Here is a 61484-nt window from a genome sequence, read left to right as displayed (position 1 = left end):
ACATTTTGAATGTGTTTAGCACAATTAGGTTACCAACACACATTCTGACTGTTCAAAGTTGTAGTTTTACCTCTTCCTTTCTATCTAAATATATTAAGTTATTGGTATTCAGAACTTAGAACTACCATCTACCAGTGGGCTCACTGAATAGGATAACCAAACCTAGACACACATGCTCAGAAAATTTGCACACAATGGGGGGGGGGGGGGGCGGACTTGATTGAGATTGGCATAGTGAAGGAAAAATTGAATAAAGTACCTACCTGTTGAGATGTGAGATGCACAAACAAAAATCGCAGAACCAAAGAAAGTCACATAAAAATTTTACAAAAATATTTATTAAATATACCAGAAAAATATAAAAAACATGCAAGACAATGGAGGACAACAGAGGAGGATCCACCTAGATGTACATGTATCAGTTTGTGCATTGGTATTGGTTTTTTGGAACCATAAAGAAAATTATTTTTCTTATATTTTGGGTAAAAGTTTTTTGGTTTTTGAGATGTGAGATGCGCCTGAATTATTTAAATGCTCTAACCTGTTAGCCCAGGAGCTGAGCAGCCACCATAGACTATACAGTGGAGACCCGGTGGCAATGCCCGCAATTAGTGCCCTCTCTGATTGTGGGTATTATCTCCCTGGCATTTTGGTCAAAGTGTATCACCAGCATCGGGGTCGACAACATTGGCAACTGGGAGTTTATTGAAGTTCCAATGTTTGTCTGGCATATACTTCTATTACAGGCAGCTTTAGGGTCCATTCACACAGAGGAAAATGGCGCTTTATTTGGCGCTGAATTTTCAGCGCTGAAAAAAAAGCCTCTCATTGACTTCAATGGGTGCTGCTAGCTTTTTTTTTGCCTCCCACAAAAAACTGCATAAAAAGCGGACAAACCAATTGACATTTCCCAATTCTCCACCTTCAACTCCCTCCTCCGTCCTCCTGCCCCCCCCTCCGACGTCACTTATCTCAGCTGACGACTTCCCCTCTTACTTTAAAACTAAAATTGACAGCATCAGAGACAGCCTCACCCTACTCCCCCGACAACCCCTCTCCCCAACTACTCGCTGCTCCCCATCCCTGACCTGTTTCTCCTCCATCACTGATGAAAAACTCTCCTTCCTAATCTCCAAATCCCACCTCACCTTCTGTGCGCTTGACCCAATCCAGTCACATCTCATCCCCAAGCTCACTGAAGTCATTACTCCGGCCCTAACCCATCTCTTCAACCTATCCCTAGCCAATGGATCCTTCCCCTCCGCCTTCAAACACGCCACTGTCACTCCTATACTTAAGAAACCGTCCCTCGACTCGTCCTCTCCAGCCAACTATCATTCCATCTCACTGCTCCCGTACGCCTCAAAACTACTTGAGCAACACGTCCACTCTGAACTCTCCTCCTATCTCTCGCCCAACCTGCTCTTTGACAGACTACGGTCAGGCTTCAGACCCCGTCACTCCATTGAAACTGCCCTAACAAAAGTCAGTAATGACCTGCTAACCGCCAAAGCCAAGCACCATTACTCTGTCCTCCTCCTCCTTGACCTCTCCTCTGCCTTTGACACAGTTGACCACTCCCTCCTGTTAGAAATTCTCTCATCCCTTGGTATCTCAGACCTGGCCCATTCCTGGATCTCCTCATACCTCTCTGACCGCACATTCAGCGTCTCCTACTCGCACACCACCTCCTCACCGCGCCCACTCTCTGTAGATGTCCCCAAGGCTCCGTCCTAGGACCCCTCCTGTTCTCCATCTACACCCTTGGCCTGGGCCAACTCATAGAATCTCATGGTTTCCAGTACCACTGTTATGCTGACGACACCCAAATCTACATCTCTGGACCAGACATTACCTCCCTGCTGGCCAGAGTTCCAGATTGTTTAGCGACCATAGCCTCCTTCCTCTCCTCCCGTTTTCTCAAACTCAACATGGAGAAAACAGAGTTCATCATTTTCACCACATCCCATATGGCCCCTCCTCCCGACCCATCCATCAAAGTTAACGGAACCCCACTTACCCCTCTCCCACAGGCTCGATGCCTTGGCGTAACCCCGGACTCTGACCTATCCTTCAAGTCACATATTCAAACCCTCAACACCTCCTGTCGCCTCCAGCTCAAGAACATCCACCGAATCCACTCCTTCCTCACCCCTGAAACCACCAAGATGCTTGTCCAGGTCCTCATAATCTCCCGCTTAGATTACTGCAACACCCTTCTCCATGGACTCCCAGCTAACACCCTCACCCCCCTCCAGTCCACCCTAAACTGTGCTGCTCGCTTAATCCACCTCACCCCCCGATCCTCATCGGCTGCTCCCCTCTGGCAGTCTCTCCACTGGCTACCCATAGCCCAGCGAATTGAGTTCAAGCTATTAACGTTAACATACAAAGCCATCCACAACCTGTCCCCTCCATATATCTCTGACCTAATCTCCCGCTACCTGCCCACACGTAACCTCAGATCCTCCAATGACCTCCTACTCCGCTCTCCTCTCATCCACTCCTCACACAACCGTCTCCAAGATTTCTCCTGTGCATCCCCCATACTCTGGAACTCCTTACCACAAAACATAAGACTGACTCCAATCACAGGCTTCAAGAAGGCCCTGAAGACTCACCTATTCAGGAAGGCCTACAACCTCCAATAACACTATCACCGCACTGCCATCTGTACAGTCTCCCCCTCTCCTTCTGTCTCTACCCCCTTCCCCCATAGATTGTAAGCCCTCGCGGGCAGGGCCCTCTACCCCACCGTGCCAGTCGGTCACTGTTAGTTTTATATCTACCTGTATATTTTGTGTATTGTATGTAACCCCCAAATGTAAAGCACCATGGAATTAATGGTGCTATATAAATAAATAATAATAATAATAAATAATAATAATAAATAGTAATTTAAAAAACTGGGGGGGGTATTTTTAAAAACGACTAACAGCACCTGAATAGTCTTTTTAAAGGCTATTCAGGCATATCTTTATATCAAAATACTAAAATGTAATGATAGAGCCCCTTTAACTACTCAGATGCTGTGGTCAAATGCAACCACGGCATGTGAATGGCTACTTTCACTTTCCCTATCATGTTTGATAACTTATTTGCAAATAAATTCACCTTTAGGCTAAGACCCCACGTGGCGTCCTGTAGCAAAAAAGCATTGTGGGAAAAATCACTGTAAAATGCATGTGCTTTTCCGCCACAGACAAACTGTGGTGTTCATGCCACGTGGGGCCCCTAGCCTCAAAAAGATTTTTCATCAAGAAGTATCATCGGGTCTGTCCAAAAGCACCGCACTAAATGTCTCACTACCTATACCTTTATTCAGTAGTCTCTGATTCACCTTTCCCTTCACATAGTCCACAAAAGCAATAAAGCACCTGGGTGTGCAGCTCCATAATAACTTGTCGGACCCATACTTGCTGAATCTCCTCCCAATTTTACACACTCTCCAGACTGAGCTTACTTGTTGGGATGCCAAGGTCTTTTCCTGGCTAGGTCGAATTAATCTGCTGAAAATCACTGTACTACCCAACCTCCACTACCTCTTTCAAACTGTTCCTGTGATGTTATGTAAACATTTCTTTACTATGGTTCAGAAAGCCTTTACCAGGTTTATCCGGGTGTTGAAGCCCGCCGGAATAGTGAACAGAACCCTTGTTAGGCCTAAGAAGGGGGATTGGCAGACTCAGACTGCTGTAGCTACTTCCTGGCCACAGTCACGGCTCGCATTCTTCAGTGGCACCACTTTGTGCATTTTAAGCTCTGGGTTGCCCTAGAGGAGTCTCTGCGCCCTGTCCCTCTCACTGCTCTTCCATGGTGTCATAAGCATTTATGGTCAGACAGTAAGACTCGTGCTCCCTTATGTCACAAGTCAAATCCTTGGTTCTTGCCGGGTCTATGGTGCTGTGTAGAGACTTTTCTGTAATGATGGCCTTATGACTCCAATCTTGGGCAACCCGGACTTCTCTGCGGCACTTTACTTCTCTTTTCTCTTTGATTCTGTGGGCCAACCCACCCTTCAATGCCATCGATTCATGTCAGTCTCCTTGCTCCTCACCCGCTCTGAGTTGCTCGCTATGGCCCCAAACCCTGATTTAACTGCTTCAGACTGGCAGTATATCCAGCTCTCCCATTTCTACTCCACTCTAAAGACGTGCCATGACCTTAATAGGGCATTATTGCCTTTTGAAGGTTTATGTCTCTCATCTAATGCGCCAACTCATACTGTCTCTCTTATCTATGGTATGCTCATGAAGGATTCCACCAACAGTCTACCCACATTCATAGGCAGTTGGGAAGGGAAATTGGGGGTCTCTTTCCCACAAGGAGCATGATCCTTGGCCTGCTCCAGGCGTGTCACAAATTCTCTATCTTGCAAAACGCAGGAGACAGACTATAAGATTATCTCTAAGTGGTACAGAGTCCCCTCTGTCCTTCATGAGATTTACCCCTCCACTTCGGACTGATGCTGGAGATGTGACAATTGACCAGGGCATGATGGCGCATGTCTGGTGGGGATGTACACTACTACGTCCCTTTTGGTCAGGTGTCCGTCATATTATTCAGACCATCACTGGCATTGCTTTGGAGGATAACCCTGCTCCTATCTATCTTCCAGCTTCAGGAGGTTCTAAGCATACGTAGCATAGAAAATCGGAAACATGACGGTAGAGCCCATCAGCAAACATGGCTCATGTGGAACCTTTACTATTACTCAACTGAATTCCGGTTTGCCTCTATATCACTTCTATATCCTCTTGATTTCGCCTTTCTCTCCCCCCCTCCTTTTGTTGCCTCTTCTTCTTCCCTTCCACCATGACATTAGGAATGTTTATCGTCATTTTTGTTCCTGAATTAAGTACTTGTCTCTGCTGTGACCGAGCCATTGTTTCCCTCCTTTCCCAAGGTTCCCCCTGCTCCCTACCTGACATTTCTTATTCTACCTACCCTGACCTTCCCTTTGCCATGTACCCCTTTATTGTTGAAGTCTTGTTTAACCTTTGTGTTATCATGATAATTCAATACAATTCTTAATGTTAAAAAAAAAAAAAAAAAAATGAAGTATCATCAATGGATTTTCCCACAAGGGAGGAGCAGGAAGTGGTTAATGGTCTTCAAGGTCATCTAGATATAAAGGTGTGTTTCCCAAAAGGTTGTCAGAAATAAATAGCAAATATGTGGTGCATGTATGTGTGGCTAGCCCTCTAAACAAATGATCTGCACGGATCCCAAGTGTGAGACCCCCACTTATTGAGGACGTATGTTGAGACTAGGTCGTAAATAAGAAAAAAACTTGGACAACCCCTATTCACCATAAAACAACATTATTATTCAGTTAGATATATGACTCTTTTTCTGAATTAAACTGTTTGTCAGCAACATTTCTCTGCCTTATTACATTTAACAATACTTTGATTTACTCAACAGTAAAGTCACACTTGAGAGCTTTGTCCTAATAGAGCTCAGCTAAAGAAGCAGCCAAGCAACAAGCACTGAGGAAAAGAAATTAGGAAAGGAAAGCGGAGGAAAGTAAGCGGACCTAGAAGCATTGGCTTACATGTCATATTTTAGAAGAGAACAAGACAATCACTGTAATACAGAACAGTATACTACCGGCCTTATAGAAGCAGCAGCAGTAGCATTACATGCTCTAATTTTGTCCATGATCTACAAATCCCCCCAAAATATTTACAAGTGGGCAGTGGACAGCGTTCTTTCCCTTTTTTGTCTTCCCCTCCCATTTAACTTCCATTTCATAATATGGTTCAGATTAATATCATCCAGACAGGTGTATAGCTTTAAATACAGATGTGGCTACACTTAACATGACTTTTATCACATTAAAGGGGTTATCCAGATTCCAAAAATGTCTTCAAATAAATTCACAGCAGTGCTAAATACTCACTGTTCCCTTTGCACCCTTTACTTGGCTTTATCTTACTTGAGACTTCTTGTATTACTGTTAATTGCATGTAGTGAATCTGTGAACAAACTACATTTCCCATGATTCTTCTCTTTACTCTCTCTAACAGGGGGACGGGGGAACAGACTTGCAAACAAAACATCATAGTAGCATGAGACCTTAGATATTGGAGTGATTTATTACTTGTGAGTTCATTGGAGGAGAGAGTTGAGTAGGGAGGGATAAACAGAGAGTGAGAACAGGGAGAGGAATTATGGGAAATGTAGTTTGTTCACAGATTCACTGCATGTAAATAACAGTGATACAAGGAGTCTCAAGAAAAATAAAGCCAAGCAAAGGCTGCAGAAGGGAACCGTGAGTATTTAGCACTGTTGTGGACGTATTTGCAGATAATCTTTGGAAGATGGATAACCCCTTTAAGTAAACAGTTGCTACTTACATTAACCTTATTCATGGATTTTAATGTTTTTTGTTGCTAGTTTAGACATTGCAGCAAGTTATCAGATTCAAGTTGAAGATGGCTATATTTCTATAGCCACATTGAATGCCATATTAACGGGTGTCAAATATATAGATGTCCCCCTTCTGCTTACCATATAGTATATACTCAATGAAGTATGTTACCATTTCATGTTACCATTTTGGATGGCACAAAGGAGTCTGTATTTGAAATTCCATATTTGTATGCACCTAAGGTGAATCCATACTCTTTGCAGCCAATGTTATGTATAGGTTTGTTTTTCTTTGTCAAACTGTTTGTGAGAAATGTGGAACAGCACCCTAATAAAATGTACATCTAATGGCATCTAGCCCAATATACAATACACCTAATGGAAAGCAAAGAAGTCAGTATTCCATCCAATATAGAATTTTAACTTGCTACATATATCGCAATGTGAGGTTTTGGCTAATAACATTTGACAGGCTGAAAATATTAAATGCCAGTATCTTACTTCGTTCTCTGTAATTGTCATCAAAGTTACCAAAATACAAAGCATTATGGTAAAAACTGCAGAATTCTGTAGTTGTTAGGAAATGTATCCATAGCAATCAGGCTGACAGATATGACTGATCAAGCTCAAAGCTTGTCTGGCGCTGTGCCGACAGCAGAAAGGAAGAACAGAAGGTTGGCAGTGTTATATCTATGCCTGTGTCAGGCTGTGGCATTGGCTGCTACAATACTTCTTTGCTTGTATTAGTAAGTGTTATGGGCAAAATCCTAAATTGCACAAAGCATGCTTTTATTCACATTCACACTCATCACTTCTACCCTGAATAAATATACTTGAGTGCTTTGAATCATCTATATCCGCTGTATTACTTCTCTTAGTGGCTTGCATAAACTAATACATGTAGTCTAAAATTGCACAAGATTTATCACATTGGCTGATGGTGGATAATAAATCTTATAGACAGTCTAGTCTATCTTTGAAACACTTTTGTAGGTGGCTTAGGGCTCATTGACACACACACACAGCCATTTGTTCTGGCCACTGTATTAATGGGTACATATCCCTATAGACTTTAATGGATCTATTCACAGAACAGCCTGTGTGAACGATCCGAGAAGAAATAGAACATAGTATTTCTCGGACCATTTCACAGATCCCTCAATACCCTAGTTGTCTATGAGGGATCCATACAAACGGATTACCCACAGGTATACACAGTGGCGTAACTAGGAATGGCGAACTTTTGACATGGCCCCCCACCCCCCCGACCGACGCCGAAGACCTCGACCGACCCCCTCCTACGCATTCCTGCATGTTCTATTATGCCCCATAGTGGCCTCTTCACACAGTATTATCCCCCATAGTGGCCCCTGCACACTGTATTATACCCTATAGTGGCCCCATACAGACAGTATTATCCCCAATAGTGGCCCCTGCACACAGTATTATCCCCAATAGTGGCCCCTGCACGCACTATTATCCCCAATAGTGGACCCTGCACACAGTATTATCCCCCATAGTGGCCCCTGCACACAGTGTTATGCCCCATAGTGGCCCCTGCACACAGTATTATCCCCCATAGTGGCCCCTGCACACAGTGTTATGCCCCATAGTGGCCCCTGCACACAGTATTATGCCCCATAGTGGCTCCTGCACACAGTATTATGCCCCATAGTGGCCCCTGCACACAGTATTATCCCCCATAGTTGCCCCTGCACACACTATTATGTCCCACTGTGGACACTCATAAACAATTATTATACTCTGGGGTCTTTTCAGACCCCAGAGTATAATAATCGGAGACCCGGGGGGAATAAAAACATAAAAAACTACTGTTTCTTACCTGTCCCCCGGCTCCTACATGGTCTTCTCCGCTGCTGTCCTTCTTCAATTTCATCGGACGTCACATGACCTGGGACGCAGGCCGGGTTCATGTGACGTCAGACAACTAGGAAGGAGGCCTGGCAGGATTGTGGAGAGGTAAGTAACAGTGTTTTTTATGTTTCTTACCTCTCCCGGTCCACCAATCATTATACTTGGGGGTCCGAAAAGACCCCCGAGTATAATGATAGCAGCGGTAGTGGCTGTCACCGGGCCCCTAATGTCCCGGGCCCTGTGGCAGCTGCCTCTGCTGCTATGGCGGTAGTTACGCCACTGGTTATACAGTTAGGCATTAAAAAGATATTTTTTACACTACAGTCATGTGAGTATAGCCTAACTTTGAGGTAGAATTTTTTGACACAATGTTGGCACATTTTTGTCACATCTTAGTACATTTAGTTTCAGTTCTTTTTATTAAACAATTTTACAGTATTAGGGGGCATTCTCATGGAGTAACGCAGCACTGATTCTGGCGTAAAAATAATAACGCATAAGAATGGGAGGCTTTTTAACCCATTGATTTCAATGTGTTACACGCATTAAAAGGAACCCATTGAACTCAATGAGATTCTGCTTTGCAGCGCTGATTCTTACACGAGTCATCGTGCCAGAATCAGCGCCGCGTTACTTCGTGTGAATGCCCCATTACCTAGTATGCAGTACAACACACAAAAGAAATAGATCACAAAACGGCACACAAGGAGCTTAACATACAATTGTGTATTCATATAGTTTTACCAAATATCAGCATTATGATTTTCTTCATTTACATAGGAAGTTGTATGAACTGCATAAAATCACCTGTTTAATAATTCTCTTGCAATCCTACGATAAACATACCTGGACACAATGAAAATACACCAAGAATGAAGAACAGTGCACTTATGAGCAAAGCTGGTCAAGAGAGTACAGTAATTTGTAGCATACAAAGTATCAGACAAAGAAAGTTTGTACGTTTTATAATATCCAAGATATAACTGTTTGAAGTGACCCTCCTCCATATATAGCATCACATGTAGGTCGCTGAGAGACATAAATTATAGCCAAATCTATACAAAAAGGTAGAGTACAAAACCCAGAACCAATAAGAAGGAAAGGAAAATGGTTTAATTTGGTTGCCCGGCATAAATTTAAAATCAGTCCCTAATCTAAACCCCTTACCCCGCTTAACTTCTAATTGAATTCATTAAAAAAAAATAAAATTATATTTACCTATATACCTCGGGCAGTCACGTGACCTCCACAGGCACATTTTCTGATGATCTGGTGATGTGCCATTTCCGGAAACTAAGCATTACCAATACACCCCTCCCTTCCCCCCGTCCATCTCATACTTACCAATCTTCATTCTTTTGTTACAAAGTGTCACTTCCTCTGTTTCTGCCAGTGCCTGCATAATAGAGCTTTATTGTACAGTCGTCAGCAGAAATGAAGAGCGCATACTACGCATGCGCAAAAGTCCAAAGAAGAAGATGGTGCTGCGACCTAAGAAAATTATTTCTAGAACACAGAAGACAGGCAAATATGATTTTGGAGGGGAGGAAGGATTGGGGCTGAGTTAGGTAGGTAGGTAGTGTCAGGGTCTGAGGTTGCTAGGTGGGGTGGCATAGACACACAAGTACAACTTTTTAGTCCAAAACAAGTAATCTGAGTGTAATGGTGGAGGAGGATGAGGAAAAAGCACAAGTATTAAATGTCTTCTTCTCTACAGTGTTTACACAAGAAAATCCATTGGCCAACAACATGATTAGGGGTAATGTTAACTCTCAATTAAATGTCACCTGCTTAACCCAGGAAGAAGTGCAACGCCGCCTGCAAAACACTAAAATAGAGAAATCGCCTGGTCCAGATGGAATACACCCCCGAGCTCTGAGGGAATTAAGCATGGTGATAGATAGACCCTTGTATCTAATATTTAAGGATTCAGTAATGACTGGCTCTGTTCCACAGGATTGGCGAATAGCAAATGTGGTGCCAATTTTCAAAAAGGGGTGTAAAAGTGAACCTGGAAACTATAGGCCAGTAAGTTTAACTTCTGTGGTGGGAAAGATATTTGAGGGCTTTCTAAGAGATGCTATCCTGGAGTATCTCAATGTAAATAATCTTATAACACCAAATCAGCATGGGTTTATGAGGAATCGGTCCTGTCAGACTAATCTGATCAGCTTCTATGAGGAGGTCAGTTCAAGACTGGACATGGGTAATGCAGTAGACGTGGTGTATCTGGACATGGGTAATGCAGTAGACGTGGTGTATCTGGACATGGGTAATGCAGTAGACGTGGTGTATCTGGACATGGGTAATGCAGTAGACGTGGTGTATCTGGACATGGGTAATGCAGTAGACGTGGTGTATCTGGACATGGGTAATGCAGTAGACGTGGTGTATCTGGACTTTTCAAAGGCTTTTGATACTGTTCCACATAAAAGGTTGGTATGCAAAATGAGATTGTTGGGACTGGGGGAAAACATAAGCATTTGGGTTAGCAACTGGCTCACTGATAGGAAACAGAGGGTACTTGTTAATGGTAAATATTCAGACTGGGTCACAGTCACCAGTGGGGGCCACAGGGGTCAGTATTAGGTCCTCTCTTGTTTAATATCTTTATTAATGACCTGGTAGAGGGTTTACAAAGCAGGGTGTCCATATTTGCAGATGATACTAAACTTTGTAAGGTAATCAATAATGAGGAGGATAGTAGAATATTACAGGGAATCTAAGGAAACTAGAAGCATTGGCGGAGACTTGGCAAATGAAGTTTAATGTTGACAAATGTAAAGTAATGCACTTTGGGCGACGTAATAAAATGTATGACTATGTACTAAATCAGGGGTCCTCAAACTTTTCAAACACGGGGCCAGTTCACGGTCCCTCAAAACACTGGAGGGCCGAAATATTTCGCCTCAGTCGGCAAAAAGGCTACGTTCAGCCCTGCTCCTCAGTATGCCCCCACCCCACAGTATTATATACTCCTCAGTAACCCCCCGCACACTGTATTATATGCTCATCGGTATCCCCCCACCCCACTGTATTATATACTCCTCAGTACCCCACCCCACTATATTATATGCTCATCAGTACCCTCCCCCCACTGTATTATATGCTTATCAGTACCCCCCACTATATTATATGCTCATCAGTACCCCCCCTGTATTATATGCTCATCAGTACCCTCCCCATACTCCTCAGTACCCCCACTCTATTATATGCTCATCAGTACCCTCCCCCCACTGTATTATATACTCCTCAGTACCCTCCCCCCACTGTATTATATGCTTATCAGTACCCTCCCCCCACTGTATTATATGCTCATCAGTACCCTCCCCCCACTGTATTATATGCTCATCAGTACCCTCCCCCCACTGTATTATATACTCCTCAGTACCCTCCCCCCACTGTATTATATGCTCTACAGTACCCTCCCCCCACTGTATTATATGCTCATCAGTACCCCCCCACTGTATTATATGCTCATCAGTACCCCCCTACTATATTATATGCTCATCAGTACCCCCCCTGTATTATATGCTCATCAGTACCCTCCCCATACTCCTCAGTACCCCCACTCTATTAAATGCTCATCAGTACCCTCCCCCCACTGTATTATATACTCCTCAGTACTCTCTCCCCACTGTATTATATGCTCATCAGTACCCTCCCCCCTGTATTATATACTCCTCAGTACCCCCACTCTATTATATGCTCATCAGTACCCTCCCCCCACTGTATTATATACTCCTCAGTACCCTCTCCCCACTGTATTATATGCTCATCAGTACCCTCCCCCCCTGTATTATATGCTCATCAGTACCCTCCCCCCACTGTATTATATGCTCATCAGTACCCCCCCTGTTTTATATGCTCATCAGTACCCCCCCCTGTTTTATATGCTCATCAGTACCCCCCCCCCTGTATTATATGCTCATCAGTACCCTCCCCATACTCCTCAGTACCCCCACTCTATTATATGCTCATCAGTACCCTCCCCCCACTGTATTATATACTCCTCAGTACCCTCCCCCCACTGTATTATATGCTCATCAGTACCCTCCCCCCACTGTATTATATGCTCATCAGTACTCTCCCCCCACTGTATTATATGCTGCTCATCAGTACCCTCCCCCCACTGTATTATATGCTCATCAGCATATAATACAGTGGGGGGAGGGTACTGATGAGCATATAATACAGTGGGGGGAGGGTACTGATGAGCATATAATACAGTGGGGGGAGGGTACTGATGAGCATATAATATAGTGGGGGTACTAATGAGCATATAATACAGTGGGGGGAGTACCCTCCTCCCTCATCAGTACCCTCCCCCCCGTGTATTATATGCTGATCAGTACAATCACACCCACACTGTCATACTTACCCATGAAGAGCCGCCGCGGTGTGTCCTCCTCCTTCAGCCTGCAGGAGCGATGACGTCATCGCGCCTGCGTCGGGGGCAGAGGTCACTCTCTGTAGTCAGTGTAGGCTGCGTTCGGGCGGCCCCTGACAGCTTTCAGTTGTATGTGCAAATGCACATACAACTGAAAGCGGCGATCCGCTCACTAACGGGGAATCGGATTCCCCGTTAGTGAGCGATCCAGGCGACAACGCGGGCCACATGCGGCGGGCCGGATAAATGTCCTCGGCGGGCCGCATGTGGCCCGCGGGCCATAGTTTGAGGACCGCTGTACTAAATAGTAAATTACTGGGTAAGACTGTCAATGAAAAAGACTTAGGGATTTTGGTGGACAGCAAGCTTATATATAAAAATAAAATTATGGGATGCATCAAAAGAAGTCTAGATTCTCATGACAAGGACATAGTTATGTCTCTACAAATCACTGGTACGGCCACACTTAGAATATTGTGCGTAATATACAAGAAAGACATAAGTGAACTTGAAAAAGTGCAAAGACGGGCAACCAAAATGATTAGGGGAATGGGTGGACTGGAGTACAACGATAGATTAACAAACTTGGGGTTATTCAGCTTAGAGAAAAGACGTCTACGGGGAGATCTAATAACAATGTACAAATACATGAAGGGACAATACAAAGAACTTTCTAAGGATCTTTTTACTCCTAGTCCAGTGACAGTGACAAGAGGACATCCTCTACGTCTGGAGGAGAGAAGGTTTCACCAGAAACATAGAAGGGGATTCTTCACAGTAAGAACAACGAGGCTCTGGAACTCTCTTCCCCAGGAAGTGGTGATGGCGGATTCACTGAACAAGTTCAAAGAGGGCCTGGATGCCTTTCTTGAAGAGAAAAATATATAACGGGTTATGGTCTACAGATTTTAAGGACACGTTGATCCAGGGTTTTATACTGACTGCCAGATTTGGAGTCGGGAAGGAATTTTTTCCCCTGAAATAGGGCAGTTGGCACGAGCCTCATGTGTTTTTTTGCCTTCCCCTGGATCAACACTGTAGGGATTGTAGGGTTATAGGTTGGACTTGATGGACTAATGTCTTTATCCAACCTCATCTACTATGTAACTATGTAACTATGTAAGTAGAGTTTTATTTTGACTCCACAAGAAACAGTGAAGCAAAGTCCAGAGGGGAAAAAAAACCCAATACAAAATAAATACCTGCCCGGCTAGGCTCTGACTAAACACATACATAGGTTACCTCACCTATAATAGTAGTTTCAAACTGAATACATTGAATGGTGCCAGCCACAGCTCCCCCAGTGTGACCTTCCAGCTGGTCCTACAGCCCAGCTCTGTCCAAAGTCTTACTGCGGTAGCTGATCTTTTAAACCTCCCTGATGAGGGCAATCCACAACTGCTGACCCGCTGCAGAAACATCCACAATGTGTGGACTGGAGAGGGTCTAGAATGACAGGTCCCACTGCCAAACCTACCCGTCATTACCAAAAAATCCAGCCCAGTACTGAGCACTTAACAAACTGCTCAGCAGACATAAGCTGTCTGCTGAGAACACGTCATACTTGGACTTTCTCTCATCTTGCCCACCTAAGTAGTCTGGGCGCGATGTACACCCCCTCCATTACTTTGCCAGCCATCAGCTTACAGTAGATAGATAAGGCTAGTAGTCCACGGGATAATCAGGGCAACAGGGAAGGGGTGTGAGAGGGGATCATGGGAGTTGTAGGCTGGAGAAGCATGTAAACAAATGCAGATGATACCAGAAGCTCCCAGAGAAAGCCAGAGATCACTCAAAACACTACTAAGGGAATTTTGATGCAATTATTAACCCGTTAATAGCATTAAAATACCTTCTTTTTTAACCTTTAAGGTTTACCAGTATTGATGTGCATTAATCAAAACTCTTATTGAATTCAACTAAAAGGCGATAAAATATGTCAACTCGGGGGATAAATAGTTAATCATTACCCACTAGAGATGGGCGATCTGCTTTGTCACAAGCCGGGTTTGATCCGAATATTCCTAATTGTTTTTTACGATGGTTTGTCTCAGACAAAATAAAATGACCACTGCCACAACTTGTGTGTTTTGTGCCCAGGAGCCTATGCGCTCTATCAATTATTGGATCATGGGTAGAACAGTGTGTAGCAAAAGATTTCTAATAAGTTGTTGCGGGTAGTCCTGTAGTTCTGCTGAGGTAACAGTCTCCGCTATGTAACCAGAATTTTTACATTTTTTCGCCTCAACCTATCTTCTAAGTCTTTAATTTTAATTTTCAAATGGTCTTCTTCTGATTCCAACTCATAGGAAATGTCTATAAGGTCATTGTCAGATTCAGCAAATTCACCCATTTTTCATTCCACGTAGTCTAGTCATCCACCTATTTAGTGTACTGGCTTATTAATAGGTTTCCATCAGCTTTTAACATCCATTTGAGAAGCTTTCATGGACGATTAAGTAAGTGTGTTATCAGAAGCAGGTAAACTATTATAGTGGTCCGCCATACACAAGTCCCCAAACAAGCAATCTCTCGCCTCTGCGGTTTGAGCAGAGGTCTTCCCTACTCTCAACTTCTGCTTAGCAGAGCTTTTAGTTGATGGTGAGGATGACATGCTCCAGGTCCAAGTTTGGTAATGGCGGGCGGAAGATGGTGATGATACTGGAGCTGCATGGTCTTTACGATTTGAGCAAGCCAAAGCATCCTCTGTCTGAGGCAAAGATGGAAGTGAGGGCATCGATGTTGAGTGCTGAGGAGCCGGAGAGTGCCTCACCTCTTCCCCAAGATCATCCTGGTCAGTGGCTGTATTCATATTTTTTGAGGCAGTGACTTGGCACTATCTTGAAAGTAATCCTCACCTTCTGCACACTGGTCATAGCCAGGGTTGTTGAGGGTCTGGTCCAAGTAGAAATGAATGTGCAGTGATTAGTCACTATATAGATGTAGCACTCATATGTTCATTTAGGTCAGCAGACAAACCAGGCCCCCTGTTGGTACATTTAAGCCACAACCCTTGTCCTGATAAGCCATGACCATATGTCTAGCAAGTCACAAAACTTTTAGCTCAAGCTAGATGTACCATAGCTGCTGTCCATGTTCAATGACGTCGGACGTCACATGACCCGGGGCGCAGGCCGGGTTCATGTGACGTCAGAGACGTCAGGAAGAGGGCCTGGCAGGATCGTGGAGAGGTACACTGTTTTTTATGCTTCTTACTTCTCCTGGTCCGCCGATCATTATACTCGGGGTCCGAAAAGACTGTCACTGGCCCCTAATGTCCCGGGCCCTGTGGCAGCTGCCTCCGCTTCTATGGCGGTAGTTATGCCACTGAGCTACGCCACATTTGTCAGTTTCTAGTTCTAGCTACAATAAATCTGGGCCATTGTGTTTGGTTTCTAGATCAGCTCTGTTTCTCTAGCCTGGGCTTACAAACTGTATTGATGGTATGCCTAGAGTTTTCCATTGCCTGTGCTACCTGGATGCACTTAGGGATTACATCCTCCCTGGGGAAATCAAAATCTCATTTATTCCAGGATCACTATTGTGTTGTGCAGCATGGCTTTGTGTGCTTATATATTATTTGATTTGTTTTATTGCTTTTTCACCAGTCTTTAATCATTCCCTACATAGTAATTAGATTCTGTAATATTCTTAGGTTATCTTTATTACTCATCATACCTATGTTTGATTATGAGATTACATGGCTGATAACTGTTTGTTTCTCCTACTTTTTCACTGGGGTGTCTTTCCTTTTATTGTTTAAATTTTCTAGTATGGATTTGGTCTTAATATTGATCTCTTTATCATTATGTTGTTTGTCTTTTTCGCCGTGCCCTTACACAATGTATTCAAAAACACATTTGAGTGTATGTGACCTTTTAGAAAACGAATGCATTTTTTGAGAACATGAGGTGCTTTTACATACATTTGTCAAATGTGTTTTTGATTTATTTATTTTTTTACACACCTGAAAAACTTGTTGCATAAGGGCACTCTAAGGCCTCATGTACACAATGTTGAAAAAAAACAGAAGAGATGGCCGATTTTTAACCACTTCTGGACTGCCCATAGACTATATACGTCCGAATAGTGGTTGCCTAGTTCTGACAGGACGTACCGGTACGTCCTGTCAGAACACAGTAGCTGCACGGAGATCGTGCTGCTACTGAAGCTGGGAGCCAGCTGTAACTTCAGCCGCAGCTCCCAGAGAGATGGCAGGGAAGATTTATTACCTCCCCTGCCTTCTCGATAGCTGTGTATACAGCGCTCAATGAGCACTGTATACACAGCTATGGACGCTGCCATGATTCAGCTGCCCTCTGACCCGGCGGTCACGTGATCCGCCGGGAGCAGCGTCTTAAAAGAGCTGCTGGGTCCTACAGGACCCAGATCGCTCAGTAAGCTGTATATACAGTGTACAGTGACAGGACGTACGGGTACGTCCTGTCAGAACACAGTAGCTGCACGGAGATCGTGCTGCTACTGAAGCTGGGAGCCAGCTGTAACTTCAGCCGCAGCTCTCAGAGAGATGGCAGGGAAGATTTATTACCTCCCCTGCCTTCTCGATAGCTGTGTATACAGCGCTCAATGAGCACTGTATACACAGCTATGGACGCTGCCATGATTCAGCTGCCCTCTGACCCGGCGGTCACGTGATCCGCTGGGAGCAGCGTCTTAAAAGAGCTGCTGGGTCCTACAGGACCCAGATCACTCAGTAAGCTGTATATACAGTGTGCAGGAGGCTGGATTCCTCCTGCAACTGAGGCTAAATGTACCAGCCCCAGTTATAGGAGAAATCAGCCTCTAGTACAAAAAAAAAAGTGATCAGATGTCCCCAAAGGTCTATTATCACCTTATTAGGGCACAATCTGAAAAAAAAAAAAGTAAAAAAAAAAAAAGTAAATAAAATAATAATAATAATAATAATAATAAAATAATATGCTAATAAAACGCCGTTATTAAAGGTTATAGCCCCACCCCCGACGACACCATACAAAATAAAAATTACCGTAACGGAGAGGAAAAACTATATTATAAAGTTTTTCAGTGACACTTTGTGTTATTAAATAGAAATAAATAAATAAATTGAAAACCAGACACAATTTCCCTCCTATTTTGTTTATATTTTCCCAGATATAAAAATTAAAACACATTTGAAAATAAAAACAACATAAAAATAAAGCCTTATGTGTCCCCGAAAAAATACGCAAAAATTAGTTGACTGAGACATACGAGAAAAATGTTACAGCCCTCAAAACCGCACATACAAAATAAACCTAAAATTAGAGATGAGCGAGTACTGTTCGGATCAGCCGATCCGAACAGCACGCACCATAGAAATGAATGGAAGCACCTGGTACTTCCGCTTTGACGGCAGCCGGCCGCTTAACCCCCCACGTGCCGGCTACGTCCATTCATTTCTATGCGAGCGTGCTGTTCGGATCGGCTGATCCAAACAGTACTCGCTCATCTCTACCTAAAATGTGTCTGGTCCTGGACCACAAATTGGTCCACTACTAAAGTGGTTAATGTCTGCTTTCCATCCATGTGTGACATATTTTCACCAATTTTCCTGTTTGGTTTTAATGTCCAATTGTCAACCATGTTACAACTGTCCGTTAAAAACAGATGAATTTTATCAGTTATGGATTTTTTGGCACAACCCATTGAAAAAACCCTGATGAAGATGATTTGACCTTCTGCCAGCTTTTAGCCATTTTCTGCTCTGTGTTGTTAGGGTGCATGTTTGGCCCCCTTCTAACTCTTTGTACCCCTTTAGCTCCTTGGATCTCCCACAATGAGATTGCGGGGTCCAAAGAGTTACCATGGCAGCCAGGCGGCCAATCAATGGCATCCACGCTGCTTTGCCTTATTGCACGTAGGGAGTATTTAGCAATGATTGTGTTATTCAGGCAACTGTTTGTCAGCAACATTTCTCTGCCTTATTACATTTAACAATACTTTGATTTACTCAACATTAAAGTCACACTTGAGAGCTTTGCCCTAATAGTGCTCAGCTAAGGAAGCAGCCAAGCAACAAGCACTGAGGAAAAGAAATTAGGAAAGCGGAGGAACTTAAGCATTGGCTTACATGAAATATTGTAGTACATTGCACTGGGGATCAAGAAATGTAAAATAAAAAAATAAAAAATTTAGAATTAAAAATACATAAGGTAAACAAAAATACTAGGTATCCCTGTGTGTGCATTAGCCCATACTATGGCTCACGCCGTAAAAAAATATATGCCGCTATGTGCAAATTAACCTCAGCACCCACAAAAACTACAATAACAAGCGAGCAAAAAGTTGTACATGTCAAAAATTTGTACCAATAAACAATGTACCTTGTAAATCACATCGTCACCTTGTGGTGATTTACAAATACTGTTCCATTTTCACAATCTTGCTAACTTACCCTCATAGAGAAAATGTATATTACCTTTTATTTTCTCCCACTATGTCAACTTTAAATACATTGTATTACTATGCATGATAAGCTTGGTATTAATTATGTTTGACTATACAGATTTTTTTGTAAATTTTCTTTCTTTACCAGATTTCTGGAAAAAAACCCTCCTTTGCTTCCTTGCATTTTCAGCTTCTCCTGGGGACATCTACCGTTTTAGTGATAGCGTGGTCAACCTGCCAGCTCATCTGGACTTCAGTCAAGGAGACAGTGATACCTGCACCCATACAAGAAGCCTCTGAAAGGTTTCAGGATGTTGCACAGTTTCTTGCAGAGTACGGGATACAAAGCACATCCATGTTAAGAGCAGGGGCCTATCTACCAGGGTAGCAGCCCCTTTTACTACAGCACCAGGTGCTGCCTGAAGATGGATGCGGAGTGGAGAGGAGCTGCCTCCTCCACAGTCCATCTTTTAACAGTAGAGAAGCTAGCAATTGCCGGCTTCACTACTGTACCAAAGCAGGGGTTGCCTGCTGTCCGGGCCCCTGCCCTCCAGCACTTGCATGATGATAGCGGGCAGGAGAAACTTCTATCTCCTGCCTGCTTTCCCCAAGACAATATCTTGTGTCAGCATCTATCCTGGTAGGTTACAGGGGTGCAGGCTGTGAACAAGAGAGGTACATCGGTGTGCAGGCTGTGTGTGAGAAAGTCTGCACCCCCATTCTCCCCTTTCTCACACACAGCCTGCATACCCATGTACCCCTTTTGCTCACAATCTGCACTCCCCATTCCCCCCTATGTGAGCAAGAGGAGGTAATGGGTGGTGTAGGCTTTGTGTGAGCAAGAGGGATACATGGATGTGCAGGCTGTGTGTGAGCAGAAGGGGGAATGGGTGTAAAGAAGGGAGAGTGGATGGTGCAGGTTGTGGGTTAGCAAGAGTGTGGTGAAATGGGGGGTTCCCTGCTCCACATCACCCTCTTGCTCACACAGAGCCTGCACTCCCACCCCCCCTTGCTCGCACAAATTCTACACCTTCATTCCCCCCTTTCTCCCATACAGCTTGCACCCCCATTCTCCCCTCTTGCTCATACACACCCTGCACCCCACGTCACCCTCTTTTTCACATACAGCCTGCACACCCACGTACCCCTCTTTGGGGGAAGGGCCCCATGTCAAAAGTTCGCCACGGGGCCCGCCATGCCTAGTTACGCCATTGGTTAAGAGGCTATTAAACTCTGGCTCTAATTTCTATCATTACAAACATCATATTCTTGTTAGTGCTGTTGGCCTTGGCTGTCAGCAATTACCACCATGGGATTGTGATTATTGAAGCCCGTGGGAGTACTATAGATGTTGGCATCTTCTGGGCTTCCAAATTCAGTGACTGTCTTCTTACTAGTTGTTTCTAGGGATATTGTCACTCCTTAGGGAGAGACCACCATATAGGTGTGTGGAGACTTTTAAGCCTTTAGCACTCCACTTTGCAAGGAACTATGGGAAGAATATGCAAATCCGCCTTCCATGATGTAATTAGGAAGACAGTTGCTGCCTCATTGTTGCAAACCAATGGCGGATTTGCATATTCTTCCCATAGTTCCTTGCAAAGTGGAGTGCTAAAGGCTTAAAAGTCTCCACACACCTATATGGTGGTCTCTCCCTAAGGAGTGACAATATCCCCCGAACCCTGTCTAAGCCTCTCACCTTTACCAGGTTATAGTCCTCTCTACATCGGGCTGATGAGATCCAACCAGATCGAAACAGCTGTCCTCGATTGAGAGACTATACCTGGTATTAATCCCAGCGTCATTGCTAAACAAAGGCCTCTTGGAAGGTCGGGCATGAGGCTAAAGGGAGCAGCCATTATTGGGTTATTTCACTGGAATCCTGTCTTAAGACAGGCTTGCACATTCCAGTGAGTGCCCTCTATTGGTTTGCAACAATGAGGCAGCAACTGTCTTCCTAATTACATCATGGAAGGCGGATTTGCATATTCTTCCCATAGTTGTTTTTATTTACAGTTCACCCCCTGCCTGGCTTTTCTGGACCACCTGTCCCTTTTGTCATTGTGACAGATGAGGGTTTTAGACTCTCCAGACATGTAATGAGCCCTATCCCCATATAGGAATTTCACACCTAGAAGAGCATATTCATCCTTTCTGCCAAATGGACTGTTTTTCAGTCATCCATCCAGATGGATCCTGATGATGTGGGTTTGGTCATCAAAGCCTGCAATTCTCTTCCACAACTTCCCATGGATCAATAATGCCAAGCTAGATGCCTAAGTATAGTTTCCCACGTTCAACTATGCCTTTGGAGATTACTCTTGAAGGTGACTCAGGACTTGTTTGCTGATTATTTTTTGACCTTGGAAGGTTCTGTATTGTGGCAAGAGGTTAGCACTGCAGCCTCACAGCACTGGAGTCCTAGGTTCAAATCCTGTCAAGGACAACATCTGCAAGGCGTTTGCATGTTCTCCCCGTGTTTGCGTGGGTTTTCTCCGGGTACTCCGGTTTCCTCCCATACACCAAAGACATACTGATAGGGAATGTAGATTATGAGCCCTATATGGGACAGTGACTGTCAATGTCTGTAAAGCGCTGCGGAATATGATGGTGCTATATAAGTAAGCATACTAAATAAATCTTTCTATTGCCCAGATTATTATTTTTTTACCTCTGCACAATGCATTTTTTGTCATAGTTTTTTTTTGTTTAGTGTAGGGACTCAATACAATTAGGACCCTTGACGTGGGTTCCGAGCTTCTGTAAGTTGAATTAAATATATATTGTGGGGAATCGCTCAGGTAGATGCTTGGTAGCAGTGCAGGAAACAGCGACACACTTGCAGTGCATTAACTGCCTTTGCAAAGGCACAAATAAACAAAACAAAAGCCTTCTCAGCTGAGAACTAACTAAACATAAGAAAACTTTTCCTTGACTGTACATGAGACTGGCTACCAGACTCCTGCCTTGGCAACAACAATGGGTGGAACAGTAACTGAATGGTAGGTTTGGTCTGGACAAGTCAGCTCTATCAGTGTGGTGCCACACTCATAGTCTTCACACACTGACTAATATCAGGCCTTAATTACCCAGCTGACCTCCCTGGTGTGGGTCTTTACCAAACACCATTTAGTTGCCTGGTTGGAACATACCTGTCTTCCCAGACCACACCCTTCACAATATCTAATATATATTTTTTTTCAATAAAGAATATATGTCTCTGTGTCTTCTTTTATTATATACTAGCTTCTGCCCGTGACTTCGTCTGCGGGTTGTTGTTGGCGATGAGCCGCTAATAATTAGCCAAATGTGGTTGGCGGTGATCCGCCTGCGTCCGTGTGTTGGCTCTGCTAAATCTGTGCATATGCGCAGCAGCCCCAGCTGTATGCACATCCGTATGGAGAGCAGAGCAAGCTGTGGTACCACGCTGCCTCAGCTTGGCTACATCGGGCAATTTGGATCACAGGGGTTGTCTTATCTGAGTGTCCTAGCAGCATCTGTGTTAGACACGGTTGAACGGCTGCTCGTGAAATTTGACACAGTTCGCCCTCTCCCCCCAGCACGGTCCAAAGACCACATGCTCCCGTGTTACGCACACAAACTGCTAGCGCGCTGCCTCAGCTCTGCTACATCTACTAATTTTGAATGCAGGGCTTGTGTTGTGTGAGAGTGTCTGAGCAGTTTCTGTGTTAGACACGGCTGAACGGATGTTGCTGAAATGTACAACAGTTCTCCCCCCTCCCCCATCAGAAGCAACAGACAACAGATTCCCCGTCATACTCACTGAAACTCTACAGCCGATATGCTCCTCTTGTGCAGACACAGCTTGTATGTTCTGTAGCCTCCTGATCTTCTATGAGACTCCATTTTCTTCAGCTTTCACACTGTCTGGCTCCCTCCTGTTTAACTCCGCCCCCCAAATTTGCATGTAGCTCTGCCCACCACATAGCGTGATCCAATGGGACGGTTGAAGTGTCTATGATGACGTCATCAAAGGTCCTCAAACGTAGTGTGTGTGTAAATTCGTGCTTAATGGTCATGTAGTGACATCATTTACCGTGATAAAAAGGAGCCTATATTTTATTCGGGGTTCCTATCTATGTCTGTGCCAAATTTCAGCTAAATCCGTTCAGCCGTTTTTGCGTGATTGAGAAACAAACATACAAACTTATTAGTAGAATAGGATTTTTCACATATACAAAGAGTATTTAAAGCCCGCAAATGAATTTGCAGATTCTTTTAATACATTTTTGTTTGTTGTGATCACTAAAATTATTTATGTAATCATACTAATGATATATGCACAGGATAGGACATCAATATCAGATGTGTGGCCATTTGTCAAGCAAACCATGCATATATCCCCTGATGCAGCTGCTTCTGATGCTGTTAAATGTTTGATGGAAAAAGAAGCAGCAATAGAAGGTGCCAGCTTGGCTATGGTGGTCTATAAGGTCAAGGTATAGGTCTTGCAGGTCCATATGAATGTCCATGAAAATGTGCAGGAGTCCCTGAACATTTTTGCTGAGATGGCCGGTTATGACTGTACTGGAGTTGAGGTGGATCCATTCCGCCATAGTGGGCATGTGGTGCAGGTGGGTCGTTGTATAATGTGTCTCATCCTGATGTTGATGCGAAATGTTGAGACACCTCACTATAGTGGGTGGAATGTTAAGTGAAACAAAGGACTTCAGTACATTGATGACCACCATCTTAGAGTGAGACCTCTTCAGGGAAATGGCGCAAAAGATGGGCCAAGTTCTGCAAAAATGCCACTTTTGGTCTTTCTGGATCAGTCTTTTCTAAATATTGTATCACCCTCTGTCCTCCTCCTGGTGGGGTCTTCTACCTGAGTAGAAGCTGGTTTAATCTCAGGAGCTGAATGTCTAGATTTTGACTACATGACTACCCTGATCATCCCCTTTTAACAATATAGACATATCCATAGGGGTTTCTGAAATGTCAATCTGTCAGTTAGATTTGGTACCCCCCTCGACTGCCTCTTCCTCCACCTGTTCTAGTAGATTGTCTGGAAAACTAACAGATAAAATATCTATATATATGAAAAATTAATGAATAATATACTACTTAATAAAGGACATGCCATAGCCTGTATTTAAAGGGGTCTGCAATCTTAACAAGTGATTCTATATCGAAAAGATCATTTCCAGTTCAGTAGGAATCCAACTGCTCCAAACCCAATTGATCACGAGAATCAGTAATTTTCTTCACCCTTCAAAATGAATCAGTGTTTGTGTGCCACTCCTACATTTATTACATAGATATTGAGATATCAGAAGTACAGTGGCAGCACAGTAGCTCAGTGGATAGCACTGCAGTGCTGGAGTCCTGGGTTTGAATCCTGTCTAAGACAACATCTGTAAGGAATTTGTATCTTCTCTCTGTGTTTGCATGGGTTTACTCTGGTTTCCTCCCAAACTCCAAAGACATGCTGATAGGGAATGTACTGTAGATTGCGAGCTCTACAGTGTTGGCCAAAAGTATTGGCACCCCTGCAATTCTGTCAGATAATACTCATTTTCTTCCAGAAAATGATTGCAATCACAAATTCTTCGGTATTATTATCTTCATTTAATTTGTCTTCAATGGAAAACCACTAAAAGAGTTGTCAAAAAGACAAATTGGATATAATTCCACAGCAAACATAAAAAGGGGTGGACAAAAGTATTGGCACTGTTTGAAAAATCATGTGATGCTTCTCTAATTTGTGTAATTAACAGCACCTGTTACTTACCTGAGGCACCTAACAGGTGGTGGCAATAACTAAATCACACTTGCAGCCAGTTGAAATGGATTAAAGTTGACTCAACCTCTGTCCTGTGTCCTTGTGTGTACCACATTGAGCATGGAGAAAAGAAAAAAGACCAAAGAACTGTCTGAGGACTTGAGAAGCAAAATTGTGAGGAAACATGAGCCTCAAGTCCATCTCCAAAGACCTGAATGTTCCTGTGTCTACCGTGCGCAGTGTCATCAAGAAGTTTAAAGCTCATGGCACTGTGGCTAACCTCCCTAGATGTGGAAGGAAAAGAAAAATTGACGAGAGATTTCAATGCAAGATTGTGCGGATGGTGGATAAAGAACCTCGACTAACATCCAAACAAGTTCAAGTTGCCCTGCAGTCTGAGGGTACAACAGTGTCACCCCGTACTATCCGTAGGCGTCTGAATGAAAAAGGGACTGTATGGTAGGATACCCAGGAAGACCCCACTTCTTACCCAGAGACATAAAAAAGCCAGGCTGGAGTTTGCCAAAACTAACCTGAGAATGCCAAAAATGTTTTGGAAGAATGTTCTCTGGTCAGATGAGACAAAAGTAGAGCTTTTTGGGAAAAGGCATCAACATAGGGTTTACAGGGGGAAAAAAAGGCCTTCAAAGAAAAGAACACGGTTCCTACAGTCAAACATGGCGGAGGTTCCCTGATGTTTTGGGGTTGCTTTGTTGCCTCGGGCACTGGACTGCTTGACCGTGTGCATGGCATTATGAAGTCTGAAGACGACCAACAAATTTTGCAGCATAATGTAGGGCCCAGTGTGAGAAAGCTGGGTCTCCCTCAGAGGTCATGGGTCTTCCAGCAACCCAAAACACACTTCAAAAAGCACTAGAAAATGGTTTGAGAACTCATTGATGGTTACCGGAAGCGGTTGTTCGCAGTTATTTTGTCTAAAGGTTGTTCTACCAAGTATTAGGCTGAGGGGGCCAATACTTTTGTCCGGCCCACTTTTGGAGTTTTGTGTAAAATGATCAATTCTCTTTTGTGGTTTTCCATTGAAGACAAATTAAACGAAAATAATAATACCAAAGAATTTGTGATTGCAATCATTTTCTATAAGAAAATGACTATTATCTGACGGAATTGAAGGGGTGCCAATACTTTTGGCCAACACTGTATATAGGATAGTGACTGACAATGTCTGTAAAGTGCTGCGTAAGCATAATAAATAAATAATAAATACAGTGCTCAGCTATTTCCAGCACTAACACTGGCCCAACCACTGCTTCATCCACAATGGAAAAAAAAAATCCCCTATTTAACTGATCTGTAGGGTTCTGAGCATTCTAGCTATGTCCTAAACACTGTTCAGAATCTCTGCTTAATTTCTCTAGGTAGACGTGGTGTTGTGGGTTGTTGACCTACTAGTTCATCAGCAAAAGAAATAACAGATCTCATAATATACCAAAAAAATAGGGAACCCCAAATCAATAATACTCAAAACCAATCAATCTTTATTAAATCAATCCATAACATATGAAGTTGCAAGATAGAATGAAAATTAATTAAAAACACAAAAGACAGTGTAGCACGAATGGGTAACCATTACCAACCATTAATAATGCATAATATAAATGCAATGCATAATTAATGAACTGATACCAAATATTACATAAATATATGAATTTTCAAAATAAATATAAACCAAAAAAATCAAATCTACAATTCCTGAATATATGAATAACCCCATAAATCCAAAATTTCATTCAAATCCAAGTAATAAATAAGCGATACAAATAAGAGTAAATATATGTGTCAATCAAAAAGTATATTCAACAAAATTCACTCTGCTAGGCATCGGGCCTAGGCAGAGCCGACTGCGCATGCCCGCGGTACAAGATAATGGCCGCTTACAGTGTAAGCGGCCATTTTCTTGTAGCGCGGACATGCGCAGTCGGCTCTGCCCAGGCCCGATGCCTAAGCAGAGTGAATGCAGAGCCGGAAAAGGACGCGGGGACGCTGTGCAGGGAGAAGACTTCTAAAGGTAAGAGAAGAACCAGCGTTGATTGGCAATGTATAGCATTCTGCCAATCAATGCTGGTTCTGCATCGAATCTTAACTTCGAACAGCTAGTAGTATTCGATCGAGTACGAGTATTTCGAATACCGTAGTATTTGATCGAATACCTACTCGAGCAAATACTACTCGCTCATCTCTAATGATGACCTTTTTAGTACAATATGACCAGAAGAATGATATCACAGGTTACATTCTGTACTGTAGGCAGTTACAGGAGGACTAGAAGAAGTATGCTGATATAGTTTGAGTATGGCAAACATGTCTTTGTTTAAGGTTGCTATAATAAAAAATTAAAACATATATGGGCATGGGACCTAAAAAAATGGAGACCGTGTCCTCTTAAAAACCAGTTAGCTACAGAAACTCATGGACCCCATGGACTATATAGCTGAGTTCACACTGGGATTTTTGGATCGGATTTTGACTGGGAGGCCGCCTCAGAATCTGGTCCAAAAAACAGCTAGCCACGACTGAATACTGATGCAGTGCACCGACATCCAGTTGAGGCATTCTGCTCCGGATTAGGCCCAAATGAATGGGCCTACTCGGGAGAGAGGTGTCGCACCGTGGACGCTGTGGCAGATTCCGTCACAGAATCCGTCTCAAGAAAGGGGTTGTAACATTGAATTCAATAGGAGGCGTTTTTTTTTATTTGGATTTTGAGGCGGATTCCACATCAAAATCCGGTCCAAAAATCCCCGTGTGAAACCAGCTTAATAAGGTCCACCAGGTTTCTGCCTGGTTTTCTCTGGTTTTATACACCTTGCAAGACTTTTCTCTCTGCTGTTTTAAAGCCGATTTTGTGGTGTATTATTGGTGTATTATTCATGTATCATGTAGCTTCCTATATGCGCAGTCATTAACTTGTAGATTACAATGTGCAAAGAATAGATGTGACTATGTTGCTCCCTGCCTTATAGTCTGAGGCCTCACGTTGCGGATAATATGCCTTTTTTGTAGTGGATTTTGCTGTGTTTGTTTGAGCCAAAGTCAGGAGTGACTTCAAAACGAATGGGAAATATAAAGTGAGCTATTCTATGTCTACCTTCTACTCAATCCACTCCTGATTTAGGGTCCATTCACACGGAGTAAACGCGCGTTCATTTTGGCAAAATACACGTGTAAAGAATACACGTGTATTATGGGGCCGTTCACATGGAGTAAATGCAAGCTGATTATGGCAAAATACGCGTGTAAAAAATACATGTGTAAAAATCAGACTCCCATTGACTTCAATGACAATTTTTACGTGTTTATTTTAACATAATCAGCTCGCATTTACTTCTTGTGAACGTCCCCTAAAAATAAGACTTCCATTGACATCAGTGTATTTTGACATGTATTTTGACGTGTTTTTTGACGTGTATTTTGAAATGTATTTTGACGTGGTTTTTGGTTTTTGAAGTCAATGGGAGACTTATTTTACATGTGTATTTTGCCAAAATGAGTGCTCGCTTACTCCGTATGAGTGGACCCTTAGGCTCAAAAAAGTGCATCAAAATCTGCAACAAAAAAGGCAGCTTTATTACAACATGGGGCCTTAGCCTAAATATGTAAACTGCAGGTGATAAAGAAGTGGAGTGGAAAAAAGAAGGTAGATAGGTGTGGAAAAGAGTAAAGATCTTTGTGTGACAGTCTGCCGCTGTATGGACACATCCTCCTTCTCTCTGTCATTAAGCTATAATTTCATTATAACATTAATTCAGATTAATAATACCAGGCTTTACATGAGCAGCTTTAGCATCAGCCCCCTCCTCCCAAGGGGGATATCTATAAGAGATTACACCACCCGCTCCTCTTATTTATCCCGATTAGCCATCAGTAAGAGACTTATCTCTTAACAGGATCTCTCTAATAGATTTATGACAAAGTTAATCAGTCATCCAGTCTCCCTTAACTAATAGTTTGTGACCATAATAACTAGATCAGCCTGTCATGCATGACACTATAACTCATACAGTATGCTCAGCACACTCATCATCGTTGCTAATGTGAACATGAAAGACATGTAAAGTAGATTTTTCTGTTATAAATCCGTAAAAACCTTCAGTATTTTCTACTTTAATAGGAGCTTCTACATTATAGCTCATTATATTGTTTAATATATAGGCAATTTTGATCTCCATGCCCAAACACTCATTTCTCCCCCTCATTATGTTATAGGGAGACAGTGATATATTGTAATGACAACCAGTAGCCTATTAAAGTTTCCCAGACTTGTCATTACGTAGCTTGCAGAAGTGGGGTTTGATATGACGGCCATAGCTATACTATTAGACTATCCAATGTTTAAAAAAAGCAAACAAACCCTAGAGGTAAAAAAATAAATGCTAAATTTTTTAACAAAATATTCACCAGTGATTTGCAACGTCTTAATGCCAATTTAATGGTAGTCTGCTATTTTTATCACACTGTGAAATAGTTCAACAGGTTTTTTTTTTTTTTTCCATTTCTACCCCTTTAAAAAAACTAAAAATTCCAGGAATTGTATAGAGTATTTAATGTGCGGCAGAAAAAAAATCCCTTGTACGGCTATGAAAATGGAAAAATATAAAAAATGTGGCTTATAGAAGGTGGAAGAGAAAAAACTAAAAATCAAAAATTTGCCAAGTGGGAAGGGTTTAGAGCACAATATCGAATAGCAGCAACTTCTCTCTGTATATGCTTCTATGACGATACTTTGCTATATAAATTGAGATTCTCTCAGAAAGAGCTTTTAACCCTATTGTATTATACAATTTTTTTTATTTTTTTTTTAGGGGGGGGGGGGGGGGTCTATGACCATCTGCAATATAAATGTATAGAATCTCCCATAAAAAAGTGGGAAAAAAGAGAAGCTTTAATTTTTTTTAAAAAAAAAAGTTGTAAATCACTCCTTTCCCTAGAATACATACAAAAGTAGAAAATGACTGTGAAACACATACACATTAGGTATCCCTGTGTCTGAAAGTGCCCGGTCTACTGAATATAGGGGATCTGCAGAGCTCCTGTTCCATCGGGAAGGGGTTAATAGGAGCACTGCATATACCCTATATTCAGCCAGGATGAATTCCAAGTGGGGGAAGAAAAAACAGTCCTCAAGCTCAGGGAAGGGGCAGACAGACAACCAAAACACCCCCTCCCCTTCCCCAGCACCAGCAACTACTGCACCCAAAAACTCCGACCATTTTAATTTTTGAAATTTTCCAGTAGCTGCTGCATTTCCCCCCCAGGCTTATACTCGAGTCAATAAGTTTTCCCAGTTTTTTTGTGGTAAAATTATGGGGGTCGGCTTATACTCGAGTATATACGGTACATATATAAGAATGTTTTCTTCATTATCTATATCTGTTTCACTAACCACACCTTATACCAACCTCTTCTGTTAATAAATTGGATCTTATTTGTGTTAATCCAATAAGTTGCTGCCTTCATTACTGGTCGTATTCTGTCGTCTTTAGCCCTGTTGATTTCTTCCATGCCCCTGTACTCACATAATCTCTTATTTTTTATATATTTTTAAGGTTTTCTCTATATTTTTACTGATAATTGTATTTATATTTTACTTTTTCTATATTTTACTCTATGGCTCTACACTTTCCACATGTATCTCTTTTCTCCCCTGGGCAAATCTCTCAGATTTGCTCCACACTCCAAGCTGTTGGAGAAATGGATCACCTTGCTCTCTTTCTATGGTCTCTTCCACCACATTTATCAAATTTATATTCCATAAAGGAGACGATAAACTTTACTGCTCCAGCCGTAGATGAACGGACCACAATGAAATCAGCAAAGAGCGAAGAGCTAAACAGGACAACACATGGCTTAAAGGTATGTTAATAAAATCAATTGAGCAAAAATGTATCATTGCTTTTTACATTATGACTATATTGTACTGTGCTATACTGGACTGTAAAACCACTGACTCCTTCCTGCTGAAAATATGAGTGAGGGAAATGGTTCCCGCTACCTAACTTTTACTTTTTTGGGACTTTATTAGGAAAACACCCGGAAACTGCTGAGAGAATGTTATCTTCGAAATCCTTATCCTAGCCCGGCACAAAAGAGGCATCTTTCCTACATGACTGGATTACATCCGACACAAGTTACCAACTGGTATAAGAACAGAAGACAGAGAGATAGGGCAGTTAGCTCAAGGACTAAGTAAGTATAGTTATTAATATTAATCATTATGAATTGTTCTACACTTTATTAAATTCTGCCTCCTTTTGTTAGAAAAATGGGCCTGGAATCACGGGGCCTAGCACTCAGCACACAGACCAAAATACAGTCTTCTAAATAAGCCCTTAAGCTGAGGCACACGGGGTTTTTTGATCAGGATTTTGAGGCGGAATCCACCTTTAAATCCTGATTAAAAAAAAAACGGCTCCCATTGATTTCAATTGAAGTCAGTCATTTCTTTTATCCACGAGCCATTTGTTCCAGCTCCTGGAAAAAAAAAAGCGACATGCTCATTCTTCAGGTGGATACCGTGACCTGAAGACATTCCCTCCTGACTAGGCCCATTCATTTGGGCCTAATCCGGATCGGATACCCGTTTTTTGGTCCAGAATCTGAGGCGGCCTCCGCGTCAAACTCTGGACCCAAAAACCCCGTCTGTACTCAGCCTTCGCCTGGGACTATGATATTATTTGCTGAGGCCTTATATATAGTAGCTGTGCTTATTTGAATGAGACTGAAGTGGACTCAATATCACAGTCTTGAGAAGCCCCTTTAAACTGTAATTATAAAGGAAATGGTCTGAAAAAATGTATACGTGTGCAAGCCACAGCCCAAAAAACATAAGCTGATAAGACACCAAGCTCCACTTTGACATCAGCTAAAGAGTTCCCATAAAAATAATTTCTATATTGGCGTTTATGAATATTATTATTAACTATTATGTTGTATGGGTAGTTGCTGGACAAACGTCTCATAGCAAAGCCATCAGAGAAAACCCCCAGGACGGCTGATGGGACTTTCTGACTCATTGCAGACACTTTCTAGCTCTTTTATAACTTCTGGCTTCTTGCAGTTGGTTGCTGGTTATAGCATATGTTATATGTTATATTAATATGCACTTCAATCTCTTGCTCCAGTCCAGTAGAGTTCCTAGTGACGTTTACTCCAGTGGTTTGTTTACTTCAGATTCTAGTTTCTTTGTTTCCGGTCTCTCTGTAGGAATCTGTTCTTTGTGTTGTTAAGTGGTATTAAGGTCGGCTTAGTTTGGTTTTCTTGCCTTTGGGTTCTAGTGTTCCCCAGTCTGCATTAGCGTCAGTATTACAGATTAGGATTTCCGTTAGAGATTTCTCTAGGGATGGCGATAGTCAGTGGTGTCTGTTCTTAGGGTTAATGTTTGGCAATTTATTTAGGGAAAGATTCAACAATCAAGCTAGAGTCAGAGTCAATTACCTTACCATCCCCATTATACTTGTTCCATCATCTGATCACCATCCTGTGCCAGCCATCTCTTGTTCCGCTCCTGTTTCTTCCTACCTACTAGTGTTGTAATACATGCTTCATATTCCTTGTTTATTTGATCATCTGTTTGTTTCATAATTTGGCCTACTATAAGTCCTGGGGCTACCTGAGTACTGGAAGACACTGTTATTACATGGGAGATTGCTATAGGTGAAGTCCAATTTCTCCTTTTTGTTTCCAGTTGTCATCATTACAGTATTAGGCAATCAAGTAGGACTAATATGGAAAGCTGTGTTTTTACTGTATGTCTTCTTTAGGCCGAGGCCATACGTTGTGGAAAAGCTGCGATTTTGTTGCGGATCTTGATTCGTATTTGGTCCAAAGCCAGGTGTGGATTTAGTAGAAGTGAGAAGTATCAGAGCTTCTTTTATATTTCCCACTAGCCTCTGCCCGCAACTTCATTTGCATGTTGTTGGCGTCGATGATCTGTCTTTATTCAACAAATTGCTGCCGTCGATTGTTTGCCTGCTCCGGTGATTTGGCAGCTCTCAAGCTGTCCTGCTACTGAACTTGTTCCTCATGTCGTGCCTGTGATTGTTTCCGCATCTCAGCAGCTCGCTGGGATACCATATAATAAGCTTGTTGTCGGTGTTGATGATCCACCTGCTCCGGCGTTTCGGCAGCTGTCAAGCTGGCCTGCCGCTGAACTCATTCCTCCTGTTGTACCCGTGATTATTCTGGCATCCCAGCAGCTCGCTGGGAAGCCATATAATGAGTGTGTTGTTGGCGTTGATGATCCGCAAGCTTCGGCGTTTCAGCAGCTCTCAAGCTGGCCTACTGCTGAACTTGTTCATCACACTGTGCCTGTGATTGTTCCGGCATCTCAGCAGCTCGCTGGGTTGCCATATAATGAGTGTGTTGAGTAACAAACATCCAAACTTTCACATTATAATATTAGTAGGATAGGATTAGTAGGATAGTAGGATTCATTTGTAAAGAGGCAATAATAAACTTTGCATTATAAACATCCATGTCCCTTTTGACGCTTCTCATGATCTTATTTTTCTTGGCAGCAGCTGTGTGGCAATGGCTGCTACAGCTAAGTCATTTAACTTGTCAGTTTCAGCCAATGTTTTTCCATTCAGTAAGTAATCTTGGCATATATTTTCCCTTCCTACGTACATAACCTCATTTACTGCTTCTCTGCCTAAGATTTTAATATATGCAGATATATTTGTAATGGTACAAAGTCATATTTTGTGTTAATCGTCTACTCGGTCATTTAGAAATATATTAACCCTATATTGGCCCCCGTGGAATCCCACTGAGTGTAAGCTGATGATAACCAGTTCTCCATGAAACTGCTTTGAGATCTTTGCATTCAGCTTATGGTCTAAATCCCTAAGGACCTTCTATCTACCTCTTTGTGATTTGGGCCAATACGCACCATGACTGCTGGGCCTTTACCAGCTCCTCTAAGTAATATGATGTGCTGAACTCATGAACCTGGAAGACAATACACTGTTCAATGTTGTGTTCAAGGTTGTGTGACAAATTTCCCTGTCTGCTCCACTATTAACCGAGTCATCTAATATCGGCATTAGAGATGAGCGAGTAGTACTCGATCGAGTAGGTATTCGATTGAATACTACGGTATTCGAAATACTCGTACTCGATCCAGTACCACTCGCTGTTCGAATGTAAAAGTTCGATGCAGAACCAGCATTGATTGGCCGAATGCTATACAGTCGGCCAATCAACGCTAGTTCTTCTCCTACCTTTAGAAGTCTTCTCCGTGCAACTTCCCCGCAGCGTCTTCCGGCTCTGAATTCACTCTGCCAGGCATCGGGCCTGGGAAGAGCCGACTGCGCATGTCCGCTTGTAGTGCGGGCATGCGCAGTCGGCTCTGCCCAGGCCCGATGCCTGGCAGAGTGAATGAAGAGCCGGAAGACGCCACGGGGACGCTGCAAGGAGAAGACTGCTCGGAGGATCCAACCCGACCCTCACTCGTGGACTTGGTAAGTATAATTTGATCGAACGTTGCCTACCCCTGAAAAGAGTATTTTCCCCCCATAGACTATAATAGGGTTCAATATTCAATTTGAGTAGTCGAATATTGAGGGGCTACTCGAAAACGAATATCAAACCTCGAACATTTTACTGTTCGCTCATCTCTAATCGGCACCTACACTGCACTCCTACTGTCCTCCTAACTGGAGCAGGCAATTCCTGGCTGTCAGAGGAAGTGTCTTGTTCACCTTATACTTATGCTTAGAGGCCCACTGGAAATTCAGCTACTACCCAGTGTGCCAGAATGAGCTTGCACATGTTCTTCCTGCTACTATAATGTACAACTGTGTGTTTTTGTAGACTATTTAGTATTAGTTGAAAAGTTTCTATAAACAGATCTGCATTTGTATGGCCACTAAGTATCTATTATTATTATTATTATTATTATTATTATTATTATAAAATATTGTATAATAAAGTAGAATTTGTGTTTAATTGTAGGTTCCAATAAAAGCTGTGGTTACAACATGCTGACATCTGGAGACATTTCGTCAGGAACAAAATGCTCATCATAATACAGGATGGCCTTCTATATATTTGATGCCTGCGTATTGTTCAAGTTATTAAATAGATTTTGCATAGAGTTCCCAAATCCAAGTCAGACAAAGATAGAGGCTGGATTTCTATAAAAATAAAATGTCATTGTCTGTAGCACATAAGAATGTCTGATTCATGTTGTATAAGTAAACACGTATTTCTTAATCATCTGTGCTTAAATGTTAAGTTGTATATAATATACGTGTAAAGAGTATTCCAGTTCTTTCCTGCAGTTATTACATTGGAGGGGCAGATTATCCTGTAGTCCATCAGCCAGTAAAGCAGCCCAGTAATCTATGTTCATAGATTGCACAAAGCAAAAAGATGGATAAACTAGCCCAGAGCAAACGCAGACTGACAGAATGCCTACAGAAGAGGAATGGGCAATAGAGATGCAGACACTCACTGACAACACAAGACCATACTATGTCCTGCATATGGAGAAGTCAAGTGCATAGACCCAAACATGTCAACTCACCTAGGATTCCCAGGAGTCTCCAAGTTTTCAGGCCCCCTCATTAGTATTCACTGAAATGTCATCTCATGAAGAGGTTGTGCAGTGATATCTGCAGATGAGAAGAGGAAACTCTACATCCTACTGGGAGAAGAAGAGGCCACTGTGGAGACCGCTGCCCAATACGTGTCCAGCTGTCACCAAACAAGAGGAAGATGAGACTCCACAGACTGTTATACCCCAAACCACCCGTCCCACCCCACCCCAACACACCTCCCCATATAGCGGTCACCAACTAAGAGGAAGATGAGACTCTACGGACTATTATACCCCAAACCACCCGTCCCACCCCACCTCCTCATATAGCGGTCACCAACTAAGAGGAAGATGAGACTCCATGGACTGTTATACCCCAAATCAGCCACATACTCTCCCCCTCGACTCCAACTCCCCTCCCCCCTTTACTAGCTTTGGCAATGCCAAATATCCATTTGGACGTGCCAATAAAGCCGATTTGATTTGATTTGATCCTCCAGCTATTCAAAATGTATCTTTACTTTTTAGCTGAGCCAGGATGTGAACCCAAGAAACAGGATAGGTAAGGCTGTTAGTCTGCTGACTGAGCCACAAGCTCTATTAGTTTGAATAGCAATTTTCTTTATACCAACCTGAAATAGTATTGTACTGTGCCTACATAATTTATTGGTGTACAGAGAGATCTCTATATGCCAGCACATTGTATACTTGAAAATATATTTTTTAAGGATACCATTAAAGAGAGATTACTCTTTCTTCCTTTCTGAATATATATATATATATATATATATATATATATATATATATATATCTGTATACCTGTAAATACTCCATATGCTGCTGTAGAGAACTTCTGTACTAGAAGAAGGGCTGTATTGTGGATCTGTAAATACTTTATATACTATTGTCTCACACCTCTGCACAGTAGAATAGCAGAGCTGAGAATGTGCACTGCACAATTTGTTGGATAGCCACAAAGATATGCTACTGAAATTGTATGTGAATGATTGAGAGACAATTCAGCTGTTAGCTTCAAGGAGCAGAATGAGACAGTGACATATTGGCTGACTGAGCATTCACAGTCACTTTCTCATAAAACGTATTGAGCTTGCTTGGAAGCACGGTATTTATATACCACATTGTAATAGCATTATTTTAAGCACGCAATCTCCATATTACAGGTATTTTCTATAAATAAAAAATGACCAAATTTTTATATAGGTGATTAGTATTTTGTTGGTGGGGACCTGATGATCACCAAACCATATGGCTGCATTGCTTTTTTGAATGGTGCTAGATTGCAATACAAGGAACAACATCATGTACAGGTGATCTATAGCAGTCCACAAATCAAATATTAACCTTTTCCTACAATATTACGTACCAGTCACTTCCCAAATATTCATGTTATGTTATTTCTGGCACAGTAGCTGTCTGCATTATCTGCAGCAGGTTTTTAGCTTTTACATACAGCTAAACACTCCAGCAATAGCCAGCAACAGAGACGTTTATTAAAGGGATTCTACAATTAAAAACTTTTTTTTCTGTGGATAAGACATCGAAATAGCCTTTAGAAAGGCTATTCGTCTCTTACCTTTAGATGTGATCTACGCCGCGCCGTTCCTTAGAAATACCGGTTTTTACCGGTATGTAAATTAGTTCTCTCGCAGCGATGGGGGCGGGCCATGGCGCTGAAAATGCAATGAGGGCGTCCCCATTGCTGCTCGAGAACAGCATCCTGCGACGCCTCTGTCTTCTGCTGGATCCTCCCCTCCTTGTCTTTCTTCGGCGGCATCACCTCTGACGCCTGCGCTGTTGGCTCTGCCAGTGAGACACTGGTAGAGCCGACTGCACATGCCGGCCGGCGGACATAGTTCCAAGACCGCAATTGCGCGCATGCGCTGTCGGCTCTACTAGTGTCTCACTAGTAGATCTAAAGGTAAGAGACGAATAGCCTTTAGAAAGGCTATTCCGACGTCTTATCCACAGAAAAAAAGGTTTTTAATGGTAGAATCCCTTTAAACACTTTAGGCCTCGTTCACATCTGTTCGGGGAAGTCTGCATGGGGACCCCCTCGAATGGACTACTGAACACATTGGCAAGTGGTGTTCAGTGAAAGCACACGGATCCCATAGACTATAAAGGGGGCCGTGTGTTTTCCGCACGGAACATGTGCACAGAAACATAGTTCACGATCTACTTTCCTGTCTGCATGACTCATGCAGAAACCATGTGGAAAGCATTATAGTCTATGGGGTCCATGTGCTTTCTCTGTACACCGCTTGCCAATGCATTCGGTAGTCCGTACGGGGGGTCACCATGCAGACTCCCTGGAATGGATTACCAACACAGACGTGAACAAGACCTTAGATATCATGGCCAATTGCCAGAGAGAGGGGATCCTTTGGTTCTGCTTTTTGTGTCCCCATGATGCAATCCCTATGTCTGCTATGAGTATGTGCCCTTTTCGGCCCTTCTTACAGAAAAACATAATAGGTTGTGTGTTAGTTAATTACTGACATACATTAATGCAGAACTATTGCAGTGCATTATATAAGCTTCCATGGATTGCACAGTCTCATAGTAACAAATACATAGTACAAAAAGCAAATAAAATTAATGTTAAAGGGTTTGTCCCATCTCAAGGATCCTATCTATACTTATAGCTTATGTGGATTTAGGACAAAACTGATTTGTTTATATGAGATTCTTCACTTCATTGTTTTCACTGTGTTTCCATAACCACGGACCTAGGGATGGTCTTATCTCTCCGCTCAGAACAAGTGACGTAGCTCCCTGCTCTCAGGAGAAGAGGGGGAGCTGAGTGCTCGGTGCTTGTATTTCTGAGCTCTTTATCTGTTCACCCAGGACAAGTGATATAGCTCCCTTCTCTCAGGAGGGGAGGGGGAGTTGAGTGCTCGGTGCTTGTATTTCTGAGCTGTTAATCTCCGGCTCTTCCAGTTATCAGTCGGCTGATTGAATTTTGCTGATAAGGACTGAAACAGGGAGTCCATTAAACACAGACCTAAAAGTGAGTATATTGCAAACTGACTCGTGGTCCTGTAGCATGTAAGTTTGAGATTCTCATCATCTAACAAATCCAACTCTGCTACATCAGCTTCATATTATGCATCTTCCAGTGATACTGTGCTAATTTATTTACAATCATCCCTCATTACTGACTGCAAACATGTACTGCTATGAAGAGAGATAGCAGAGCTGGCTTTGTCTGTGAGATAGCAAGTGAAACCCCACCCACCAATTTACCGAGAAAACCAGGAAGTGAACAGAGAACACAGCCTGCAAGGTGGTGAACCGGCGAGTTGGGAATACCCCTGTAAAGTAAAATATCTTTATAAGTCATTTATTACAATTTAAAGTTCCAATATAAAGTTCAGTAAAACCTATATACAGTATATGTGCAGGAGTGCAATGGATTTGGCTGGGAGGGTGGTGAGATAGGGTCCCAATCCTTATCATATAATGAAGAAGATCCCACCACGAGACAAATATTCTTTGCTTAGAATGCTTATTTATTTTTCAAAGAATTCAATAATGCTTGGTGAAATAAACGTTTTCGGCCTTATTCGGCCTTCATCAGACTCAACTCAAGCTGATGGAGAAGTTGAAGACAAGTGGAAACCAAAAGGTATTTCAGAAGGCCCTCAGTGGGTTGGGGTAGAGGGTGTTATGCTCAGCGTAGTGGAAAGCCGTTTAGTGGATGCCTAAAGCAGGGGCTAAGTGGCTGAATCCATAAAGCAAGGATAAATGCTATTGTGGTTGGAAAAGACTGTATCCCCTCCTAGTGGTGGCTGTGGAGTCTGCAGTATACCCTCTGGAGGAATGTGAGGTCCGTCCTCATACATTGGTGGTGTGTGTTTATCCTTGCTTTATGGATTCAGCCACTTAGCCCCTGCTTTAGGCATCCACTAAACGGCTTTCCACTACGCTGAGCATAACACCCTCTACCCCAACCCACTGAGGGCCTTCTGAAATACCTTTTGGTTTCCACTTGTCTTCAACTTCTCCATCAGCTTGAGTTGAGTCTGATGAAGGCCGAATAAGGCCGAAAACGTTTATTTCACCAAGCATTATTGAATTCTTTGAAAAATAAATAAGCATTCTAAGCAAAGAATATTTGTCTCGTGGTGGGATCTTCTTCACTATATACAGTATATATATATATATATATATATATATATATATATATATATATATATATATATATGCAGAGACTTGGAGGTATGCATGTTGCTGCTGCATTCAGAATCCATGGGACTGAAAAAAAACATCCAAGTACAATGCTCAGCTATCTCCATCAGTCCAACAGAGATCTAACAGGGTGGCAACCGCTAGTAAATTTTTATGGTATGTGAATTGTACTAATGTTTATCTACTGGGACCCCAGCAATCACAAGTTAAGAGGGCTCTGGTCCCTGTTTTTGGAGGGATGGCTGACTACTGTCATTAGTCTGCATTGAAATTAATGATTTAAATTGAAATAATTATTTTATTTTGAAGCTGGAGTCATAGTCAGTAACTTTTTTCTGACTTCACCCAAAATTGTTCACAACTTTTACTCTGTGACTCTGACTAAACAGCCCTGACATCCAGATAGAAAGGTTAGGCTGATACAAAACTTGGCATGCAGCAATATATTAGGTAGATATGTAAATGATTATAAGTGTGGCCTGATAAGATATCGGGTATAAGAAGTGTCAGGGTCTGGGGTTGCTAGGCATAGACACAAAAGTCCAGTTTCTTTAGTCCAAAACAAAGGTAGAGTTTATTTTTACTCAAAAAGGTAGTGCAGCAACAAAAGGAAATAATACAAAAATAAATACCTGCCCGGATACGCTCTAACTTAACATGGAATAGGTTACCTCACCTAGAATAACAGAAATCCAAAAGCCAGTAGAATCATTCAGGACTCAGCTCCAAAAACATGACCTCTCTGTAGCTCTCCAGCCAAACTATGCCAAAGTGTTGCTGCAGGAACAACTTCTTAAGCCTCCTTGACGAGGAGACTCTCTGCAGCTGAGTCACTGCCGGAACATCCCCACAGTGTGGACTGGAGGGGGGTGGAATGACAGGTCCCACTACCAATCCTACCTGCCATTCCTAAAAATCCAGCCCAGTAACTGGAACTTTGAAATAACCCTCAGCAGACAATAGTTATCTGCTGAGAAATATTCTTTCTGGAGTTTACTCATCTCACCCACCTTAGTAGTCCCCTCCATTACCTGACCAGCCATCGGCTTACATACCCCCCCCCCCCTCTTCTCCAGACTGGAGGGCTGGGCATTTGTGGTCATCATACAATGCACCCTTGACAGGGCATCAGTGTTTCCCAATAATTTCTCTGGCCTGTGTTCTACATCAAACACAAGATTTTGCAGAGACAGGAACCATCGGGTAACCCTAGCACTTCTGTCCTTATTCATTTTCATTCATGTAAGGGGAGCATGGTCAGTGATCAATTTAAATTTTCTGCCCAGGATATAGTACCTTAGGGCATCCAGTGCCAACTTAATGGCCAAACATTCCCTCTCTACAATGGCGTAATTTTTTTCAGCGAGGGACAGCTTCCTGCTCAGTTACATTACTGGATGCTCCTCACCATTTACAACCTGAGACAGCACTGCTCCTAGACCTGCATTTGAGGCATCTGTCTGCACCAAGAACTCTTTCTTAAAGTTAGGGGATATCAGCACTGGCTGCTGGCAAAGAGCTAACTTTAGCTTCTGGAATGCCTCCTCTGCCTCTGGGGTCCAGTGGATCATCACTGACTTCCCACCTTTCGTCAGGTCAGTGAAAGGAGCTGCAATAGAGGCAAAGTTTGGCATAAACCTCCGGTAGTAGCCAGCAATGCCAAGAAATGCTCTGACTTGCTTCTTGGTCAGTGGTCTTGGCCAGTTCTGTATTGCCTCCACTTTATTGATTTGGGGCTTTATTACCCCTTTGCCAATGACATAGCCCAGGTATTTGGCTTCCTCTAGCCCTAAAACACATATCTCAGGGTTGATAGTAAGGCCTGCCTCACTTATGCAATCTAGTACTGCTTGCACCTTACAGAGATGACTTCCCCAGTCTGGGCTATGAATGACCACATCGTCCAGGTAAGCCGCTGCGTAGTCACGATGTGGCCGCAAGATTTGGTCCATCAACCTCTGAAAGGTAGCAGGAGCTCCATACAGTCCAAATGGCATAACCCTGTACTGGAACAGACCTTTTGGAACAACAAAGGCAGTTTTCTCCTTGGCTTCCTTAGACAAAGGTATTTGCCAGTAACCTTTTGTCAGGTCCAGTGTGGTTATGTACCTGGCATTACCCAACTTCTCAATCAGCTCATCAACCCTGGGCATGGGATAAGCGTCAAACTGAAATCTCATTCAATTTTCTAAAATCATTGCAAAACCTCCAAGTACCATTGGGCTTTGGTATCAATACAATTGGGTTAGACCACTCACTTTTGGACTCCTCAATCACTCCCAACTCAAGCATGTGTTTAACCTCAGCTGACACTACCTCCCTACGTGCCATTGGTATTATGTAGGGTTTGAGGTTTACTTTCCTCCCAGGTTCTGTCTCTACATGGTGCTCTATCAGGTGTGTACGCCCTGGTAAATCAGACAACTTATCTTGTATCTGTTCTTCTGCAGGAACTCTCTTGCCTCCTGTTGCTGTGGCACTGAGAAGATCTCATTCACACGGACTGGAGGGATTGGTGGCAACTAGAGATGAGCGAACACTAAAATGTTCGAGGTTCGAAATCCGATTCGAACAGCCGCTCAATGTTCGTGTGTTCGAACGGGTTTCAAACCCCATTATAGTCTATGGGGAACATATACTCGTTAAGGGGGAAACCCAAATCCGTCTCAGGAGGGTCACCAAGTCCACTATGACACCACAGGAAATGATGCCAACACCTCTGGAATGCAACTGGGACAGCAGGGGAAGCATGCCTGGGGGCATCTAACACACCAAAAGACCCTCTATTACCCCAACATCACACCCTAACAACTACACACTTTGCACATTCAAAAAAACCTCTATCAAAGTGGGAAAATACCTGGAAACCTTCTTTACTCCCCAAATGGATGGACACAAACCCCAATTTAAGCTCAACAAACAGTAACAACCACCGCTTTAAATCACGTTCCCCATGACAACCACAGATGGAATAGACAATGGGAAATCCAAAAGCCCTCACCCTTAACTGTCATTTTGAGTGTGTGGTGTGTGTGTGTGTGATGTGGTAAGACCTTCCAAAATTCACTTTTCTAGCCTTTAACATGAGCCCTTCCAAACAAAGTTACAGGACCTTAAGCTGAGCTACCAGCAGAAATTGAGGCCCTTGGCATGAGTAGAGCCTTGCACTAGCAGTGTTTTTGGCCCTTGGAGTGAGTAGAGCCTTCAAAATACAGTGCTTTTGGCCCTTGGAGTGAGTAGAGCCTTGCACCAGCAGTGTTTTTGGCCTTTGGAGTGAGTAAAGCCTTGCACCAGCAGAGTGTTAGCCCCTTTAAAACTCTTTGCCCCTAAAACAGTGGTTCCATAACCATCACTCTCATTGTGTTGGATTGATGCAGTGAATTGGACTGAGGACCCAGACATTGACCTTCATTTTGACTGTCAAATTGATAACATTTTGGCATCAAGTCCTGGGGGTAACTTTGATTTAGAGGACCACAAAGGGGGAGAATTGGCTGCAACCACTACTAGCGGTAATGGTTCTCTAATATGGGACTCTACATTACCTATACAGGGTTCTGATCAGGTGTTAATTGTCCAAACAACATGCTCCAGTACTTTAGATGTAGATCAGAAACCACTTTCCCTTCCGACACCAGATTTAACCAAGCTTCACCATCATCATCCTGCTGAGATGGAGCCACTAAAGGAAACCTTGCCTTCAAAGGCATGTCCTGGAGCTGCGACTGAGCCAAATGTAAACACAGAGTCCTTTTGAACTGAACAAAATTCACTAGGAGTTGAGCCTTGCACCAGTGTGTTTCCCGTAACATCAGGCGGGCCCTAAGTTCTGCGCTTTGCACAAAAGTTCCACTTTACCACCGACGCGTGTACAAGTGCATGCGGCCAGGGACACTACATCTCAGTCATGGCACACTGGCTGAATTTAGTTGAGGCTGGGACCGGGTCGCAAACTGTGGCGGCCTGCCTTCTCTCCCCGCCCATTATTCCTGGCAGGAGTGCTGAAACACCACCACCCTCCTCCTCCTCCGCCGTTAAGTGAACCCCAGCTACGAGCTGGAAACGCTGCAACACTGGCGTCAGGAGACGTCAGCAGGCCGTGCTGAAGCTCATCAGCTTGGGGGACAGACAGCACACTGCCTCTGAGGTCAGGGATGCCATCCTGGATGAGATGGCAATTTGTTTTCCCCGCTGTCCCTGGGGCCAGGATTTTTTGTCTTGTTGGAGGGCTCTGGAGCTTGACAGCCTCCAACACGTTCCATGCCTGGCCCACGTGTTCAATGTAGTGGTGCAACGATTTTTAAAATCATACCCCAAATTAGCGGAGCTAAGGGTGAAAGTGCGGCGCTTGGCCACCCACTTTCCCAAGTCTACATTAGCCGCTGCTAGCCTCAAAACACTCCAGCAAGGCCTACATCTGCCCGAACACCGGCTGTTGTCTGTCGTCAACACACGCTGAAACCCTACATACCATATCTTGACCAGGGTGTGTGAGCTGCACAGAACTTTGATGGAGTTCCATCTACAAAACCCAAGGGTTCCTCAAAGTCAGCTCCCTCAGTTTCTGCACCATGAGTTTCCATGGGTGGCAGAGTTATGGCTAGAGGCAGAGGCATGGATAGGGGTGATGTCTAGGGGCAAAAGCAGTGTGGATGTGGAGGCAAGCTAAGCAGCAAAAACTGGGGGTACAAGCTGAGGCATGGACTGGGGTGATGTCTAGGGGCAAAAGCAGTGTGGATGTGGAGGCAAGCTAAGCAGCAAAAACTGGGGATACAAGCTGAGGCATGGACTGGGGTGATGTCTAGGGGCAAAAGCAGTGTAGATGTTGAGGCAAGCTAAGCAGCAAATACGGTGGCTACAGGCAAAGGGATGTCCAGAGGCAGCAAGGGCAAAGATGCAAAACTCTACCGTTTCAAGAATTTTTCCTAGGTATTGGACACGTTAATGGCACCCCCTGGGCAAACTTCCGCCACTGAGGGGCCTAGTGTCACCAGGAGGGACAAGTATAGGCGCATGTTGCAGGAGTACCTGGCCGACCCCAGCTCTGTCCTCTCCCATCCCCCTGCGCCCTACACTCATTGTGTCTCCAAATTTGATTTGTGGCTGGAACTTGCGCTGTTCGCTTTGGAGGTCCTTCCCTGCTGCCAGCGTGCTATCTGAAAGGATCTTCAGCGCAGCCGGTGGCATCATCACCAATAAGTACAGCTGTCTGTCAGCTGACAGTGCTGACAGGCTGACTTTCACCAAAATGAACAGCCAATGGATAGACCCATCATATACATGTCAGTTACATGACAAATTTAGTGCAGTTTGCTCACTTTGCAAGTCTAACATGAGTAGGGGATCTGAAGAGAGCAACCTCACCACCTCTTGCGTGCGCTATCATTTGGAAGGAAAGCCCTGGGCTCAGTGGGTGACAGCAAGCGCAGGATAATCATCATCTGGCATTGCGGCCACTGCCTCTCCCACTGTTGACAGTGCTGGCACTGCAGTCCAGACCACCATCCAGGTCACCTCCAAATCTAACTCTGACACTTTGGGGAGTTCACCCTCATCCTCCCTTTTTCCTGCCACTTCTCCTTTTGCCTGCGCCATCATGCGCCTCTTCCCAGCAACTCCCCATCTCCCAGGCCTTTCATTCCAGGCTAAAGTACAGCACAACCCACCCACATGCCCAAGGCTTCAACGGCCTCATCTTAAAACTCCTGGCCCAGGAGATGTTGGCGTCCCGGCTTGTGGACACTCGGCCCTTTTTGGGCCTGCTGGCTACTGCGCCACCTCACTCTGCCGTCCACACCAGCACTTTTCCCCAAACATGAGGCGGTCCCTAAGTTCAGCGCTTTGCACAAAGTTCCGCGTGACCACCTACACATGGACAAGTGCATGTGGACAGGGATGCTACCTTTCAATCTTGGCACACTGGTTGAATGTACTTGAGGCAGGGATCGGGTCGCAAAATGTGGTGGACTGACTTGTTTTCCCACACAACAACATTCCTGGGAGGAGGGCTGAAACACCACCCTCCTCCTCCACTGTTAAGTGGACCCCAGCTACGAGCTGGAAACGCTGCAACACTGGCGTGGGGAGACGTCAGCTTTGGGGCCAGACAGCACACTGCCTACAAAGTGAGTCATGCCATCCTCGATGACACGGCAATGTAGTTTTTGCCACTGCACCTGGGCCCAGGTATGTTGTCATGTGTGATAATGGCCAGAACCTGGGATCGGCTCTGTAGCTTGGCAGCCTGAAACATATTCCATGCCTGGGCCACATTTTTAACTCAGTGCTGCAACGGTTTTTAAAAAAGTACCCCAATGTTCCCGAGCTACTGGTGAAAGTGCTGCGCTTGTGCGGATAGTTTTGAAAGTCTATAGTAGCTGCTGCTAGCCTCTATGCACTCCTACAACGCCTGTATCTGCCCGAACAACGGCTGTTGTGCGACGTCTCCACATGCTGGAACTAAACATATCATCTATTGAGCAGAGTGTGTGAGCAGCACAGACCTTTGATGGAGTTCCAACTCCAAAACTCTAGGGTTCGTCAAAGTCAGCTCCCTCAGTCGCTCAACCATGAGTGGCCATGGGTGGCAGACTTATGTGAAATCCTATCCCATCCATTGCAGTGGACACGAAACATTAGCATGCGCTCATCACAACTCCGGATATGGCAGCTGCGTTAAGCAGGGTGCAGGGTACAACACAGACCAGGCCCGAGCACCAGGAACAGGTGTTAGAAATACTGCAGCATCTGCCATTTCCTTCCAATTTTGTGGTTGTGGACCCGCCACCGACGTTTCTGGACCTCAGTGAGGATGCAGTGTAGATGTGGAGGGAAGCTAAATCAACAAAAAAGCTGGGTAGAAGCAGAGGCATAAACTGGGGTGATGTCTAGGGGCGAAAGCAGTGTAGATGTGGAGAGAAGCTAGGCAGCAAAAACAGTGGGTAGAGGCAAAGGCATGCAAAACTCTACCCTGTTGCAAGACTTATTCCTAGGTCTGGGACACGTTAATGGTCCCCCTGGCCAAATTACCGCCACTCAGGGGCCTAGTGTCACTAGGAGAGCCAAGTATAGGCGCATGTTGTGGGAATACCTGGCCGACCCCAGCTCTGTCTTCTCTGATCCCTCTGTGCTCTACAGCCTACACTTATTTTCTCATCTTTTTTTCTGCAATACACACCTTTGGGATCTCAGAGGAGGTGGCCTCAGTGCTGAGAAACACATCTGAGTCCCCTTGGCAATATGCATTAAGAGAACCCTGGAGTAACCAAATGTAGTGAGCTAGCATAGAGCATGGCTAAATGCAGAGAAAGAAGTTGGACTACTTCCAGAGATAGTAACTTCAGTGCTGCAGTTGTCAATGGACAGTGTAACGGGATTAGCTGATGGATCGCTGTCTTGACCACTTTTTGGCACAAAATGAAAGTGCAATCCAGCCAAGTATGGTGCAAGGATATGATGCAAGGACACCTACACATCTGTCTGACACATTGGGGAGTTCACCCTTATCCACCCTTTTGGCCTGCACCATCATGAGCCTCTTCCCAGCCACTCCCCATCTCCCAGGCATTTCATTGCAGGCAGAACTACAGCGCAAGCCACCCACATGCCCAAGCCTTTAATGGCCTCATCGAAAAACTTCTGGCCCTGGAGATGATGGCATTTATGCTTCTGGATACCCAGGTCTTCCATCACCAGATGGCAGCTGGGGCACCTCCCTATTCTGGGCCTAGCCGTTACTACTTCTCTTGGTGTGCTGTCCCTGCCTTGCACCTGCATGTGTCCCATAACATCAGTCGGGCCCAGAGCTCCGCGCTTTGCTGCAAGGTCCACTTGACCATCGACACATGGACAAGCGCCTGTGGTCAGGGATGCTGCCCAGCCCAAAATTCATGGCAGGAGTTAACTGAAAGCCTACTACGCTGCAACCTCCACCCCAGCTACTCGCGGCAAACGCTGTAACACTGGCATGGGGAGATGTCAGCAGGAAGTACTGAAGCTCATCAGCTTGGGGGACAGACAGCACACTGCCTCTGAGGTCAGGGATGCCATCCTGGCTGAGATGGCAATGTGTTTTTCCCTGCTACACCTGGGGCCTGGCATTTTTGCGTCTGTGATAATGGCCAGAACCTGGTAGCAGATCTGGAGCTTGCCAGACTCAAACACGGTCCACACATGACCCACGTTTTCAATTTGTTGGTGCAATGGTTCTTTGAAGGCTTGAGGGTGCACTTCAGTGCATCCCATTGCTTCACCACAGATGGTGTGAAGGGGAGTGGAAAATGGAGGAAATGGAGAGTGACCCTTACAGTTGGGGGCAGCAAAGTCATGCCAAGTAACACACTGGCACACATGGCTGACTTGATGTTTGGTTGCTTTTCAAGAGACAAACGCATACTTCACATCATGGAGAGCAAATAATACTGGATTTTTGCAAGCCTTGACCCCCGTTATAGGTCAAATGTCTGTTCCTTTGTTATATCAGGGGAGAGGAAAAAAAAAAATTGCAAAAATAATTGGCACAAGCAACTGGTGCAGAATATGATGGGAATGTTTCCGTTAACCCTCTTGGGCGTCAGAGAGGATATTTCCTCCATGAGGCTCACAACTTCCATCCGCTGCACAACCACCAGGGGAACACTGTACAAGGTCTGGTACACGTTAATGTTTCCCCCCCCCTCCCTGCCCAAACTACTGCCAGTTAGGGGCCTATTGTCATCATGAGGGAAAAGTATAGGCGCATGTTGCGTGAGTACCTGGCCAACCACAGACCTGTCCTCTCCGATCCCTCTGCGAATTACACTAATTGGGTGTATAATTTGGACCTGTATCCCTTGGGTTGAGCGTACATAGCCTGACAATTGGTGTGTATCCCACTTAGGTTTTGTGGGGACACACCGTGGAATGCTGGGTTTAGCGTACATAGTCTGAGAATTAATGTGTATCCCACTTAGTGTTGGTGGGGTTACACACCATCACAACCTGATAAAGCTTCTATAGCCTGACAATTAGAATGTATGTATGCCAAGGTTTTGGGCGGGTTAAACACTGTCACAACCTTAGTGAAGCTTCATTAACCTGAGAATTAAAATGTATGTATGTATCCCCAAATTATTTGGGGAATTACTGTAACACTGACAACCCAGGTGAATATGCCAATACCCAGTAATTTTAAATGTATGTATCCCCAAATAATTTGGGGAATTAACACTGACAACCTGGGTGAATATTGCAAGAGCCTGAGATGTAGGGTGTATGTATCCCCAAATTATTTGGGGAATTAACAGTCCAAACCTGGCACGATATGCCAATAGCAACAAATGAGGGTGGTATGAAGGCCCCAATATATTTTAGGAATTAACACGGACAACACAGGTGAATGTGCCAATACCCAGAAATTTTGCATGTATATTTCCCCAAATAATTTGGGGATTTAACACTGACAACCCAGGTGAATATGGCAAGAGCCTGAGATGGAGGGTGTATGTATCCCCAAATTATTTGGGGAATTAACAGTCAGAACCTGGCACTATATGCCAATAGCAACAAATGAGGGTGGTATGAAGGCCCCAATTTCTTTAGGGAATTGACAATGACAACCTGGGTGAATATGGCAAGAGCCTGAGATGTAGGGTGTATGTATCCCCAAATTATTTGGGGAATTAGCACTGACAACCTGGGTGAATATAGCAATAGCCTGAGATTTATGGTGCATGTATCCCCAAATTATTTGGGGAATTAACAGTCAGAACCTGGCACTATATGCCAATAGCAACAAATGAGGGTGGTATGAAGGCCCCAATTTCTTTAGGGAATTGACAATGACAACCTGGGTGAATATGGCAAGAGCCTGAGATGTAGGGTGTATGTATCCCCAAATTATTTGGGAAATTAACACTGACAACCTGGGTGAATATGGCAAGAGCCTGAGATGTAGGGTGTATGTATCCCCAAATTATTTGGGGAATTAGCACTGACAACCTGGGTGAATATAGCAATAGCCTGAGATTTATGGTGCATGTATCCCCAAATAATTTGGGGATTTAACACTGACAACCCAGATGATATTCCAGACAATATTCCAGTGTATATATATTCCAGTGTGTACAAGTTAGGTGCAGGGGGGGCACACTGTCATACCCTATATACCCTTAATCCACATTCTATGGGCTGAGCATTTCAGTGTATACCAGTTAGCTACGGGGGGTGGGGGGGCACACTATTAGAACATGGATTGAGGGTATATGGGCTGAGCATTTCAGTGTATACCAGTTAGGTGCGGGGGGTGTGTGGGGGCACATGGTCATACCCTATATACCCTTAATCCACATTCTATGGGCTGAGCATTTCAGTGTATACCAGTTAGCTACGGGGGGTGGGGGGACACACTATTAGAACATGGATTGAGGGTATATGGGCTGAGCATTTCAGTGTATATCAGTTAGGTCCGGGGGGTACACTGTTAGAACGTGGATTAAGGGTATATAGAGTATGTGGGAATACACTTTCAGTGTATCCCATTTAGTATTATCCCCACCACGGAAAGGTGTGTAGCGCTGATGCAGCCTGTGAATCCCACGTTAGCGTTAGTGGGTAGACACTGTGACATTCTTTTTTTGATTCTCCCTTCAATGTAGCTCTTAAAAGAGCTGTTGGTTGTCTTCTCCTCTCCCATCCTATCCTATCCCTGCCTAGCAGAATCTAATCCCTATCTAAATTGACGGAGACCTCCGTCTGTGACCAAGTGAAAGCTCAGAATGACGCGAAGCTCGGCGACGCTGTCCTTATGAATCAGAGGTCACATGTTTTCGGCAGCCAATGGGTTTTTCCTAATTTTTTTCAATATCCCTGTTGTCATAGTTCCTGTCCCACCTCCCCTGCACTGTTATTGCTGCAAAAAAAGCGCCAGGGAAGGTGGGAGGGGAATCGAGGTTTTAGTCAGTTTACCACGCGGTGTTCAATTCGATTCGAACATGGCGAACAGCGTGATATCCGATCGAACATGTGTTCGATAGAACACTGTTCGCTCATCTCTACTAAAGAGCAAACGCCAAAAAGCGCAAACGCCAAAAAGGACGGAATCATGTATCAATGAAAATGTATATGTATTAGATGTAAGACACAGATTAGAGCAAACAGAAACATGTACTATGTGAATAGAACCAGATAACAACTACCTGCAGTCATGGTGACAGAAACTGGTATGGCACTTGCTAAAAGAGGGTGTCCTTGGTATCAGTCTGTTTGCCCTAATTTGTCTTACATCTAATACATTTTCATTGATATATGATTCCATCCTTTTTGGCGTTTGCGCTTTTTGGCGTTTGCTCTTTAGCTATATATGTTGATCGTATGATTGGGCATTTTTTCAGCACATGTGGTACCATTTTTACATATTGATGCAGGTTAACCTGTTATTGGATGTTATGTGACTTAATATATTTCTTTATATACCCTTTGATGGTGCATATGTATTTGTGCTGACATTAATTTCTACTGCTTCACTATCTTTGATGGGTGGAGCCATATGTACAATATTTGGGTATTTACCATCATTTAATTATTAACCTACTGGTTTAACCTGTTACCTGCGGTGATTTATTTTCTATATATATTGGGGAATTATTATATCTTTATATTTATGCTATTGTAGAGATAATTTTTATACTTTGTACCCCACTATATACTTATATTGGTGATTGATACATCGGTAATGTGCACTTGTTTTATATCTTTGTATCTTCTCTTTGGCTTTTTTGTTACATCTGCCCTGCTGCCATATATTTCTCTTTATTTATACTAAGTATTAATAAATATTTACATATTTTATATATAAAAGAAACTTTTTCTTTTGGTGTATTTATTTCTATTGCATTTTTGGTCCCCATGTTTTGGTTGTACGTCCTTCTTCAAAGCAGCGCCTATCGCGCTATACAGTGTGAGCGGGGAGGAATGCCCCCTCCCCTTCTGATAATACTCATCTATGGATGAGCACTGTGAGCAGAAGGAGGGGGCGTTCCTCCCCGCTCACACTGTACAGCCCGGTAGGCGCTGCTTTGAAGAAGGACATACCTGACTGACTGTCAGGAACGCCCTTCTGACTGTAAAGAGTTACGGTACCGGGACCAATAGCTTTTTACCCGGGGCACAGATCGGGAAAGCCTGAATTCAGCGCACTGTCGGCTTTCCAGCAGTATATGGAACTGCCTGTGCGCCAAACCATGAAAGGTCCTCTTTAAGGCTATTCCGACGTGAGTTTAGCTAAAAACAGGATTCTAATGATAGAATGCCTTTAATAAAATCTGTGAAAAGACTGTTGGGTAAAAATGCTCACTATACCTCCTGATAAATTCTGAGGGACGTATTTTTCAAAATGGTGTCACTTTTGGGGGGTTTCCTTTATACTGGTACTTTAGAGGCTCTGCAAATGAGACATGGCACCAAAAACTATTCCGGCAAAATCTGCTTTTCAAATTCTCAGTGTTGCTCCTTCCCTTCCATGCACTGCCCTGTGCCCGAACCTCAGTTTACACCCACATGTGGGGTATTTCTGTGCTCGGGAGAAATTGCACAACAAACTGTGAGATGCATTTTCTCCTTTAACCCTTTGTGAATGTGTTAATTTTAGGGCTAAATGAATGTTTTATTGAAAAACAATGAAATGTCTAAATTTCACCTCCATATTTTTTAATTTCTGTGAAATGCTTAACCCCTTCCCGCCGATGGCACTTTTTGACTTCCTGACCAAGCTCGATTTTTCAAAACTGACATGTCACTTTATGTGGCAATAACTTTGGAACGCTTTAACTTACCAAAGTGATTTTGAGATTGTTTTTTTGTAACACATTATACTTCATGTTAGTAGTAAATTTTGGTTGATATGTTTTGTGTTTAATTATGAAAAAATAGGAAATTTGGTGGAAATTTTGAAAAATATGCATTTTATAAAGTTTGAAATGATGTGCATTGCATACAGATAGTCAGACCGCCAAAATTATATCATAAATCTCATGTCCCAGATCTCTGCTTTATGTCCGCATCAAACTTTAGTCACCCTTTTATTTTTTACGGATATTATAAGATTTACAAGTGAAACAACAATATTCAAAATTTTCAAGAAATTTCCAAAACCCATTTTTTAAGGGACTAATCCAGTTATGAAGGGGTTTTGAAAGACCCTTGTATTAAAACCCCCATAAATCACCCCATTTTCAAAACTGAACCCCTTAACTAAGCCAAAACAACATATACCTAGTATTTTGACCCTATAAGTGCTTAACAGGAATTAATACAAAATGGAGGCAAAATTTTCAAATTTGATTTTATTTTACTAATATTTTCGTTTAGCCCTAGAATTTGCACATTCACAAGGGGTTAAAGGAGAAAACGCATCTCACAATTTGTTATGCAAGTTCTCCCGACTACCACAGTACCCCACTTGTGGGTGTAAACTAATATATGGACGCACCGCGAGGCGCAGAAGGACCGCGCGCCAAGGAGCTTTTAGAGGGCAAATGTGGCTGTGATCAGTTTCAGGAACCATGTCGCATTTACAAAGCCCTTGAGGTGTCAAAATAGTGGAAACCTCTAGAAAGTGACCCCATTTTGAAAGCCGCACCCCTCAAAGAATTTATCAAGTGATGTAGTGAGCATTAGTAACCCAAAAGTCAATGTGTAAGCTGTGCAGAGTAAATTGGGTACACCAAATCCCATTCTATTTTCCCACTAGCTCCTATGACACGGCTGGGGAAGAGGGGCATTCTGGGGGATCAGCGCTGCTGTATTATCTCTCATAAGCTCTAAATATGGGGGGGTCCCCTGAAAACGCTCGAACAGCTTACACATTTCCTTCTAGTCGCAGCCACTTAAGTACTAATGATTTGGCGACTTTTGGGGGTTTTGTGTTCACATTGTACAAGCTAGATTTTTATTTTTATTTTCTGGCAATGTGGCCATATGAGGGCTTGGTGTTTGCGGTATTAGATGTATTTTCAATAACACCATTTTGGGGTGCCCGACACTTATTGACTACATTTTATTAACTCTTTCAGGGTGGGATGTAAAAGGAAACATCAATTCTGGCATTGCTTTTTGGCATTTATTTTTTTTCCCGTGCAGAGTACAGCATAAGTAATGTGTTACCTTTATTCTGCGGGTCGGTACGGTTACGGCGATACCTCATTTATATTATTTTTTAATGCGTTGCTATTTGTGCAGAATAAAATTCAATTTAGGGAAAAAAATCAATTATTTTTGCATCGTCATCTTCTGAAAGGCATAGCATTTTTATTTTTCGGTCGACAGAGCTGGTTGAGGGCTTATTTTTTGCGGGATGACCTCTGCTTTTTATTGGTACCATTTTTCATCTAACCATTTGATTACTTTTTATTGAACATTTTGTAAGGGAAAGGTGGTGAATAATCATTATTTTGTGCGGTTTTCTACGTTTTTTTTATGACGTTCGCCTTTTGGGTTAAATAATGTTTTAATTTTATTGTTCAGGTTATTATGGAAGCGGTGATACCAAATATGTAATGTTTTTTTCTATTTTTCTTTATTTTACATAATAAAACATTTTATATGGGGAAAAAGGGATTTTTGGGGCTTTATTTATTTATTTCTAATTTATTTTAAACTTATTTAAACTTTTTATTTTTACTTTTTTATAACTTTTTTTTCTGTCCCCTTGGGGGATTAAGGCAGTGATCTGCTGATCACTGCTTCACCAGATATACGCTGTGTTACACGTGTAAGTGTAATGCAGTGTATAGGAAGCTATCAGCCTATGTACACGCACAGGGCTGACAGCTTCCTTTTGGGCAGGATCAATCAGATAAGTGGAGGGGGTAAGTGATGGGGCAGACCAGGGGTCACTGATCAGACCCCGGGCTGCCCCCTACGAACATTGGCACCCTCCAAAACCATCGCAGGGGGTGCCAATCGGCACCATAGTAAACCGAAACCCCAGAGATGCAGGCAGTCATGTTTGACCGCCAGCATCTCAGGGGTTAACACCCGCGATCGGACCCGGTTCCGACCGCGGGTGTTACAGGGTATTGTCAGCCGTAACATACGGCTGACACCCGCAGGGCATGGTGCGCACACAGTTTCTGTGAGCGCATCATGCAGCCCGTTTGTGGGAAGTCCTTCCCGGCAGCGCTGTACTATTACGGCGGATGTCGGGAAGGGGTTAAAGGCTTAACAAACTTCCCAAATGCAGTTTAGCATTATTTGAGTGGTGCGGTTTTGAAAATGGTGTGATTTATGGGGGTTTCTAATTTATAAGTCTTTATAATATAATTTATATAAATATATAATTTATAATAATAGTCTTGTGAATCTGGAAAATCGCTGTTACACTTGTAAACTTTATAATGTCCAAAATTAATTAATGGACAATTAAAAAATGATGCCAATATAAAGCAGAGATATGGTAGATAATACTCATTAATGTATTTGTGTGATATGACTATCTGTTTGAAAAGCAGAGCATTTCACATTTTGAAAATTGTGATTTTTTTTTTCCAAATTTCCATCAAATTTCCCATTTTTTTAAATTATAAATAAATATAAAAATATTGATCAATATTTACCACTAACAAACTTGTGTAAGTTAAATCGTCTCAACCACCACACAAAAAAAAGAAAAACAGACCAACGAAAGGTCACCTAACCACAGTCCGATGGCTCTGCAGGGTCTGGCTGTAATGATGTCTGCGGCTCGGCGCTCATTGCACTTCCCTGCACAGACAACACCAGTCAAAGGTTGAATAATTGATCACAGAACTGATAGCTCAATGCTCCACTATGGCATACGTCCTAACTGTGCCGGATTATGCAGGACATTCCCGGATTCAGGGTCATATCCCGTAGTCGTGGTCGGCGGGATGTATGTCCTGGCTTCAACTCATCTGCATCTGGAGGACTTACATGAGTTGAATACAGTATCGGAGGAAGCAGGAGCTGTTGCCAGACAGCTCTTGCTTCAACGCTGTGCTACGGCTCCGGGCACGATATGATGACGTCACTCACATTGCGCTCGCGGCAAAACAGACTGAGACTGCAGACAGGGGATCGAGGTTAAGATGAGTATCAATGTTTTTATGTTAAATTTTGATGACAAATTGAGGAGGAACAGTAACCTAGGAGCAGAGATGGAAGAACATTATACTGGGGGCAGAAATGGGGGGACATGAAACTGGGGGCAGGAGAAGGACATGAAACTGGGGGGCAGATGGAGGGGGGGACATGAAACTGGGGAAAGATGGGGGGCATTAAACCATGGGAGTAGCTGGAGGGGTACCTTTCTGCTTCTAGCTGCCCAAGTTTAATGTCCCCCTCTAGTTGCCCCCAGTTTAATGTCCCACTTCAGTTGCCATTAATTTATTGTCCCCTCCAACTACCCCCACTGTTTAATGTCTCCCTCCAACTGCCCAGTTTCATGTCCCCTCTAGTTTCCCCCAGTTTAAAGTGGGGCAACAGGAGAGGGACTTAATACTGTGGAGCAGTTAGAAGGGAACATTATAATGTGGAGACATATAATGTACCGGTGACTGTAGGATGATTATAATGTGTGGGGGCACATGAAAAATGAATGAGAATGGATGGAGTCAACATAAAAGTGGGCGGAGCTAAATTTGCAGCGGCACACATATTTTGTCCCTCTTTCTGTTCTTCAAAAGTTGGGAGCTATGCACTATGGTATTCATTTATGGTAAGATTATATGACTTCTATAGAATCTATACATAGGATGAATCTTGCAATGTAAGAAAGGTTGTGGACCATTGCTGTAAGAGAAGAACATGTGCACTCCTATTATTGGGGTGCATTGTTCCCAAATAGGATGTGCCTGTTAAACTGCCTCCTATCAATAAAGACTGTTTTTGTGTTTCACTATGGGTCAGACCCGAAGTATTTTAGATAAAGCAGATTACAGTTAACCAAATTTCATACTCAATATGACAAGGGGTGCATGTTTCTAGAGGCAGTACATCAATTTATGCTTTTCACAATAGCGTTTAACCCTTTGTATTTACCAAAGGAATTCAGCTGAGAAGAACTATCAAACTTTGGACATTTCATGTTATGGCACAACTTGAACACGTGGGTGTGCACACAGTGGTATTTGTTTGTAGGTGGAAATCCCCAAAACTGGTTTAGTTATCATACTACCTTACCATACTGAGCTTTGTGTGATTAATTGTATGACGATAGACAGACAGGCTTGGATACACAGTTTTTTTTTTTGTTTTTTTTTACACTAACTTCTTTATTGACTTCATTCAAGGTGTGAAATGTAGAAGCTCCAGTAGAAGTTAGGATTTTAGATTTAGAAGGAGCCCTGAAGATGATGGGCCCTTGTATGTCTTTGGAGTGTGGGAGGAAACCGGAGTACCCGGAGGAAACCCACGCAAGCACGGGGAGAACATACAAACTCCATGCAGATGTTGCCCTTGGTAAGGACCTCAGTGCTGCAAGGCAACAGTACTAAGTACTGAGCCACCGTGCTGCCCATTGGTGAGAACAGAGACCCACACACATGTTCTGTTCTTGCTTAGTACTTGCAGTACTTCAGGACGCTCGATTTGGAGGTTTCTGTCTTCTAGACATTTATGGTGGAACAGCAACAGCATGCAGAACGGCAGCCACTTCTAATGGCACGAGCAGCTCTGGATAATCTGCGCCGGCAGGACGATAACAATCGGCGGACTCTAGCAACTAGGAGAAGCAAATATAATGTAAGTAATGGGACAACATATTACAGGATACTACTGTCATGTCACTGCGGCAGGATGGCAGAGGAGTCTTATCTATACGGGGGTAAGGGATCATTGTTCATCATACATGTGACAATCTCATCACTGACAGTGAACATCTATTCCGCATGAAGTATTCTCACTGACTGACATGATACAACATGGAGGGTATTGTCACACTTACCTCTGGCTCTGACTTCTACCTCTCCTATGGTTTGGTTTTGTTCTTGTTCTCTCAGGTTTAATGCAGCTTTAGAAGGTGACGATTGTACAGGCCTGAACAGATGTGACCATGTGTATGAGGATGACTTGCTGCTACTAGTAGTGCTCCTCTTATTGTCACCATCAGCTTCAGACAGTGAAGATTCTTTCTGCCTGTTTTATAGTAGAAAACAATGAAAATGAAAAACAATACAGAATACCCAGCTAAATCCACTGCAATGTTACTGAGCTCTCCAGCTGTGTGATAAATGTATTATCATGAGGACAGATGGCAGGAAATATGTCTACACTGCTGACCTGATACCCTAACACTGGTGAGAAAGGCGTCAGCAAATACTGCCCCATCTGGCTAAGTCAGGAAAGATGGCTGGGGTGATGGATACATTTAGTAAAGTGTTACCCCTGTCTTCTATCTGTTGTTCTCTACAGATATCAACCCAGAGATCCCAGTAATAACCCCACAATCTACTCACATTTCTGAGAGGTCCGCGCTGTGCGCCGGGGAACAACCTGGAGAGGACTTGGGATCCTCATTGGTCACCATCCTGGTACAGAGCTAAATACACACAAGGAGATACAAGATATAATGTACATAAATATATTGTTTCCCTTTTGCTGTAAATGTATTGTATTATGTTATAGGTAATATAGACATATAGCTCACATACTGGACTTACTTTAGAAAACCTTTGAGTTGATGACACAAAGTTTATGTGTTCTTGGCAGTCATCGTCCTCGCTTGTTTCTTCCTCCTCATCTGAGACTTTATGGCGGTGTCTCTTAGAACGAGCTACAAGCCATAAGAATTCAAGTGTTATCACAGGTTGTTAGTATAAGACACGACACAGAAACCAAAATCATTTTATCATTACTAATGATGGCAACATAAAGAAACGGAAGACGAGACAAACAACAGCTCGGTCTAGATGACATCTCATTGTACTTACTATCATCAAAGTTGCTGGTGTCCATGTCTGACACTAGCTGAGGAACATACTCTGGCTTCTGACTCAGAATGTTCTCAAAGTCCAAGTCCCTCAGGAATGGGTGAACCTTGAGCTCCTTTGCTCCTCCTGGAAAAATAAGAAAAAAAGTGATGGAGAAATTGACAGAGACTGCCAAATGGAGATATGAAGGAAAGATAATTATCTACTAGAAGCCATACAATAAAGAACTGGAAATAGACAGTCACATAAAGTAAAAATTCTCAGTGCTGATCCTCATGAATATGACGTTTGTCTTGTTCCACAGTCCAGGGAGTAATAAGGATATATTAATACTGTTACCGTATTTTACGGACTATAAGGCGCACTGGACTATAAGGCGCATTGCCCATGAGCGCCTTATAGTCCGTCTCGGTTCATATATAAGGCGCACCGGACTATAAGGCGCAGTCCGGTGCGCATTATATGTTATTGAAAGCGGCGGCACGCAGACTTAACCCCCCGCGTGCCAGCCGCTTCTATTGGAAGCGCTCGGCAGGCGAGGAGGGGCTCTATCAGCAAAATCATGCTGATAGAGCCCAACCGTAAAAGTTATATTAAACTACCCCCCCGTTTTAACATAAAACCCTGAAACAGAATGTGAAACTTACCGAGCGGTGCAGGGTGGGCGGGCATTCAGGCCTCCTCTTCCTCCGATGTTCCGTCCTCCTCCGGCGCTCGCGAACTGGTAATGGCCTGGGCGCATGCGCAGTAGCTGTAGTAGAAGCATTATGATATTGCGCATGCGCCCAGGCCATTATCAGTTAGCGAGCGCCGGAGGAAGTGGTCAGGACATCGGAGGAAGAGGAGGCCTGAATGCCCGCCCGCCCTGCACCGCTCGGTAAGTTTCACGTTCTGTTTCAGGGTTCTGTTTCACGCCGGCGTGACAGCAGGGCTGCCGGACACTTCCCATTCATTTCTATGGGAGCCGGCATGCGAGCGCTCCCCATAGAAATGAATGGACTGCTTTTTTCCATTCATTTCTATGGGGAGCGCTCGCATGCCAGCTCCCATAGAAATGAATGGGAAGTGTCCGGCAGCCCTGCTGTCACGCCGGCGTGTACGGCTGTGATACACGCTGGCGTTCCGTAGTGTGAATGCACCCTTACGGTGCCTTTTATGTATGTATGGAAGCGGCACGCAGACTTTGCCGCCGCTTCCATCCATATATAAGGCGCACTTACGATTTCTGAGAAAATACGGTATATATATTACCTGTCCCGAGTCTATGTGCAGGATCTTTTCTAAGAAGCTGAGTGATAATATTTTGTACATCGGGTGGAGGAGCGTTGTCAATAGAATTCCAATGTATGTTTCCTATCATATAGAAAAGCAAATATTACAGAAAATAAACCACTGAATTGTAATAGAAAGCAAACTTCTGATTTACAGAGCAAATATCTAAACCAATCAACCAATTCTAACAATAAAATCAAGGACAATGGCATCTCATATCATCCGGATTATTCTACTTACTCACGACAATCTTAGTAAAAACCTCCTTTCTGATTTTCCCATCAAACGGTACAGATCCTACAATGAACTCATATAGGATGATCCCCAATGACCACCAGTCAACGGGTCTTCCGTATCCCTTCTTCATGATAACCTCTGGGGCTATGTAATAAGGGGTACCACCGCCCTGAAAACCAGTAGAAGAAAGACAATGAAATAAAAATCAGTATGACCAAAGATATCAGTGCAAACATTTTCTAGAAGGGAAAATAGAGAAGTTGACAGAGATGAGATCTGTAAAGAGCGAGCTAAGACAAAGCTAGATTCTTGTAAGTACAACTGACCTTACGACCGGGGAACTCTTTGCTGATGTCCATCATTGTAGGCTTGAAGAGATTTGTTGCTGGTCTCATAAGGCCGACTTTTGCAATCCCAAAATCGGTGACTTTAATATGTCCAGTGGGGGTTATCAGAATACTGTGAAAGAAAAGATGGTGTTAGATCCAGGTAATAATCCATAGACTGTAAGATAAGAGGCTGTAACTCTCTTTCCCTTTATTATACTACAAGTGTCACTTACTTGTCAGGCTTCAGGTCTCTGTGCACCACACCATAGCTATGCAGGTATTCTACAGCAAGAACCAGCTCTGCAAAGTACATCCGAGCCAAGGAGACAGGTAAAGAGCCCATTGACTTTAGAAGGCTCCCGCAGTCTCCTCCTGCAGCAGAAAGCAAAAATGACCGGTGAGGGAGTTACACAAGGCAGATCCCACATTTCATATAACGATAAGTAACCTGAGACATAGGGGAACGACATAACATATAGGGATATATAGAGTATATACTATCAGCCTGATTGTAGTAATGGTGAAATGGGTGAAATCTAAATACAATGCATATGTCCTACCTCCTACATACTCCATGACCATACACAGGTGAAGTTTGGTTGTAAAGGAGCAGAGCATGGAGACCACAAAGGGACACTCTATGAATGTTAGGACATCCCTTTCTATAAAGGCCAGTTGTAGTCGGTTTGGATTAAGGTTCTTCTTATCCAGTTTCTTCATAGCAAATAGTTGGTGCGTGTCTTTATGGTGCACTAAGTAGACAGCCCTGGAGAAGAGAAAAATCCATGGATTATAAAGAATAGAGTGATAGACCTACAGTGGACACTACAAATACATGTCTAGTAATATATGAAATAACACTCCATAAACTTGGGAGGTCTACACAATGTCAGGACTGCCAGAGTCCTCATCCATGTCACATCCTCACTGACCTGAATGGTGACTATTGGATGTGGACAGTGATGTGGATCTATATCATTTCTCTATGATAACATTAAACTGGCAGAGGACAGAGGCAGAAGCATTGTCATAAGAAACCCAGGACATGTATATAATACCAACATAATGCTCACCCAAAAGCCCCACTGCTGACCAGTTTGGAGGTCTCAAAGTCTCTCTTACACGGCTTTCTCGCCGCATTCAATGATCTGATCGA

The 61484-nt window shown here is 43.4% G+C and overlaps 1 protein-coding gene across 1 annotated transcript; it reads left to right on the top strand.

Annotated features, from left to right (window-relative positions):
* The first annotated feature begins 30402 nt into the window (after positions 1 to 30402).
* On the top strand, positions 30403 to 34874 carry LOC142212593 (homeobox protein SIX3-like). The gene is made up of 3 exons (XM_075280557.1): positions 30403 to 30668; positions 30838 to 31001; positions 34770 to 34874. Exons 1-3 carry the CDS (start codon positions 30423 to 30425, stop codon positions 34777 to 34779), a joined length of 420 nt encoding a protein of 139 aa, XP_075136658.1. The 5' UTR covers positions 30403 to 30422; the 3' UTR covers positions 34780 to 34874.
* The last annotated feature ends 26610 nt before the right edge of the window (positions 34875 to 61484 follow it).

Source organism: Leptodactylus fuscus, chromosome 7 (assembly GCF_031893055.1).
Source record: "Leptodactylus fuscus isolate aLepFus1 chromosome 7, aLepFus1.hap2, whole genome shotgun sequence".
Lineage (NCBI taxonomy): Eukaryota > Metazoa > Chordata > Amphibia > Anura > Leptodactylidae > Leptodactylus > Leptodactylus fuscus.
Note: the sequence above shows the minus strand (reverse complement) of the source record. Positions and strands in the feature narration are given on the sequence as shown.

Excerpts from the sequence above, each read along its gene's own strand:
- LOC142212593 (XM_075280557.1), top strand. The coding sequence starts at position 30,423 with ATGGCTCTACACTTTCCACATGTATCTCTTTTCTCCCCTGGGCAAATC. Across the intron at positions 30,669-30,837 it reads GGACAACACATGGCTTAAAG|GAAAACACCCGGAAACTGCT; the intron begins GTATGTTAATAA and ends GGACTTTATTAG.